This window comes from Siphateles boraxobius, unplaced genomic scaffold (genome assembly GCF_051911475.1).
Source record: "Siphateles boraxobius isolate OS27281-9 unplaced genomic scaffold, OSU_SipBor_1 12, whole genome shotgun sequence".
Classification (NCBI taxonomy): domain Eukaryota; kingdom Metazoa; phylum Chordata; class Actinopteri; order Cypriniformes; family Leuciscidae; genus Siphateles; species Siphateles boraxobius.
This window is the reverse complement of record NW_027508722.1, coordinates 18,550,805-18,614,279: the sequence shown is the minus strand read 5'-3', so window position 1 is coordinate 18,614,279 and position 63,475 is coordinate 18,550,805. Positions and strand designations below refer to the sequence as shown.

The 63,475-nt window shown below is 40.0% G+C and overlaps 3 protein-coding genes and 2 long non-coding RNA genes across 8 annotated transcripts; 3 read left to right on the top strand and 2 right to left on the bottom strand.

Moving 5' to 3' along the window:
• Positions 1-7,422: 7,422 nt before the first annotated feature.
• On the bottom strand, positions 7,423-9,918 carry LOC143713859 (uncharacterized). Of its 2 annotated transcripts, XR_013195321.1 has the most exons (4): positions 9,818-9,918; positions 8,991-9,112; positions 8,729-8,835; positions 7,423-7,756 (listed from the first exon to the last, which is right to left on the bottom strand). It is a non-coding gene; the product is annotated as an uncharacterized LOC143713859 (long non-coding RNA). The 2 variants fall into 2 exon arrangements; XR_013195320.1 differs by lacking the exon at positions 7,423-7,756 and having other exon boundaries at positions 8,523-8,835.
• Positions 9,919-30,293: 20,375 nt separating this feature from the next.
• cxcr3.3 (chemokine (C-X-C motif) receptor 3, tandem duplicate 3) lies at positions 30,294-34,602 on the top strand. 3 transcript variants are annotated; one of them, XM_077209833.1, is made up of 3 exons: positions 30,294-30,499; positions 31,196-31,552; positions 32,128-34,602. In XM_077209833.1, exons 2-3 carry the CDS (start codon positions 31,202-31,204, stop codon positions 32,869-32,871), a joined length of 1,095 nt encoding a protein of 364 aa, XP_077065948.1. In that variant the 5' UTR covers positions 30,294-30,499; positions 31,196-31,201; the 3' UTR covers positions 32,872-34,602. The 3 variants fall into 3 exon arrangements, with proteins under 3 accessions (XP_077065948.1, XP_077065946.1, XP_077065947.1); XM_077209831.1 differs by having other exon boundaries at positions 30,294-30,631; XM_077209832.1 differs by having other exon boundaries at positions 30,294-31,087.
• A 1,534-nt stretch (positions 34,603-36,136) lies between these two features.
• LOC143719965 (uncharacterized) lies at positions 36,137-40,509 on the top strand. Its single transcript, XM_077209830.1, has 3 exons — positions 36,137-36,247; positions 36,323-36,372; positions 36,479-40,509. The coding sequence occupies exons 1-3, from the start codon at positions 36,219-36,221 to the stop codon at positions 40,441-40,443; spliced, it is 4,044 nt and encodes a 1,347-aa protein (XP_077065945.1). The 5' UTR covers positions 36,137-36,218; the 3' UTR covers positions 40,444-40,509.
• Positions 40,510-48,610: 8,101 nt separating this feature from the next.
• cxcr3.1 (chemokine (C-X-C motif) receptor 3, tandem duplicate 1) lies at positions 48,611-56,133 on the bottom strand. Its single transcript, XM_077209828.1, has 3 exons — positions 56,095-56,133; positions 53,884-54,267; positions 48,611-50,640 (listed from the first exon to the last, which is right to left on the bottom strand). The coding sequence occupies exons 2-3, from the start codon at positions 54,262-54,264 to the stop codon at positions 49,921-49,923; spliced, it is 1,101 nt and encodes a 366-aa protein (XP_077065943.1). The 5' UTR covers positions 54,265-54,267; positions 56,095-56,133; the 3' UTR covers positions 48,611-49,920.
• LOC143719954 (uncharacterized) lies at positions 49,958-50,850 on the top strand. Its single transcript, XR_013196540.1, has 2 exons — positions 49,958-50,093; positions 50,192-50,850. It is a non-coding gene; the product is annotated as an uncharacterized LOC143719954 (long non-coding RNA).
• Positions 56,134-63,475: the final 7,342 nt, after the last annotated feature.

Sequence of the window (63,475 nt, the reverse complement as noted above, 5' to 3'; positions counted from 1 at the left end):
GTAGAATTTAATAGATTTCATTACGAAATTTTTGTCGAATCTTGATTTGTTCTTAAAATCGTTCGTATGCACACGAGACCCAATTTTCTTCTGCAAAATGCATGCAGTTTGGGTTTTTTTACACACTAGTGGGCAAAGATTACATAGCGTACCTTTAAAGAAAACTTCTGACTTGATTTCTGTTTTGATATTTGATATTCATTATTCTCACTTATTTTAATGACTTTGCTGATTCATCACTGACTTAAGATCCTAATACGTTGTAAGTAGCTTTCCTTGCGTGTTACTTTTTGTAGATACATTTCTGAATGGTTAAAGATAATCAAATACAAACCTAAACACTGAATAAAATATATTTAATAATATGTGAGTTTGCAGCTTTTATAACTGTTTGGTTTCAGGATGTGCCAGCATTTCTCTCCAAACCTCAGCAATAATTGTGTTTTATTGACTCTGGTGCCATCTAGTGGAGAAAAGCAAGAGTCACCCTGATTTATAGCGTATGTGGTAAAACTAATATATAATATAATTATATTATATTACATAATATAATAAACTATTATACAGGTCCTTCTCAAAAAAATAGCATATTGTGATAAAGTTCATTATTTTCCATAATGTAATGATAAAAATTAAACTTTCATATATTTTAGTTCCATTGCACACCAACTGAAATATTTCAGTTCTTTTATGGTTTTAATATTGATGATTTTGGCATACAGCTCATGAAAACCCAAAATTCCTATCTCAAAAAATTTGCATATTTCATCCGACCAATAAAGGAAGTGTTTTTAATACAAAAAAGTCAACCTTCAAATAATTGTGTTCAGTTATGCACTCAATACTTGGTCGGGAATCCTTTTGCAGAAATGACTGCTTCAATGCGGCGTGGCATGGAGGCAATCAGCCTGTGGCACTGCTGAGGTGTTATGGAGGCCCAGGATGCTTCGATAGCGGCCTTAAGCTCATCCAGACTGTTGGGTCTTGCGTCTCTCAACTTTCTCTTCACAATATCCCACAGATTCTGGATTTCTGGGTTCAGATCAGGAGAGTTGGCAGGCCAATTGAGCACAGTAATACCATGGTCAGTAAACCATTTACCAGTGGTTTTGGCACTGTGAGCAGGTGCCAGGTCGTGCTGAAAAATGAAATCTTCATCTCCATAAAGCTTTTCAGCAGATGGAAGCATGAAGTGCTCCAAAATCTCCTGATAGCTAGCTGCATTGGCCCTGCCCTTGATAAAACACAGTGGACCAACACCAGCAGCTGACATGGCACCCCAGACCATCACTGACTGTGGGTACTTGACACAGGACTTCAGGCATTTTGGCATTTCCTTCTCCCCAGTCTTCCTCCAGACTCTGGCACCTTGATTTCCGAATGACATGCAAATTTGCTTTCATCCGAAAAAAGTACTTTGGACCACTGAGAAACAGTCCACATGCTTGGGAACAGCCTATTTGTTCAGAAATTTCTTTCTGTGTCTTACCCTCTTAATGAAACAGGCTGGGAGTTTTTAAAAGCCTCTGGAATCTTTTGCAGGTGTTTAGAGTTAATTAAGTAATCAAGTAAAGGAACACATTACAAATAAATCCAAAACAAAAAGTATTACCTCGGGAGGAGGGCCCAATTCAAAAGAAAACAAAATAACCTCTACCTAAAAGGGGAATAACATTAACTTACCTATACAAAACAGAAAACAAAACAACAGATAACTTCCCTCACTCCCTAACTAACCATTAAACAGGAGAAAAGTTCGGGTATCCTCAGGGGCGTCATGCAAGCCAAAATTCTGGGGGGGCACAATCTGAGGTAATTGTTTTCTGAAGGTTAGACTAGGCTAGCTATCGATAACGTTACACTGACACAACTTAAGTTAATGCTCTGAATTCGCAGCTAATATCCAATCCATAACTTTTTGATCAAGTTCAAATTTCCAGGTCAACCACAAATAATCCCACTACCTTTTAATATCATCCGATAACTAATTCAATGCCGATTTGTTGCTTTGCCCACTTACCACTTCAAGACCATCTGTAAAACATTGCCAGCTCAACGTGCAAGACGAGTGAGTTGTTTGAACATACACAGCAAAGATTCTAGAGCGCTGATTTGATGTACACAGACACCATATTAGGAAAAAGGGGCGGGCTGATGCTGACCGATTTATTACACATCCAGAAGAATCAAGCATGTGATTGGCTAAGGACAAAAAAGCAGGAAAATATACCGATTTTGTTGTTTTATTAACATTAAATAGATCTCCCAAAAATTTTAATTGTCATCATTTACTCTCTCAAGTTGTTTTAAACCTGAATAAGTTTCTTTCTTCTGTTGAAGTTATTTGGAAGAATGTGGGTAACCAAACAGTTGATGTACCCCAGTGATTTCCATAGTATATTTTTCGCTATGGAAGTCAATGGGGACCAGCAACTGTCTGATTACTCACGTTCTTCAAAATATCTTCTTTTGTGTTCAGCACAAGAAATAAATTAATATAGGTTTGGAACAACATTACAGTGAATAAATAATGACAGAATTTTTATTTTTGGAATTTAATTTTTATTACTATCCCTTTAAGGAAAAGCGGCTGCATGTTTATTATTAGGGCTACTGTCTCTTTAAGACCTGTACGCGACGCGTCTAATATACACGCATTTGACAAGCAGATTTCTCTCAATTTTCTCGGTTTGCTTTCAGTTTAGACATAACCAATTTATGTATTTTAATCCAATTAATCCGGAAAAATCACATCCCTGAGAATACATTTGAGTCTTTATAGGCTCTGGTAATTATGGAGCATAATAGGAATAAAGTTGTGACAAAAAAAATTATCAGGGAGGAAAAATCTGAGGGGGCACGTGCCCCCTCACTTTGAATGGGCATGACGCCACTGGGTATCCTCCACCCTACATTACCCACAAACTCTTAACTAATCATAAATGAAAAGAAAAATAATTTCAAGAGTCACGTTAGGACACACATTGTGACCCCACACACCAAAGAGCGCGACCAGCGCTCACTTGTCTGGGCTTGGTGAGCGGAACAACCCCAAACGCGACGATATCTCTCTCTTTCCTCAGCGCTTTCTCTGCTGCTTTATTGCAACTCATTCTCACTCCCAAGGCGTCAACAACTGAAGCATGGTCAAGCGCCCGAGGCGTCACATAGCAGACGCCGAAGGCGCCCCATGGCGTCACTCTGTGGCGCATTAGGAACTCCATTGTTTTCAATGCGAAGCCTGTGGCGGCAATAACAGAGGCGAATTGTATCAGTAGGAAATAGCGTTGAAGAAGTCTCATTCCGAACACATCGGGATGTTTGGCATCAGGTCACGTGTGCCAGATGTTGGTAAGTAGTCTAAATACGCTGTCCAAATAATGTTTGCTATAATGTCTTTTCTGTTAACCAGATTAGCTCTCTCATGTTCAGTCACTGCATTATATCTGTCATCTCCACGGAGGCTTTGCGTTTCATTGGTTTCGGATTCGAAACACATTGCTAAACTAACGTGATTAAACACTGTCTGTCACGTGACGTGCTATAACTTTGGCCTAGACCTTCAATCAGTTAATCATATATGAAATATATATTCATATCAGGTTCAAATAAGTCATTAGTTCCAAAGTGGTATTTGTAGTAGAAGCGCAGAAAGAACAACACTTACCATGCTTTTACAACAGTATTTGCAGTTTTAAGACGAAATGCTAAAAAGGCAAATATTCACAATGGTATGTATTTGTTGGTTTTAACCTGTAGTCAAACATTTTATCAATCATTTGTTGTTTCTTAAACCTTTTCTTATAAAACCCATAGCCCAATCAGTACAAACATGGTCTCTAAGTCTTAATAATTCACAAGATTTAACAAGTTCTCAAATTCATACGATGCTCATACATATTTGGATACTCGTACATAATCCTGCAGCTTTTACTCCTAGGGCTGTCATTGGCTACTGCCTCCATTCCTCTACATATTTATCGCGATATTTGCAAATCAGTTACGGATGCCCCACACACTGTCAGAAAGTTTATATTAATTTCATTGTATTATTTAAAATTATTACAAATTGGACCCTGTCTGTTCATGTTCCAATGATACATGATGTCTCTCCACACCTCATGACCTTCCTCTGTCTGTTTGCAAGAGTGGAAAAGCTAATCTGACTTGTCACACGACATCAGATACTCGATTATTTTGTCATGATCAGATCAGTTACACTGCTGATAACTGTCCCATTTGCATGTAAATCGTGTTATTTTTGCTTGCTATTAATGACATACTTTTAATCATGCCCACATATCAGTAAACTTATTACATAAATGCATTTAACATTTAATTATCCAACCTCTTTACAGAAAAAATATCCCACAGTTATGGATAAACTCACAACATCATCATCAAGTCCTGTGCTGGGCACATTGGGAAACAAGTGTCCTCCAACGTATTCAATCCGTGGACCAGTTCTCCACATCTTCCCATGGGACACTGACATTCTTCAGGTGTTCGTGAAACATCTGTCTCCGTGTCTTCCTTGGTCTTCCCTGTCTCCTGCCTCCTCCTGGTGGTGTCCACTTCATCACTGTCTTTGTGCGGTGTTGTTTGGGCATGCGTAGGATGTGTACTTGATGTCTGCCTGATGCCTTTACCAAATAAGCGTCAGTGCTCATCAAGAGTTTTGGTAAAGGACATATTAATTGACATCCATTAGATCTAGTCATGCAGTCTGCAGACTTCATGGTGCAATAGGCAAATGTATATTTCTGCAAGTGTATATAGCAGGTGTTTGTCCGAACAATTGAAGATAGTGAGAGTGTTCAGGAAAACCTTTTGAAAATAATAAATATTTATGGAATTCTGTTTGGTGCTGAAAGAGTATTACAGAAATGAGACACTTGACAACTGGACATTATTCTGTGAGTTTGTTACCTTTACATTTAGATGGACTTAATGTCTTGCATTTAGCTTCATTAAACCTTTTATTACAGTGGTTACTATAGTAAATATCCACCATAATTGCATCTATGGTATCATTATATCACTGCCTGGTTAATGTAAATGTAATATACCCGTGAATGTATTTTATAGAAACATTTTCTTGCTGACATTTATAATCATTAACTATTTTAAGTTTCCTTACATTTAGTTTCATTTAATAAAAGTGAACAATAATCACAAGGATATAAAACTAAAGTTGAGAATGTAAAATGTTGTGCTTAAGTTTCTGCCTATTTGTTCTTTAAAGGGAGGAAGAAACAAATATATTTTCACATAACAAAGTTGAATCTCATTTCTTGGTTTGTAAAAAATATTACTTCATCATAGTGATTTTTTTAATGTTAATGTATGTGTAACTGTAATAGATTGCCTCTGTATCTGGCTATTTTTTGTATATAATTAACTGATATTTATACAGTTGTGCAGTAGTTTTGGCACTTGTCGTTAAACAGTTTGACATTAAATATTGGAATTCAGTATTTACAATCTAAATTGTGTGCATTCATTATGCTTTTGTTACATTTATTTGAATTCCAAGAGTTTAGATGGTGGAGAATGACATAAAGAAGTGATTAAGTTTATACCTTTGATATATATACACTGTAAACGTTAGAAACACTTTAGTACATGTAATTATCATTAATTAAAATACTGCAAAACTACTCCTGCTGTAGGCCATTGCTTTGAAAAAAAAAGTTTCCCTTTCAAATGTATTTATGCATGAGTCAAATAATCCAAAAAACTAATTTTGTTTCATTTATCGTGTGAACTCGTTTTTGGATGGTAAGCACACACGGGAGTCTTTTGTTTTTAAATGTGAGTTTTATTATTTAATTAGAAGGAATACATATTTAACAGGCCAAATATTAAATCTAACCGTGCAGCCGGAATCAGAAGATATCTGTCATCATTTACCATAAATGGGCAAGTAAGTGTGACGCATCTGTTCAGCTGGGTTGTCATTGGCTGTGACTTTATCGCAGAACTTGGTGTGATTGGACTATCTTTTAACCCATATAAAACGGCGCTTCATGTTACAAAGTATGTTTTGGTGTTATTATCACGTTAGTTATAAGTTAACTATAAAACGCCTCTATGTTGTGAGAAATTACTCCTTTATCGAGATTCCAACCCTAACCCTTAGCATTTCTGCACATCTCAATGAACTACAGCACCACGGTTCCTGTTCCATTGATAGAATGACAGAGATATGTGGGTAATGTAGTTTAAAACGTTTAGCAATGAAACAATACATTTTAAATAAATAATATATTTAATGGACAACTGGATATCTAAATGTTCATTGTGCAAACTTTTATGACATAAACTGCCTTTATGACAGACTGAAATGTGATATTTTACCGTGAGCACTTTTAAAAAAACCTTCATGCCAGCTTTCCATATATTTCTGAAAACTGTGCCCAACATTATTTAGTAAACATAGCATGAGCATTTGTCCTACCGATTTTCTCTTTGATACACTAACCAGACTTTAAGTTACACCCATTTGAAATGTGTATTTGTTTAGTCCTCCGGGGGCCATTGCTGGGTCGTTGCTGGGCCCCTGAGGGTCGAAGGGCAGTGCAATCTACACACATCTATTCTCCTCATCATGGACAACAAACTTTGTTTAGTCACATTTAAATACCAGACTATTTTATCTTTTCCCCCCTTTTCTATTCTAACATCATGCCTGTATTAGGTTTTGATGGGTTTTGTGAGACCATCTGATATGGAAATATTTCAAAGAAATGCTGTAATATATAACAATAATAATAATTAATATGTATTTACTTTTTTTGTATGAACACCAACAAAAATAATGGATGAACCTGCAACAACTTGTCATTATCCAATTTCCAGTGTTGGCAGTAAACAAAAATCAATTTATGTATTAACACTTTACTATTACACAAGGATAATGCACTATTTTGTAAAACAACAAAGAAACAGTGCCAACATTTCTATTTCACCCCCTCTGATTGCTTCTTATATGCCTGACATCAGTAATATCTATGCTTTCATACTAAATGCAGTAGATGTACTAGAATGATAAATATGGATCATCTTCAATTATGATTGAAGTGTTGGTAGTAATATAACCCACTGCAGCCTCTTGGTATTCGCATACCTTCCCTTTATTTCACTGAAAACTGGCATACTTCTCACAACATGCAAGTATGTGCAACTTTTACTGCATTGTTGTCCCAAATATCCTTAACTAGATCAAAAATGTTTATGTCCTGTTTATTTTTAAATTATGAACTAAACTCATAAGAAATTAAAAATTCTCAAATAAAATATTACATTTACTGTACCAAACACCACTTTCAATACCCAATATTCACCATATTTTATTACACAATACTTTATTGGAGGACACAGCATAAAGTTGATAAACTAGCAAAAGAAAAATGTGTCTTCAAAAATACATTAACATCACATTAATCCGTTCACAGCTGCTGAAGCCACACAAATGAGTGCCAGAGAATCATATTCAGTCACCTATGATACAGAAAACAGATTTGATATTGTGTTGGAAAATAATGATTCATTATCACAGCTAAACTGGTTTCTTGCTCTTCCCTGTACTTCTCTATCATGTTAATGTTCTTCTTCCTCATCTAAACAGTTTGTTCAGTTGTACCCTACAGTACAAATGATGAACAGAGGATGTGATCACTGATGTGGTGTAGCTTTTTCTCAACCAGAGGAAGAAGTCTCAACATCCCATCGTCAGATGTTCTCCAGTCCTGGTCTGAAAGTAAAACAAACAATTCAAATTAAGTTGTTTAATGGACAGTCAGGTCAGCTTCTTTTGTGTGTTATTTAAAGCAGTGATGGGCTACTCTGGCCCTCAGTGTCCACTGTCCTGTAGATTTAGCTCCAACCTCAAACCCTCCTGCCTATTGTCTACAAGTAAACCTGAAGACTTTGGTGAAAATGTTCAGATGTGCTCAAATAGGGTTGGAGGTAAACTCTCCACCTCAAAAAGGAGAACCTAAACGGCTTGAGTTGCCTGTTCCTTATTTAAATGTACAACGCAGCAGTCAGTACATTATATTATACACATTGAAGTATTATATACATAAAATTGCAGCACATACAGGTGAAAATCGAAAAAAAAAAATATCGTGCAAACGTTTTTTTTTAGCAAAACATTTTTTTTATTGTGCAAAAATTTATTTCAGTAATTCAACTTAAAAGGTGAAAATAATAAATTATACAGACTACTTACATGTAAAGTGAGATATTTCAAGCCTTTGTTTGTTACAATTTGGATGATTTTTGCTTACAGCTATGAAAACCCCCAAATTAGAATATTGTGAAAAGGTTTTCATAGCTGTAAGCCATAATCATCAAAATCATTTTAAATATAAATTATATTAGTTTCACCTTTTAAGTTGAATTTTCTGTAATAAATGAACTTTGGCCCGATATTCTAATTTTTCGAGTTTCACCTGTAATATAAGTTAAGTACTGAAAAAAAACAACTGTTTTACCCATAGCAACAGCAACCTGTTTTAAAAGATATTTTAGAAAGGCATGGTCTCTTTTGAGCCTTTGCCAGTGATGCTTGATTTCTTTCAAGACAACGTACTCTTCAGTCACTTGTTTCAAGAGCTTTACTTGGTCAATAACCAAGTGATAACCTGTACAACGTAAAATTGTCAACATCAAATGATGTACTAGTCTACATATTACAGCATTGTTTCAATACAAGACATACCAATGGCCACGCGCACCTTTCTGTCTTTGGGCACCGGATGTTCCTTCCTCACCGAAACAAAGGATTCATTCGATTAGCTAGCGTTGAGGACTGGTCTTCCTTCTCTGCTGTAAAACAAAAAAAGTCAACTTACTCTATGTGCAATTACTATTGTTCTTAAAACATAGAAATGAAGACAGTTATAAATAAGTTATTTTACCATTTGATTCAGGAGAGAGTATTTGATGAGTAAATACGGATTGAAATTTTGTAGGATCTTTACCTGGGAAGGGCTGATCACGGCAAGATTCACTGAGACTCACTAGTAGCTCTTGTGAGGGTCGGCTCTTAAAAGAGCTGTTGAGTTTGATGTTGTAGAGATCTTAAAAAAAGGACTAAGTAATTCTGTAAGACAGAAAGGAAGGTAATTTTATTACATTACAAGCAAGTAGAAAGTTTATAAATAACAGTAGGATTTATTTCTGTATAGAGTGTTGCATAATTAAATGTTAAATGCATTAATGTAATAAGTTTACTGATATGTGGGCATGATTAAAAGTATGTCATTAATAGCAAGCAAAAATAACACGATTTACATGCAAATGGGACAGGTATCAGCAGTGTAACTGATCTGATCATTACAAAATAATCGAGTATCTGATGTCGTGTGACAAGTCAGATTAGCTTTTCCACTCTTGCAAACAGACAGAGGAAGGTCATGAGGTGTGGAGAGACATCATGTATCATTGGAACATGAACAGACAGGGTCCAATTTGTAATAATTTTAAATAATACAATCCAATTAATATAAACTTTCTGACAGTGTGTGGGGCATTCGGAACTGATTTGCAAATATCGCGATAAATATGTAGAGGAATGGAGGCAGTAGCCAATGACAGCCCTAGGAGTAAAAGCTGCAGGATTATGTACGAGTCTACAAATATGTATGAGCATCGTATGAATTGGAGAACTTGTTAAATCTTGTGAATTATTAAGGCTTAGAGACTATGTTTGTACTGATTGGGCTATGGGTTTTGTAAGAAAAGGTTTAAGAAACAACAAATGATTGATAAAATGTTTGATTACAGGTTAAAACCAACACATACATACCATTGTGAATATTTGCCTTTTTAGCTTTTCGTCTCCCGTTTACTTCTCCTCAAACAATAATGCACTGACTGAGTCCGAAAGGCCCTTTTGGTCTTTTCAGCTGAAAAAAGAGAAAATAAAATATCATGATGTATAATATATAGGATTATTTAAAGGAAAAATTACAGATTTACCTTACAATTTTTGGATTTTAAGTTATTAGGCATTAAAAGCATGGTAAGTGTTGTGGTTACTATACATTTACAACAAATATTACTATAAAACTACCAATACTGAGGTAAAAGCATGGTAAGTATACTGTGCATTTACAACAAATGACACATTAAAACTGCAAATACTGTGGTAAAAGCATGGTAAGTGTTGTGGTTACTATGCATTTACAACAAATATTACTTTAAAACTACCAATACTGAGGTAAAAGCATGGTAAGTGTTGTGCTTCTTGTGCATTTACAACAAATATTACTTTAAAACTACCAATACTGAGGTAAAAGCATGGCCTTCGAAGTCGCAGAGCTCATGTCAAAAGTTTGTCGGACTGGGGGTAAAACCAGTACTGATTACCAGGGCCCCAAGGGGAGAGAGGGCCCTTGAAAAGTCTGGAATATATTTTATTTGGAACATGGGGGCCCATCAGGACTGCCTATACATAGGGCCCGGGATCTTGTGCTACACCCCTTGTTCGGAATGAGACTTCTTCAACGCTATTTCCTACTGATACAATTCGCGTCTGTTTTTGCCGCCACAGGCTTCCCATTGAAAGCAATGGAGTTCCTAATGCGCCACAGAGTGACGCCAAGGGGCGCCTTCGGCGTCTGCCATGTGACGCCTCGGGCGCTTGACCATGCTTCAGTTGTTGACGCCTTGGGAGTGAGAATGGGTTGACATTTATTGCACAAGTATTTTGAGGTGTAGTGAACAACAAACAAAAAAGCATTCCATGACCCATGTTTGATTGCTGTTAAAAGAAATTTGACACTTTCTCCAAAGTGACATGGCCCAGCCTGACCAGTGGAAGACATTGCCACATGGACTGTTTATTTAGAATCAGAAAAAAATTATATATAATTAATATTGAAATAATAATAATTCATTAATATATTAATCAGAAATAAGGTTTTTGCCTTATACTGTAAGTAAACAGCTAACATTCTACCATCCTTCAAACAATTAGATTTATATTCTCTGCACTTTACTTTAAATCATACTGACCTTTAGCATTCTACTATCTTTTAATAGTGTTGTTAGTTTTCTTGTATATATATATTTTAAATAAATTATATTTTGTTACAACTGTGTCTTCTTGTGTTGACAATGCAGTAAGAGGCTCTACAAATTGGATCATTTATATTGTCAAGGTGACTCCATGACTGGTGCCCCAAGGTAAAAAGCAGGGAAATATTACTTGACACACACACACGAGATTACGTGGGACCAAAACTCACATTACCTCTATTGTCTGTTGCATGATATAATACACAACTGATGTCTGTGTGAAGATCACTACATAAGTTACATCTATGTTAATCACATTTATGTTGCAGTTTGCAAAAATTGTGTACTAACCTTGACCTTTGCTTTTTTATGTTTCCATATGTCGCTCATTTCATATGAATCAATGCACACCGCCTTTGTTGTCGAATCCTTGTTGTATTTTTGTACCAAAAGGTACATATAAGCATTCATGACCTGACAGGAATAAATGAAGACATTTTAGTTTCCCATAAGAAAAAAAAATTCACAGGGGTGATCTGTTTAATGATGTTTAATGTTTCCTTTAAATGGACACTTTCATTTTGAACTTGGGATAGTTTTTCTTTGGACATTATTAGTTTGTAAAACATTATTTTAGCAAATAAAATGAAATGTTGAAACGGTTTGATATGAAGTGGCTTCATTCACAAACTGTTGGATTTCATTAACACACTTATACTGTCATCATGAAATAATAGACGAGAAGCAAATGCAAGTAAACAGTAGATTTAATAAGGATGATGATGATGATGATGCAGTACAGGCAGATGTAGAACGGGTGACACAGGGACTTCGGTGGTCAGGATCCGGTGGTGAAGAGACGATGGTGCGGTGACGGTGAAACAGCAGACGAAATCCAAAGACGAAGACGGAGAACAGGAACTGGAACACAAGGCAGGAACTGGACACTGGAACACCAACACGAACGACATCAAACAACGATCTGACAAGGATGATAGAACAGCGGTAAGTATAAATAGAGTGGTGAGATTGACTGCAGCTGGTGAAGTGAATGAGGATCAGCTGAAGTGGATCAGGTGATGTCATACATTCACGCCCACTACCCACGTGCATTCAAACCACAACATAAACACGAGACGAGAAGGAACAGAGAATGTGTCTACCGTGACAGTACCCCTCCTCCTAAGAACGCCTCCTGGCGTTCCCAGACTCCTTACCCTGTCGATTGTAATCATCGATGAGGGAGTGATCCAGTATGTCTCTAGCAGGCACCCAACTTCTCTCCTCCGGACCGTAACCCTCCCAGTCCACCAAGTACTGGAATCCGCGTCCTCTCCGCCTGGAGTTCAGTATACGATTAACCGAATACGTGGTCTCCCCATCTACGAGTCGCGGTGGGGGAGGAACCGGGACAGGCGGATTAATATGAGAATGAAACACGGGTTTAATTTTAGATACATGGAAGGCGGGATGGATCCTCCTGTACGCGGGAGGCAATTTGAGGCGGACTGCCACCGGGCTAATGATCTTGGTGACAGCAAACGGGCCAATAAATTTGGGAGCAAGTTTGTTAGATACGGAGCGAAGAGGAATGTTCTTGGTTGAAAGCCACACCTTTTGACCAACGACGTATACGGGAGGCTTCGACCTGTGGCGATCGGCCTTAGCCTTAGTGCGCGCCCCCACCTGGAGTAGAGTCTCACGGGCTCTAGTCCAGGTACGGTGACACCTCTGAACAAAGGCGTGAGCGGAGGGGACCGCGACCTCGGATTCCAGACTGGGAAAAATTGGTGGCTGGTAACCTACACTACACTCAAACGGAGATAGGCCCGTAGCCGACACTGGCAACGTGTTGTGGGCGTACTCCACCATGGAGAGTTGTTGACTCCAAGAGGAAGGATTCTTGGAAACCAAACATCGCAACACTCTCTCCAAATCCTGGTTGGCTCTCTCGGTTTGACCATTGCTCTGGGGATGAAACCCTGAGGACAAACTAACCGTCGCCCCCAGTAATCTGCAAAACTCTCGCCAAAATTTGGACACGAACTGGGGTCCCCTGTCGGACACCACGTCAATCGGAAGGCCATGTAAACGAAAAACGTGATCTACGACTGTAACCGCTGTCTCCTTAGCTGAGGGTAATTTGGGTAAGGGGACAAAATGGGCTGCCTTCGAGAATCGGTCCACTACAGTCAAAACGACTGTGTTCCCCTGAGAGGGCGGGAGGGCGGTAATAAAATCTAGTGCGATGTGGGACCAGGGTCTCGAAGGAACCGACAGCGGTTGGAGTAACCCATCTGGAGGTCGATTGGAAGTCTTACCAGTGGCACAAACCGAGCAAGCCAAAACAAAATCGTGAATATCGCGAGCCATAAGTGGCCACCAGAACCGTTGCTTGACCAAAAAGCTAGTACGATTAACTCCTGGATGGCAAGCCACGTTGGAGTTATGACCCCACTGAATAACGTCGGACCGTAATCCCTCCGGCACAAACAATCGGTTCGGTGGGCAACCGGGCGGAGGCGTTACCCCTTCTAAGGCCTTCTTGACCTTCGATTCGACCTCCCATGTGAGTGTGGAAACGAATAGAGTTTCGGGCAAAATACACTCGGGAGTAGACGGGCGTTCGGAAAAATCAAATATACGGGATAGTGAATCGGGTTTGACGTTCTTGGAACCCGGGCGGTATGAAAGAGTAAAATCGAAGCGACCGAAAAATAATGCCCATCGAGCCTGCCTGGAGTTCAATCTTTTGGCGGTTCTGATGTACTCTAGGTTCTTGTGATCAGTCCAGACAATAAAAGGTACCCCCGACCCTTCTAACCAGTGGCGCCATTCCTCCAACGCTAACTTAACTGCCAACAACTCTCTGTTACCAATGTCGTAATTGCGTTCGGCTGGAGATAAACGATGAGACAAAAACGCGCAGGGATGCATCCTGTCGTCTGTGGAAGAGCGTTGGGACAACACTGCGCCTACTCCCACCTCTGATGCGTCGACCTCCACCACGAACTGACGTGAAGAATCAGGGGCGACAAGGATGGGGGCTGAAACAAAGCGGCCCTTTAGTTTGGAGAACACAGCTTCGGCTGTGTCTGACCACCTGAACGTAGTTCTGGGGGAGGTCAAGGCAGTCAGAGGTGCGACTAGTTGGCTAAAATTGCGAATAAAACGCCGGTAGAAATTGGCGAATCCCAGAAACCTCTGCAGGGCCTTGCGGGAATCTGGGCTTGGCCAATCTACCACAGCCTTGATCTTCTCAGGGTCCATCCGCACTCCCTCAGACGAGACGATGTACCCTAAAAACGGGACCGACTGTGCATGGAAATCGCATTTCTCCGCCTTGACAAAAAGCCCATTCTCTAGCAACCTCTGAAGCACTCGTCTGACGTGTTGCACGTGTTCCTGGAGAGAAGAAGAAAAAATCAATATGTCATCCAGGTAGACATATATGAACTGATCGATCATATCTCGCAACACGTCGTTGACCAGTGCCTGGAAAACTGCTGGGGAGTTGGACAGCCCGAAAGGCATGACCAAATATTCAAAGTGCCCCCTGGGGGTGTTAAACGCAGTTTTCCATTCATCCCCCTCCCTGATGCGAACCAAATGATAAGCGTTACGTAAATCCAGTTTTGTGAAGATGGACGCTCCCTGCAACCTCTCGAAGGCTGAAGACATCAACGGCAAAGGATAAGTATTCTTTACCGTGATGTTATTCAGCCCTCGGTAATCAATACAAGGTCGCAGAGAACCGTCCTTCTTCCCCACAAAAAAGAACCCCGCCCCCGCTGGAGAAGAGGAAGGGCGAATGAACTTGGTTGCTAGAGAATCAGAAATATATTTCTCCATAGCCTCCCTTTCTGGAATAGAAAGTGAATATAACTTGCCTTTAGGCGGAGACTTACCTGGCAGTAAATCTATAGCACAGTCATAGGGACGATGCGGAGGGAGAGAAGCAGCACGAGACTTACTGAACACCTCCTTCAGGTCCAGGTACTCCGCGGGCACGTTAGACAGATCCCCTGCTTCCTCCTGAAACACAGAAACAGGCACAGACGAACAGGCAGACACGAGACAAGACTTATGACATTCCTTGCTCCACTCCAGTACTGATCTATGGTGCCAGTCCACTCGGGGGTTGTGACGGATGAGCCAGGGGTGTCCGAGGACGACGGGTGCAAGGGGTGAGTCCATGATGAAGAATGAAATAGTCTCAGAATGGTTGCCGGAAGTGGTGAGGGTGATGTCTTCAGTGCAAAGGGAAATGGTGGGGAGTTCTTGTCCATTGAGTGCGTGAACGGCAATTCTGTGAGTGAGGGGTCTGAGGGGAATCTGAATCTTCTGTGCAAAAGTGTGGTCCATAAAATTACCTTCAGCCCCAGAGTCCAGAAGTGCATGGCAGTCGTGCTGTTGGACTGACCACCTTAGTCTTACCGGAAGGAGTGTGGAGGTAGATGTAATCGATGATGAGGTCTTCCTAGCGGAGATCCCACCCGATAGTAGCCTCAGTTTTACTATCGGGCTTGGCCTTTTACCGGACAGTTGTATGCGTAATGTCCCGCTCCTCCACAATACAGGCAAAGGCCCTGGGATCTCCGCCTCTCCCTCTCCTCCCGGGAAAGCCGAGCTCGACCCACCTGCATGGGCTCGGGATCGTAGACGGGGCTGACCACGTCCCTGCCGCTGGATCGTGGAGGGTCGGTCCCTGCGAAGGTACGGGTGGACGGGGCTCGGCGCTCGACCCTAGACAGCCGAGCGTCCACCCGCAGAGCCAAGTCGACCAACCCGTTGAGAGTGGTGGGTAGATCCAGGGCGTAGATCTCCCTCTGGACGTGGTCAGCCAACCCATGCAGGAACATATCCCACTGCGCCTCCTCGTTCCAGCCGCACTCCGCCGCCAGGGTCCGAAATTCAATAGAGTAGTCCGAAACCGACCTTTCTCCCTGCTGTAGTTCCGCCAGTCTTCGGGCTGCCTCTCTCCCAGAGACAGCCCTGTCGAAAACTTTCCTCATTTCGGCGGCGAGGGTCTGGAACGAGGCGCAGCATGGGTGTTGGTTCTCCCACACCGCCGTTCCCCAAAGCGCAGCCTTCCCCGTCAGCAGAGTGAGAACGAACGCCACCTTCGCTTGTTCCGTGTTGAACGTGCGGGGCTGTAAAGCGAAATGCATCGTACAGCGGGTCAAAAATGCTCTGCAAAAGGTAGTCTCACCGGCATAATGCTCTGGCACTGGAAGACGGGGCTCTGGCTGGGAGGGTCCTTCTGGTGGTATGGGAGGAACGGTCGGTGTGGGCGGCGCAGTGGGACCCTGTAGGCGTTGGATCTGCTGGGTGAGCTCGGACACCTGTGTCACCAAGGCCTGTACTGCGCGTCCCGTGTCGCCGATCTCTCGCTGCTGCGAATCCATCCTCCTGATGCTATGGTGAATGAATTCCTCCATCGATCTCTGTGATGCACTCGCTGCTTCTCTTTCCTGGTCAGATCGTTCTGTCATCATGAAATAATAGACGAGAAGCAAATGCAAGTAAACAGTAGATTTAATAAGGATGATGATGATGATGATGCAGTACAGGCAGATGTAGAACGGGTGACACAGGGACTTCGGTGGTCAGGATCCGGTGGTGAAGAGACGATGGTGCGGTGACGGTGAAACAGCAGACGAAATCCAAAGACGAAGACGGAGAACAGGAACTGGAACACAAGGCAGGAACTGGACACTGGAACACCAACACGAACGACATCAAACAACGATCTGACAAGGATGATAGAACAGCGGTAAGTATAAATAGAGTGGTGAGATTGACTGCAGCTGGTGAAGTGAATGAGGATCAGCTGAAGTGGATCAGGTGATGTCATACATTCACGCCCACTACCCACGTGCATTCAAACCACAACATAAACACGAGACGAGAAGGAACAGAGAATGTGTCTACCGTGACATATACAGTATATAAGATGTGTTCTTAAGGTATAAAAATCTGTACACTGTGGAAACCAATAAGAAAACCCAAACCATTTCAGAAAAAAACATATTTACTTATTTTGCCAATATAACACATTATATTTTGTACAAACACATTATTATAATGGCTAGATAAAAAAATAAAAACCTCAAGAGACAAGAGGCCAATTTAAAATAAATACTAAACAACATAATGGTGAATTCAATCTGAACTCAGATAAACAAAGCTAAACCACTGTTAATTCTCAATACTAACTTTTGCACATGTTTGAATTTATTTATTTTATTTTATTTTTAAGTTTGCTTTTAAATATTAATTGTGTATATTGTCACAACTATGTTCTGTCTAGTCAGCACCTGTTCTTGTTAGTCCCTATAATTAGTTTATCTTCCTCCACCTCAGTTTGGTCCCTTGTCGGTTAATGTAACCAGTGGGTTAACAGACTGTAACAGCATGTTCACAATGACATGCACACACGAACATTAAAACTTATCTCCTTTGGAAATATACCTTCATCTGTCTGTTTCATCTGCCAAGCTGTGACATATATATTACTTAAGTATTTAGTTATGAAAGATATAACTGGATAGGCATATAAATCACATAAAATTAGTTTCATGGAAAATATTTCAGAGAAATTCGAACTCAGCAAGATAACAATTTCCTAGTGAGTTGGTGCTTCTAAAAGGATCAACTCATCTCACTTTCAAAATATAGTACATTCAAGCTTTTTCCTTCCCAGGCTTCTTTGACACCTGTAAAATGTCAAAAACAAGCAAAACAATGCAAAGTCCTGGCAAGACAGAATATGAAACTATAATTTTTTTTTAAATCACAATTGAGGTTACATGTCTGTCTTAAATTATGCAATGGTGTTACTCACAACTGGTGAATCCATGTGTTACTACTGTAATATTTATTATTATTATTATAACTGTCTAAATTGTTGTTTAAGTACATACGTGATTCTATATCTGAAGAGCTGGACCCTGATAAAATCACAACTCCTGAGGATGCTGTGGCATGGACTGGTGGTGGAGATGCCGGTGAGGAGGGGCCTGACGAGGCCACATGGACTAGTGGTGGAGATTGTGGTGATGGCACTGGTGGTGGAGATTGTGGTGATGGCACTGGTGGTGGAGATTGTTGTGATGGCACTGGTGGTGGAGATTGTGGTGATGGCACTGGTGGTGGAGATGCCGGTAAGGAGGGGCCTGACGAGGCCACATGGACTAGTGGTGGAGATTGTGATGATGGCACTGGTGGTGGAGATGCTGGTGATGGCACTGGTGCTGGAGATTGTGGTGATGGCACTGGTGGCAGAGATTGTGGTGATGGCACTGGTGGTGGAGATGCCGGTGAGGAGGGGCCTGACGTGGCCACATGGACTAGTGGTGGAGATTGTGATGATGGCACTGGTGGTGGAGATGCTGGTGATGGCACTGGTGCTGGAGATTGTGGTGATGGCACTGGTGGCAGAGATTGTGGTGATGGCACTGGTGGTGGAGATTGTGGTGATGGCACTGGTGGTGGAGATTGTGGTGATGGCACTGGTGGTGGAGATGCCGGTGAGGAAGGGCCTGACGAGGCCACATGGACTAGTGGTGGAGATTGTGGTGATGGCACTGGTGGTGGAGATTGTGGTGATGGCACTGGTGGTGGAGATGCCGGTAAGGAGGGGCCTGACGAGGCCACATGGACTAGTGGTGGAGATTGTGATGATGGCACTGGTGGTGGAGATGCTGGTGATGGCACTGGTGCTGGAGATTGTGGTGATGGCACTGGTGGCAGAGATTGTGGTGATGGCACTGGTGGTGGAGATGCCGGTGAGGAGGGGCCTGACGTGGCCACTTGGACTAGTGGTGGAGATTGTGATGATGGCACTGGTGGTGGAGATGCCGGTAAGGAGGGGCCTGACGAGGCCACATGGACTAGTGGTGGAGATTGTGATGATGGCACTGGTGGTGGAGATTGTGGTGATGGCACTGGTGGTGGAGATGCCGGTGAGGAGGGGCCTGACGAGGCCACATGGACTAGAGGTGGAGATTGTGGTGATGGCACTGGTGGCAGAGATTGTGGTGATGGCACTGGTGGTGGAGATGCCGGTAAGGAGGGGCCTGACGAGGCCACATGGACTAGTGGTGGAGATTGCTATGATGGCACTGGTGATGGAGATGCTGGTGATGGCACTGGTGGTGGAGATTGTGGTGATGGCACTGGTGGCAGAGATTGTGGTGATGGCACTGGTGGTGGAGATGCCGGTGAGGAGGAGCCTGACGAGGCCACATGGACTAGTGGTGGAGATTGTGGTGATGGCACTGGTGATGGAGATTGTAGTGATGGCACTGGTGGTGGAGATTGTGGTGATGGCACTGGTGGTGGAGATGCATATTTTTTTGATTACTATTGGCAAAAACACGGTTTTACTACAATAACCATAGTTTTAATATAATAACTATGTATTTTTGTATTTTTTTGTGTTTTTAAACTAGTAAAACCATGGTTATTTTTGTGATTACGAATGTGTGTCAGCTTTAAAATGCATTCAGTAGCCTACAGTATAGTGACACCTGTGACATAAAGTTATGCATCTAAAAACTTGACTAATTTATACTGCTAGCGAATATAAATGTCTTAAATGGTAAATTACAAAGGAGTGGGTGATTACCTCAAAATGTCTAGCCATATTTTACTATTTATGCTAATTATATATATATATATTTTTAGATACAACGTATCAGCGAATTTTTATTGATGGCGATTCAACTTTGCAACATTCATAATTTTCTAAAGTGTGCATTGTTTAATCATGCATTTCCTCACGTTGAATAACTGTGACGATGTTCGGCTGGATTGCCCTCGAGTGTCACTAGAGGGTGCTCCACCCCTGCACTGCCTTCCCTGGGACTGATCATGCACACACCCTGAACTGATTTCACACACTGCGCCTATGCCTCCCAGTCAGCCAATGCGGATCTGATCGCTGTACACCGGGATCAGCTGGATCAACTCACCTCGTCATTGGCAGACTGATCTCATGAAATGGCGTATGTATGACACGCCAATTCGTATTTCCATTTTTGGCGTGCTATCAACACGCATAAGCACTTTTCAGCGTGTTTATCAACGCCGTTGACTTAATGTTACATCACTGTATATATAAATATATGACCTACCCCAACCCCGTCCCTAAACCTACCCGTCACTGGGGTTAATACAATTTATGAGTCTTCCCCTACCATCATAGGAAAAAAAATATCGCTCCCCAGATGTAGATATACATTTTGCTTCGTTTCGCTCTGACATTTAACGGCGTACACATACACGTGGAATCACTCGGACATTTAATGGCGTAGACATACACGCGGAAGATGACGGTTCGTTTCAACGTGGACATACACGCGGATAGCTAAAAATGCGTATAGATAACACGCCACTTGACTTGAAAGTGGCGTGTATGTTTACGCAAAGTCATGATGTCATGTTGTCATTGGAGAGGTTGGCCAAAATGGTTTGCGGTCTTCAGGTTTCCACACCGGGACCATCGCAGACTCAACCTGTCTCCACAGTTGTCAGCCCTGAGCCAATCCCAGTTCCACGCCAAGCTCTCCCGGTAAAATTCGACAGCAAGGTTCTACGTCGAGCTTTCGCAGCAATACCGAACACGGATACGGGAGCTGAGATTATGCGACTTCGTCAAGAGGATCGATCGATTGAGTGGTATGTCAAAGAGTTTGTTGAACTGGCACGTTTCACGATAATGAGTACCGAATGTTTAATGGTCTTTTTCCGCGGAGGGTTATCTGATCCGCTCCGGTCACTGATGCCCATTAATGATCCCCACGGTACTTTAATGCAGTATATTGACATGGCCCTTCTACTGAGTGGTTCTGCTCTCGCTGTGAGTAAGATGGAGAAGGAGCTCCACGACGCCGCGGCATTCACTGAACCAGGGTATAGTCATGTCACGCTTGACGAGCTGGAGAATCCTCACGTCACACCTACCATCAAAGCTGCCATCGGATCGGTCTATTGCTACCCAGGACTGGTTTCCAGCATGGCTGATCCTCCACTGATCTCAACGCGGAAGTCCATAAGGGTCGCCGTTCCAGGGTTCCTTTCTGCCGAGCCAGAGCTCCACGTCAGCCTCGACGAACCTGAGCTTCGCGTCAGCCTCGACGAACCTGAGTTTAACGTCTGCCTTGACGAACCTGCCCTTCACGTTAAGCCTAGACGAACCAGAGCTTCACGTCAGCCTCGATGACACAGAGCTTCACGTCAGCCTCGATGACACAGAGCTTCACGTCAGCCATGACAAGCTTGAGTTTCACGCCTGCCTAGCTGAACCAGAGCCTGCTACCGAACTGCCAGAGCCGCCTGCAGCCGAACCTCCGAAACCTTTAGTGAAGCCGGCAGCCGAACCCCCGAAGCCTCCAGTTCCAGTCTATGTCCCCGTAGGTTCCCCCAAGTATTTTTTGGAGGGGGGCAGTAGAGGCAACGAAGGGACAATGAGGGGCGTGCCACCGTGGTCTCCTGAGGGGTCGTCTCTGCCGTGGCTGCCCGTGAGGTCTTCACACCCAGGGAGGCCTGAGGGGGCCCCACCCTGGCCATTGGTCCATCCTGTTCCACCCTGGCCTTTGGCTCATCCTGCTCCGCCCTGGCCGCCATCACGTCCTGCTCCGCCCTGGCCGCCATCACGTCCTGCTCCGCCCTGGCCGCCATCACATCCTGCTCCTCCCTGGCCGCCATCACGTCCTGCTCCGCCCTGGCCGCCATCACGTCCTGCTCCGCCCTGGCCGCCATCACGTCCTGCTCCTCCCTGGCCGCCATCACGTCCTGCTCCGCCCTGGTCGCCCACGCTCTGCGGCCCAGGCCCGCCTTGGCTACCTCCTTGTCCCGTTCCCCTGCACGGGCCTGGCCCTCCGTCCCTCCCCCAGGATCGTGTTCACTCTGCCCCCCACCTGGATATTCTTTGGAGCGTCTGGAAGCCGCTCCTTAAAGGGGGGGTTATGTGACGATGTTCGGCTGGATTGCCCTCGAGTGTCACTAGAGGTTGCTCCACCCCTGCCCTGCCTTCCCTAGGACTGATCATGCACACACCCTGAACTGATTTCACACACTCCTGTTCCCATTGATCACTCTCACACCTGCATCGAGTTCCTCACGCAGCTCCACACTCATTTATACTCCACTCTAACTATCACTCATTGCTAAGTCTTGTTTTACTGTTGTGGACATCACCAAGCTTTTCCTAGTCTAGTCCTGTCTGTGTATCTGACCCATCGCCTGTTTCCTGGATTCCGTCTTGTCTGCCGCCTGCCTCTGTCTTCCCGCCTGGTTATCGGACTCTTAGTATTGCCTTGTCTCCTATGCTGTGTTTGCTGTCTGTGACCCTTGCCTGTCTGACTACCCTCTAATAAACTCATGCTGCGTTTGGATCTACCTGTGTCTGGTTGTATCATGACAATAACATTGCAGTCAACTATAAAGTAGTATATTCTGTACTTTTTTAACTTAAAAGTACGAACGCAAAAAGCAGGGCTAGATGTTGCACGTGCACCTGGCGGCCTCACCTTTAGCATATGAGATACAAATTTTAAGATCAAACTTTAGACCATTTTTACAAAGAGAACTGATAAAATAATCTTAAATTGTAAATGTGATTTTTTTTATGGCTCTTACCTTGGAGGTCAAAAGTGTTGGCCCTTTTTTTAAATTTGATTTCTCCGTTTTGGAATACCAATCAGGGTATGAACCATTTGTTTTATAATTCAATATTTTTTGTATATGTCAGGATCCATGTTAGTCCCCAAAAAAATTCAACAAAATAACCCAGTCAAGAAACGTCTGCAAGCTGGTGGGGTGAGTGGGTGAGTCAGTGGGTGAGTGAGTGGGTGGGTTTACATCCATACACCAGGAAAGAACTTTAACAAAAAAGTTTCATTTCATTTCAATTAGTGGTAGGAAATCCCTTGGTTCTGGGTAACTTTATGTACAGTATAACATGTATAACCACAAAAGACAGTTGTAAAAAAATAAGAAGATTTTATTAACAAAAGATACTACAATACTACAAATACAATACAATTAAACTGCTAAGAGAGCTTCAATGCACAAGTATGGTAAATATGGAGTATTGAAAGTACTGAAAATACAAGTGAACTATGTATGGTAGAATGTTATCTGTTATGTAATAGGGTGTAAAATATCTGATGTCTAATTTAAACAACAACTAAATAACAATTTGTAAAAAGAAATCTGAAAAACTGATATGTTAAACCATAGGCAGTTAACATGAACATACACAATATACAATAAAAAGAGGTTTGGTAAGTCAATAGTCAAGTTTCATGCAGTCGCATGAGTAGTCTGGTGATGGCAATATCATCGACTGGTAAGGTGTGCTGCAATGGAGAAGGAGTCAGAAGTGTCAATGATCATGCATGACCAGTCAATCACATGCCACAACTGTACTTGTGAGTTTTATAGTTGCTCTGGCCTGAACCTCAGAATGAGAGTAGATTGGGTTTGCTGCCTGGTACCCAGTCTGATACCGAGGTCTCCTCTCTCCTGACCTGGAAAATCTACTTTACACTGATCCAACAAATTGAGTTTTTTTGGAGTTAGTTGGAGTGTGATAAGTGTGATAAGTGTAATGGGGGTTATTAACAGTTGTCTGGCATTTTTCCTAGTATTTATTTATTTTAGGTTAGCAAAAAGAAAAAGAAAAGAAAAATTGTATGATTTTGGCAGCACTACAATGTGATATAAAGCACAAGTGTTCAGATTCATTCATAAGTATTTTACTTAAGGGAGTATGATTTTGGCAACACAGCTGAAATCACACCCCCCACACTGATATCCCTTTAGCTGGGTCAGAGACCCAAAAAACTTATTCTGGAGACACATCTCATCCTAAAGACTACCTGCAAAAAAGCACAAGTGTTTATTCATTCATAAGTATTTTACATAAGGGAGTATGATTTTGGCAGCACTGTTGTTATAAAGAAAATGTGCAGGCAGTAAAGTCAAATGACAAATTTGTCAACATCCCTTTAGTAATGATGTTCATGTTTAGGTGTAGGCTACCCTTACGAAACTAAACCATTGTTTTACTACAAAAAACACTGTAGATTTTCAAAAACACTGTTTTATAATACTGTAGTAAAAACACAATACAAGCGAAAAATCACAGCTAGACAGTCCAAGTTATAAATCATACGAGTTTGGTCAAATACATGATCAAAGACAAATAACTAATAAATACATGATCAAAGATCAACACACAAATATTGCTATCATGTAAAATCTCTTACGTTGTCTGATGCCTGTCTGTTTCGAATTGACGTCATGCGCGTGCTCGCGAGGGCAGTCAGATTCTGGCAGGGAGTCGGAACTCGTCCCAACACATGTGCTTTGTGGCCAGCTTTATGCTTTAGCTAACTAATCGAATATCGTGACTCATCCCTATTTTGTACCAGGCCATTTATGGTTTTTCATATTGTTCAATAAAGTTCTTGGTAAAAAAGAAAAGAAGCTACTGTGCCTATATTACATACTGTATGTTATTTTTCCATACTGGAATGTCCAGCGCGAAAGGTTTATGCGCAAGTCTTCTTCTCGGTTTTTAGTGTATCTGTGTCAGAAATACAGCGCCTCATACTGGTCTGGCATGTAAACTACATCGGTTTGAGTCGGTTTCAGTGGTTTCGTGTACGCAGATATTTCTTGAGACGGCGCCGTGTTTACGGAATTTTTTTTTAGAACGAGGGGGAAAAAGATCGGATAGGGACAGCTCTGGCTTTATGTGGACGTGGCCTTACTTTTCAAAATTAGTACTAAAACAATCGCTCTTCTCAACAGGGAAAGCTAGTATGTTTGCTTAGCATAACGTTACCGTCAAACACTACAATTTATGAGTTTAGTATCATACGTTGCTCCAAAATTACAATGTCAGTCATGTTTGAAATTATTTCTGTGGTTTCATGTTGCAATTATGTTTGTCAGTCAGCAAAAGTAAAATCACACACTGCTCAATTGAATATGAAGGCAAATGGTTTGCATTAATTCAACCACATTTATCAATTCAATATTAAGCCCAAAATAGTTTTTGACTCACCAATCGGTAGATTAAATCCATCCGCCGCTCTTTCCTCGTGAAGAAGTCGATCACATATTTTCTTTCATACCAGACTGCAGAGTTGCCAACTCTCACGCATCTGGCGTGACACTCACGCATTCAGCCTCAATCTCACGGTCTCACGCTCAACAAAGAAATCTCACGCTAAATTAGACATTCTTCGGTGCAGTATTTTGTTTTTACTCATGTGCACTAATTTCCGATTTACTATAAGCAAGTTCAGGCTCTTAACTACTGATTGGACCACTGCATTTTCTCACGCAGAGAAAAATCGAGGACAAAGAGGACACTGACACCGACAGGGGTCTCCAACACGACGCTCGCGAGCTACCAGCTCGTGGCCTGATTGGAGGTAGCTCGCTAAGGGGCCGTTCACATATCGCGTCTTTTGCGCGCTCAAGTTCTTTATTTCATACTGTCTATGGTTATTTCAAACGTAGGAAGCTCGTAATTGAAGCGACGCGCTCATTTTTTCCAGGCGCAGTGAGATGAAAAAATGCATTATCTACTAAAACTTCTTTGTCATTGTGGAGAGCGCAGTGCATGGTTGCATAGCAACGACAGACGCCACGGGAAAATCGGACCGAATTTTACTATTAATAATAAAATATAAGCTAATGTGCATTTTAAACGTCAGTAATTTATCTTTTTTGACTCATTCTTTTTATAAAAATGATTAAAAGGCTGAAATATGCAAGGTTCCTTTTTATAAATCTTTTTGTCAAAACTTTATTTGAACTTGTAGGCTACATATACTAGTAGATTACATGTCCAGTACTCCTTTAAAATCGGGCCATCATTTTTAATGTTGTTATTTGAATGTTTAAGTAAACAAAAAGTGCATATTAATGCTAGTTATATTTGTTATTTGCTGGTTTTCGACATAAAACTTGGTGAATTGATTTTATTGTGTAGTATTAGTACTTTTTGAACAGGATTCTGTGATAACCGTGATCATTTTGGTCACTATAATCATGAAATGAAATTTCCATGCCATTTCATCTCTAGTTAAGATGCACTATAAAATCAACTATAATTATGTTTTGTTTTTACAGTATAATATGCAAAGTACAATTTTCTTTTAAAAAATGTATCTCTGATTCTGTTCTTTTCTCTGACATTTAAGGGTGACATATATGGGCCTACAAAAACTCTTTTAGGTCTAAAACCTAAAAGATAGTTGTTCATATGAGAGTTATGAGACATTAAGAGATTAAAGTATTGTATTACATGAGTAGCTCTCGGCCACTATCTTTTTTTAAAAGTAGCTCTCAAATGAAAAAAGGCCGGAGACACCTGGACTAGACAGAGAAGGTTACTTTTGATATGGAACAAATTCTCAGCTGTCAGATGTGCGGTTTGGCGCTCTTAAATGTGACAGCTCGCTATAGCGCGTGAGTTCAAACCAAAATCAAACTATTTTGGGCTTAATATTGAATTGATAAATGTGGTTGAATTAATGCAATTAATGCATTTGCCTTCATATTCAATTGAGCAGTGTGTGATTTTACTTTTGCTGACTGACAAACATAATTGCAACATGAAACCACAGAAATAATTTCAAACATGACTGACATTGTAATTTTGGAGCAAAGCATGATACTAAACTCATAAAGCACTGCTTATTCTACCATTTGATTTTTATTTGATTATGCGTACTGCCACATTTGTAATCATAACGTCTAAACAATTGGAATAACACACATAATGCATATATAAAAAACAAGAATAAACAGTAAAAAACAATTTTGGCAGGGTAGTGCCTTTTGCCTGAAACTTGTCAAACTGTGCAGCCTCTCTCTGCTCAACCCGTAAATAAATCCATCGATCTTTTGCCAAGCGTGTCAGAGGTTGCGGGTTCTAATCCGCACTCGTATCGTTTTTTTTCCTCTCATCAAAACTGAATATGTTCATCAGTGGTTACAGTCTATATCAAGCAGGGACAAGTTTGTGTGCATTTTATTTTGATATTTCACCGGAATGAATAAAGAGTCTCCGCAACAGCGATAGATTGAAGAGCGCATCCGAGTGAAGACTGCGCGATCCTGTATCCATGACACTGATTGCCACGGCAACGAGCGCTCAGCTTGAGTTAAAAAACAACACATTTAGCACTAGATCTCTTATTTAATAGCGAATTAAATGAATGCACTGCTAGTTAACTTGATATGTTTTATTTATTTATATTAGGTACATCCGTGGCGCCTCAATGTTTCAAAAAGTGGTGGGTACAAAATGACTCATGACGAAATATTGTGGGGACGCGTAGGCTACCCACCGTCCCCACCGAAATCAACGCCTATGTATTTGATAGAAATCCTCCGACATTTGTCTTCAAAATTGCTAATTCGCAACCAGTGTTTTGTTTAGCTCTTTCCTCTGAGCTTCCACGTTCGTCATTAAGCTGTGCATCGGGTCAGTGCGTCGGGTCAGGTTAGTCTTCCACCGTAAATCGATGCGTACGGCCATCTGGTGGAAGCTAGTGATTATAGTTTCTAAAGTTTTAAATATGGGTATTTTCCTTACACAAACACATGGCTTCACCTCAGAAGGCCTTTATTTACCCCCTGCAAAAGTGGAGCACTTTTATCGTGGATGGATGCACTTTTTTGGGCTTCAAATTTTCTCCAGCCATTCACAATTATAAAGCTTGGAAGAGCCAGGACATTTTTTAATTTAACTCTGATTGTATTCGTCTGAAAGAAAAATGTCATACACCTAGGCTCGAGGGCGAGTAAATCATTGGCTAATTTTCCTTTTTGGGTGAACTATCCCTTTAAAGACATAAATCGGTTTTATGAAAATACTTGAGATGGCTAGATATATTATCGCTATAATCTGTTTGTCTTCATGTTTCATCAATCAAAACATCTCTATTTGCATGTTATTGTACCCATATTTCCTGAAATGTCATAAGTTTAATACTTCTATGAATCTCACTTGTGGACTTTCTGCACGTGGGATGAATCAGTAGGCTATGTACTGGGGTTTCAGTATGAACGAAACAGATGAGGTGAGGGTTTAGCGCTCCATATCGCTATCATCTCCCCATTTTGGGTAAAAATAGAAAAATAATACTAAAGTACTTTGTAACATATTTACTTGAGTAGTTTCTAAGCAAACTACTTATTTACTCTTCATATTATTTTTCAGTTCTTCTACTTGTACTCAAGTAAATTATTACTTAAGTAGCAATACTTTTACTTAATACAATTTGTTAGTAGGATAGACAGTACAGTTGAGACACTTTTTGCGTATTGATTTTTCACACAAAAATAGATAATGAAACGAAGTGAATTTCTACATGACATGCCACATGACATTTCATTTGCTTGTAGACTAGATATTATCAATCAATAATATCCATAAGTAGTTTATATTTTCCACAATTAGCTCATAAAAATAAGGTGCTTTTTGTCTCAACTTTGTCTCAACTGTACCCATGTGTGGTACAGTTGAGACAGTACCATGGTACAGTTGAGACACCCATTTTTAATGATGAGGTAACTAAATGTTCATTGCAAATATAATACATAAAGACAAATAAAGAAAAAAAACAATTGGGCAACATGTTTATTTATTCATCCATTTAAATTAATTAATTTTATTTAAATTAGCACTGGTTAAAAATATATAAAACAGGAACAATATATTTAATATATTTATTAATAATACACAGTTTAAATATCACAAATATCAAATTTTATTTTCATTTGCGTCCTATGCTGGCTAATTACGACGTTAAACCTGTTATCATAACACTGAAAAACTAAACAGTGTGTTTCCTAATAGAAATCTATCGGGGGTACAATTGAGACACGTGTGTCTCAAACATACTTTGCTGGCCACCTTGCACATTTCTTTAGATTTTGCAATGATCTTGCATGACACAATACCATGAAATATGCCAGTTTTTAGGGCACAGAACGTTTATAATGACACCAGTTACGTTTAACAGTCACATAAGGATAATAAGCTATTCATAGTGTGCATGGTGAAGTGAAAGTCTTATTCTTAGAAAAAAACCTTTTGCTGATATCTTCGGATCGGATATGTTTACGTTGTTAAAATTTCCCATGATCAAAGAGGACACTAATACACATGTGCACAGCAAAAATCACAACTTGTGTATGCTGCACACGCAAGTTATTTAAGGTGTCTCAACTGTACTCATGTCTCAACTGTACACAGCTGAACACTGGCTGTGTCTGAAACTGCCCCCTGTAGCCTACCCATAGGGCAGTAAATGAGGGAACAGCCATTTCTGGTGTTAGAAACCATACTTGACGTTTAATGCACTCGTTCGATCCCATAATGCACTGCAATAACGAGTGTACTGATATACACTTAACGGGAGAATAAAAAGAGAATAAAAGAATAAAAGAGAATAAAAATAATGCACTGTAAGGGTCATGCCGAATAGATTCCCGCGTCTTCGCAGCTGAATCATCTATCCATCCATTTACAACCTGCAAAATTACAACCGGGTCCAAAATGTGGTTACCCTACAGCGTAGAGGTGTAAATTGATTTATAATCCATTATTCAATTGTTTAATTAAGGTTTATACATTTTAGTTTCCATGACAGATTTCAAGATAAATATTTTAATTAGCCTTCCATTGGAGCAGCCAGTTTGCTAAGTTTCAAATAAACAGCAAGAATAAACTTGCAAGCCTTCCTGTGCACTCGTGTCCGAATTTACTCACTCGTTTTTATTCACTCCTTCAAGTGGGTTATTTGTAGAGTAATGTAGGGAATGGTGAATTTTGAAGTGTAGCCTACTTCTGTCACTTTTTAAGTATTTTGAATAGTGACTTTCTAAGGCTGAAGATCTTGATTAGCTTGATCAGGTGTGTTGGGTTATGTCTAGAGTGAAAATCTGCCAGAAAGTGGACCTTAAGGCCTGTGTTATTAGAAATCTGAAAACATTTTGTGTTAGGCTACTGTATGCAAAAATCAAATCTCTTTTGTTGTGTTAATGGACGGAATAATATTGTTAAGAACTATTGAATAAAAACTTGAGGAGGAAAAAAGGGATCCTATATCAAATCCCTGTGGGCGTAGCCAGTTTACTTCAAATTGAATATGATTGATCCTGTTCATTAGTCCACATACAGTAGAGTCTGCAAATGTCGTACGGTTAGCTGCCGCATGGTGGCGAAAGAAGATTTTGGGTGGCAAGCCAAACGCTAACGAGTCTATTACAAAGTGTGTTCTGTGAGAGATATCTTTAACCAGTTGGGGCAGCAGGTAGGAGGGAACTAGATAGGTCCGGATGAAGTGACACAGTCTATGGTTGAAAAACAACAAGAGCAGGATCATCTTGACCTATTCCTCCTCCTCTTTCACAATGAGCGTGCACGGTAACTAACCATGTATTTGCAATAAGCAAACATACGATTCACAGCAGATGGATTACTTAAAACTAAAGAAAATGCGTACTGCATAGAAAGGAAGAGAAGGAGACAAAGATAATCATGAACATGGCAACACCTGTAAGTTGATCTCAGCCCTTGTAAACAGTTTTTTGATTCGGTGTCCTTCGGTTCAAACATGCTTAGCATGTTTGAACCGAAGGAGACAGAAAACAGTAGAGTCTACTGTATTGTGTTTAACCTTATGTTGTAGCCTACATAGCTATAATTGGATCGCTGACAACAGAACCGCATTTAAAAAACTAAAAAACAAGAGTAGTTCTCGACTGAACTTAACAGATTGAGAGCAGCTAAAAGGTTTTGCCAACTTTAAAACCCCCAGCATATCTGAATGCATTAGCAAACTCAGATGATCAGCAGCTCAATGTCAAAGCAGGAGGTTTCGGTTTATTTTTTTTATCTGCGCGCGCGCGCGCCTATTCATCTCATCTGTTTTCTCTACAGCTGTCAGATGTCCCACCCACTCTTTTACTTTCCATTTCGCTATTGTTGCAACATCATGTGAAAACCCAGCATGTGACTGCACATTTAACACACCACTCTTTACAAGTCCACTCATAAGTAGCTGTATTTAGACATTCTACAGTTTGTCATTGAATCTTGCTAAGTTTGTTTTTATTTTAGACAAACATGGTGGAGCCAGACCTGCACGGACTGTTTGAGGATAACAAAACCTTCGACTATTACGATTATGAATACAAGGAGGTGGTCTGCCCGTCCAGCACAGTGTCTGGTGCCTTGGCGGTTTTCATTCCCCTGCTTTACTCTGTGGGGCTCTTATGGGGGCTGCTGGGAAACGGACTGGTGCTGGTAATACTGTGGCGTAAGAGGCTGAACCTGAGTGTGATGGACATCTTTATCTTTCATCTGAGTGTATCAGACACACTGCTGCTGCTTACACTGCCTCTCTGGGCTGTAGATGCGGTTAAGGGATGGAACATGGGCAAAGGGCTCTGCAAACTGGCTGGAGCTCTGTTCAAGGTGAGTTACTGTATAGGCTTCTGGATCGCTCTGATAAGTCTGTAGACTTCACTGCGTTGAATGCGGATATAATAAGCATGTTTTTATCCATTTTTATATTTTTGGGGGGGATAAAGTCATAAATGGCATGGTAATACAGCAATCCTGATATCAGTGAAGAAAAAAATCTTTAATATTTCATATCATTCTTTTTAAATTGTCTGCTGAATCTAAGTTGTTTGGTGTGACCAACATGAAGAATAAAAACATAAAACAAGATAATTTGACCTTTTTATGACAAGGCAAAGTTAGTTCAGGTTGTAAAATGTCATGTGGTGTGACTCCCCAAAAACTTGATATATTAATGATACTTATGAAATAAATAAGGTAAAAATACCTTTTACCTTTACAGACATAATTTTTGGTCAGGCTGTCATACGAAGAAAACATGTTGAAACGTTTTTGAAAACCATATGAGACCAACATACTATGTTTTTAAATTGTATTTCCTTTTTTGTATTGTGGACATTCTAATGTGTCAATGACTTGGGTACTATAGTATTGTAATAACTATTCTCTTTCAAAAATCTCTTGAGATCAATTTCTACTGTGGTATCGTCACGTTGGCCGGCATCAGTGTTGACTGCTACCTGTCCGTCATCCATGGAGTACAGATGTTTTCCTGTAAAAAACCTATAATGGTTTACTGTTCCTGCCTGCTTATCTGGATCTTTTGCCTGATCCTTTCCATCCCTGATTGGATCTTTCTGAGGCCCTTAAAGGGTGAATGTATTCACTTTTATACACCTGATTCCTGGCGTCTTGCCTCTCGTTTTCCACATCTTGTGAGCTTTGTTGTACTTGTGCTGCTGTTCTGTTGTTTCTTCGTCCTGCTGAAGCTATGGCACGACTCCAAATGCCAGAAGAAGAAGGGCCGAAGTACAGCTGTCATTGCAGCCCTTGTGCTTGCTTTCTTTGTTTGCTGGACACCCTACAACATTACCTTCATTGTTAACACGGCTCAGCCAATGGAGAGCGTCTCCTCAGCAGGGGCAGATGAGTGTAAAGGGAGGCAGTGGACAGCTAGCAAAATAACGGCCATTTTTGGGCTTCTCCATTGCATTGTCAATCCTGTTATTTACCTTTGTCTCTCTAAAGAGTTCCGGCGACGCGCATTGACTATAATAAAGTTCAGTGCTTGTAAAACAGACAGTAATGAGGTTTCGCTTTGGGACTCTAGTGGAGTAAACAGTAATGCTTCTGTCCAAGAGGAGCAAGGTTCACTTCAACCTATGAATGACATTAAACCATCAATAAAAACACAGGATTATGATACATGAATCATGAATACAATTCATGACTGCTGGATGCTCTGAATCTCATAATTCCTGAAATGTATTTTATGAATACGTTATTTAACATAGCACATAAGCATTAGATAATTGACATTACTATGCAATAATAATGGTGGACGACAAAGAGACTTCCAGAGGGTTTTGTTAATGCATTCTGGTAAATTCTAGCCTGGTTAAAACCAGACCCTTCTCAGTCGTAACTGAGTTAGAGTCTGGGGAAGGTTCATTCACAGCTCATTTCCCAAGGGGCGTCACCAACGGACGTTGCTCAAATGCCTCTGTAAGCATAGACCTTAAAACAAATCAGATCGATCGCCATCTTGTAAAGCCCGCCTCAACGTTTGTGATTGGTGCCTCGATTTGGAAAGATTGGAAATGAGCTTGAATGGGCTCTTCGCCAGACTAACTTGCAGAGCAAATCTAAATTTGCCGGAAGTTCATCTGGGTTTTCTAAGTAAATTTTCCATTGTACTAGATAATTAAGTAAAACATTATGCTCTTATTAAGAAATGCTAGCCAACTCATTTGCACTTCTAATGTAAAATGATTATACTGGTGATTATTGCTCTGTCCAATGTGATATTTATTCATTTTTTCACTGTACTGTAAGTGTTTTGGAATAATATTCCGAAACAATATTTGGCATTTTGGCCGATACTGTGCCTACTTGCCTGATAATAGAACTGTTCATTTCCACTTGTCAATTTCAAAATCAAAATCAAAAATGAATAATACATATTGTAACTATGTAAATGTCAACTATGTTGCATGCATTCATGTATGAACCATACATTACTGCTAGTTGGGAGAAATAGTTTTGAAATGTGTCAGAAGTTCATCACCACCATCAGTGGGTCTGCAGATGAACAATATATCATTTCTGCTCTCATGATAGGAAGTCATGTCAGTTTCTTAACACATCTTTTTTTTAAATGTCGTTAGATCAGTGGTCTCTAGAAGGCTGGGTCCTGTCGCTTACATAAGTGTTAAGGAAGTATATGAATGAACACAGTGCTATTTTAATGTCCCATCTTCACTTTGAAGTGAAAGCTTATTATGTTCGTCTACTTCTGTTTTACTGAAAATATTAAGTAAATGTTTCTGAAAGAAAAAATATTAGAAATAAATTTATGTTTATTAATTGCTCGACAAATGAGGAATAATGATTTGACGTTTTAGTAGTTTCCTGTGAGATGGGGTCATGAAAGATTCTTTTTCCATGTAACAAAAGAAAGTTTTCTTCTAAAATCTTTTGGGGGAAGTACCTTCTTCCTTACATAGCACTTACAGGGTGGATTAGTAATTGGGAAAGACCGTTGTTGGGATTTTTAGGCATAAATCATTTTCCCTTCTCATGAGTGGAATATCCCCAAGGACAGAAACCATGACAGAGAGAAGAAAAAGAGGGGATTTGTATGTGCTCTAGTCGTTGTAATGTACTGCAGTGTAGTGTTCTTCTAAATACTTTAAGGATGTCGTCATCTTTGTTGATGTGTAGTTACGATTTTTTTTAACTTATCTATCTTATATATATTATATCTATTATATAAACTGCCAAAGCACATTTTAATACATGTGATCCACCCCAATGACTTTGTCAACATTGTGAACTTTCAATAGACAGTTTTCTTAGAAGGTGTGTGAAATTTGACCGTGCTATGAAACAGTAAGACTTTCTGGTATACACACAAAAATAAACACATGCGTCTCACCCTCCTCAGTTCCTTTTTCTGAAACAGAACATGTGACGAGCATTACTGTGTAGAAAGACAGTATGATTACATTGTCATACGATCTGATATCATAAGTATTCATCAGATATTTCCCATGAGTCATCATTACATTAAGAAAACTGAACAAACTGAAATAAGATATTGGTGAATTTTGAGAATCTCAGCTATAAACATTACAAACATACACTTTCGGCTTTCTGTGTTAATGTCCTGTCCTGTTGTGTTTGTGTGACTGTGGATGACAGTTTTTACTGACATTTGTGAAGTACAGTATCGCTAAGAGTCATGTAGATCATTTTCTATTCATCTCCTTTTCTAGTGTGACCTGATTTCCAGTTTTTGCATCCAGTGTTTTGAAATTGATTTTATTGTTTGTTTGTTTGTTTGTTTTAGCCAGACCATGGCAAAAAAAGTAGTGTGTGTACTGTCATAACCCTGGTAGATGATGGTTAGAGTGATTGAATAGAATGAAAATCACTAGTTTCATTAGGCCTACAGTAATTGTCTACACAGACTTGTTTTGACATGCCTTGGTATAACTGGTCTGTCAACTTTTGAGAACTGGGTCATGTGTGTAACCTTACCACACTGGTATTATATAAGCAGAGGTAAACAGTTATAGCCTTAGCAAATTAACAAATATAAATCTAAAGGTTATTATGAGACCAATAATGTTATGGCAGTGTGTTTATATTAATTTGCACTCCTCAGCTGCCCCCTAGAGGCTTCAATGAAAAGGAAAACATATTCTGAAGACCAAATGGCCACTGCAGGTAGCTCCTTGGACCTCATCATGGCTTATTTGTCTATATTTTCAGTTTTTAGTCCGTTTGTAGACAGGTGTGTTTCTTTTCAAAATTATGTCCAATCAATTGAATTTGCCACATGTGGACTCAAGTTAAAGTGTAGAAACATTTCAAAGCTGATCAAGAGAAATGGGATGAGCTTAATTTTAAGTGTCATATCAACAAAGATATTTTTTTCTCTTTTTAAAAATGTACATTTTCAAAGTTATCACAGATCTGCCTTTTTTAGATTGTTTTTTAAAAATTATTTAAAATTTTTAAGCATTTTAGCATAAGGCTGCCTGTAAGGTAATGTAAAGAAAATGGACTTTTTTATATTTTTTGAATGCACTGTAAAATGGGTGCCTTAATAATGACATCGTGTGGTTATTTTGGGTACAGCAGTTTATTTCCCTTCACATGTAGTAGACTAGAGACAAAGACATTTGATCAGTGAGCATACTACTGCTTCCTTAAATGCTAAATTTATTCTCACTGAATAAAAAATAAAGTATTTTAATTAATTCCAAAAAAGTATTTTGTGTTGTCTTTTTGTCCAGTAATCATAGTATAAAAAAGCAAATATATTGAATGCAATGGCAGCTGTCAAGAGTTTGAAACACCTGAACCTAATAATTGAGTATTACATGTCCCCATGACAACTGATTGTCAGTAAACAATTGGTAAATGGCAGTTGCCGGCACTATAAAAAGTCCTGTTAGGCAACACTAATACATGTTGGAGGCCAAGTATGTTTTGTATGATTTTTTAGTGGTGTTGTTGAGGTGGTTAGTTGTTGTGTTTTTGTTTGGCCATGGAGGGTACAACTAGCCGACTCTTAAGGTATGGTGATAAATAGTAGTATTTGTTAACAAGTGGCATTCATCTAACAAGTGGTGTTTTTTTTCATATCTACAGTGTTTCTTTAGCACTTCTCAGTCTTTGTGTCTGTGACCATATTGGAAGTGGTAAGGTTGATCACAAAAATTCTATAAATCATTTTTGTTAGCATATCTGTTTGATTCTTTCTCTCACCCCCCCCCCCCCCCCCCCTTTTTTTTTATTTTCTTCTAGTTGGGGGCTTTGTCAGGAGTGGTTATCCTGTATATAAGGCTGGTTTCCCCATGCAGGATGTGAAGCCACGTAGTTCCTACAGCTGGTATGGTTCTGATGTATCAAATCCCGTCAGTCCTCAAAGATCCACGAGTAACACTTACAATGCTGCACAAGTTAAGGGTGTGTATAGCAGTGTAAGCTATAGTCCTCAAAATGGCTCTTCTGGTTTTGGACCAGTGACTAATGTATATAAGCCTGGTTCTGACTCTCATACTAGTCAACTTCAAGGATCTCTGATATCTTCAGCTGGTAGTGGCAGTCTTGTTTCTGTGACCACTGCAATGGGTACAAGTATGCACATTGAGTCTCTACCCGAGCCAACACCGCTCCACTATCAAACTGTAGTACAGTCTAGTAATGAGTCTGTAGCATATAGTAGCCAGCAAATCGTGCAAAACAGCTCCCAGTCCAGTGGCAAATTAGAAGTCAGCAACCAATCTGCAGTGCAGCCCATTGTCAAGCCTCAGAGAAGTGGACTTCAATTTGTTTCCAAGTTATTTTCCAGTACCAGGCCAGTCCAGATGTCAAGTTCTACCTTTTTTGTCAAGCCTTTGCAGCAAATAAATGAGTCCTCACAACCCAGCTATCAGTTGGGGCAAGCCAGCTTTGGATATGGAATTGTGCCATTGCTGAGTGGCAAGCAACTAGTGCCGTCAAGCTATGGTTCCACAGTTCACTCTACTGGTGGGCAACTAGCACAGGCAAGATACCAACTTGTGGCCCAGCCCAGCCTCCAACAATCGTCTCAAGCCAGCAGCCAAAACTCTGAACAAGCTGTCTCGCAATCTGTGGACCAGTCCAGTGGCCTGCAATCAGCCCGAGCCAGCTCACAATCTGTGGAACCGTCAGGTAGTCTGCTGTCAGCCCAAGCCAGCTCACAGTCTGTGGACCAGACTGGCATCCAACAACCAGCCCAAGCCAGCTCACAGTCTGTGGACCAGACTGGCATCCAACAACCAGCCGAAGCCAGCTCACAGTCTGTGGACCAGACTGGCATCCAACAACCAGCCCAAGCCAGCTCACAGTCTGTGGACCAGACTGGCATCCAACAACCAGCCCAAGCCAGCTCACAGTCTGTGGACCAGACTGGCATCCAACAACCAGCCCAAGCCAGCTCACAGTCTGTGGACCAGACTGGCATCCAACAACCAGCCCAAGCCAGCTCTCAGTCTGTGGACCAGACTGGCATCCAACAACCAGCCCAAGCCGGCTCTCAGTCTGTGGACCAGACTGGCATCCAACAACCAGCCCAAGCCAGCTCCCAGTCTGTGGACCAGACTGGCATCCAACAACCAGCCCAAGCCAGCTACCAGTCTGTGTCCCAGCCCAGTGGCCTGCAGTCAGCACAAGCCCGTTACCAGTCTGTGTCCCAGCCCAGTGGCCTGCAGTCAGCACAAGCCCGTTACCAGTCTGTGTCCACGCCCAGTGGTCTGCAGTCAGCACAAGCCCGTTACCAGTCTGTGTCCCAGCCCAGTAACCTGCAGTCAGGACAAGCCCGTTACCAGTCTGTGTCCCAGCCCAGTGGCCTGCAGCCAGCACAAGCCCATTTCCAGTCTGCGTTCCAGCCCAGTGGCCTGCAGTCAGCTCAATCCCGTTACCATTCTGTGTCCCAGCCCAGTGGCCTGCAGTCAGGACAAGCCCGTTACCAGTCTGTGTCCCAGACTGGCATCCAAAAACCAGCCCAAGCCAGCTCACTGTCTGTGGACCAGACTGGCATCCAACAACCAGCCCAAGCCAGCTACCAGTCTGTGTCCCAGCCCAGTGGCCTGCAGTCAGCACAAGCCCGTTACCAGTCTGTGTCCCAGCCCAGTGGCCTGCAGTCAGCACAAGCCCGTTACCAGTCTGTGTCCACGCCCAGTGGTCTGCAGTCAGCACAAGCCCGTTACCAGTCTGTGTCCCAGCCCAGTAACCTGCAGTCAGGACAAGCCCGTTACCAGTCTGTGTCCCAGCCCAGTGGCCTGCAGCCAGCACAAGCCCATTTCCAGTCTGCGTTCCAGCCCAGTGGCCTGCAGTCAGCTCAATCCCGTTACCATTCTGTGTCCCAGCCCAGTGGCCTGCAGTCAGGACAAGCCCGTTACCAGTCTGTGGACCAGACTGGCATGCAACAACTAGCCCAAGCCAGCTCTCAGTCTGGCCTGCTGTCATCACAAGCCAACTACCAGTTTGTGCCCCAGCTTGGTTTCCTAAAACCTATGCAAACTGGCTCTCAATCAGTGGACTGGCCCAGTGCTCTGCAGTTAGCTCAAGCCAGATACCAGTCTGTGGACCAGCCTAGTGGCCAGCTGTCAGCACAATCCCATTACCAGTCTATGTTCAAGCCCAGTGGCCTGCAATCAGCACAAACCCATTACCAGTCTATGTTCAAGCCCAGTGGCCTGCAGTCAGCACAAGCCCGTTACCATTCTGTGTCCCAGCCCAGTGGCCTGCAGTCAGGACAAGCCCGTTACCAGTCTGTGGACCAGACTGGCATCCAACAACCAGCCCAAGCCAGCTACCAGTCTGTGTCCCAGCCCAGTGGCCTGCAGTCAGCACAAGCCCGTTACCAGTCTGTGTCCCAGCCCAGTGGCCTGCAGTCAGCACAAGCCCGTTACCAGTCTGTGTCCACGCCCAGTGGTCTGCAGTCAGCACAAGCCCGTTACCAGTCTGTGTCCCAGCCCAGTGGCCTGCAGTCAGCACAAGCCCGTTACCAGTCTGTGTCCCAGCCCAGTGGCCTGCAGTCAGCACAAGCCCGTTACCAGTCTGTGTCCCAGCCCAGTGGCCTCCAGTCAGCACAAGCCCGTTACCAGTCTGTGTCCCAGCCCAGTGGCCTGCAGTCAGCACAAGCCCGTTACCAGTCTGTGTCCACGCCCACTGGTCTGCTGTCAGCACAAGCCCGTTACCAGTCTGTGTCCCAGCCCAGTGGCCTGCAGTCAGCACAAGCCCGTTACCAGTCTGTGTCCACGCCCAGTGGTCTGCAGTCAGCACAAGCCCGTTACCAGTCTGTGTCCCAGCCCAGTGGCCTGCAGTCAGCACAAGCCCGTTACCAGTCTGTGTCCCAGCCCAGTGGCCTCCAGTCAGCACAAGCCCGTTACCAGTCTGTGTCCCAGCCCAGTGGCCTGCAGTCAGCACAAGCCCGTTACCAGTCTGTGTCCCAGACTGGCATCCAAAAACCAGCCCAAGCCAGCTCACTGTCTGTGGACCAGACTGGCATCCAACAACCAGCCCAAGCCAGCTACCAGTCTGTGTCCCAGCCCAGTGGCCTGCAGTCAGCACAAGCCCGTTACCAGTCTGTGTCCCAGCCCAGTGGCCTGCAGTCAGCACAAGCCCGTTACCAGTCTGTGTCCACGCCCAGTGGTCTGCAGTCAGCACAAGCCCGTTACCAGTCTGTGTCCACGCCCACTGGTCTGCTGTCAGCACAAGCCAGCTCACAGTCTGTGGACCAGACTGGCATGCAACAACTAGCCCAAGCCAGCTCTCAGTCTGGCCTGCTGTCATCACAAGCCAACTACCAGTTTGTGCCCCAGCTTGGTTTCCTAAAACCTACGCAAACTGGCTCTCAATCAGTGGACTGGCCCAGTGCTCTGCAGTTAGCTCAAGCCAGATACCAGTCTGTGGACCAGCCTAGTGGCCAGCTGTCAGCACAAGCCCGTTACCAGTCTGCGGCCCAGCCCAGTAGCCTGCAGTCAGCCCAAACCAGTTACCAATCTGTTTCCCGGCAGTCTAGATTCCAGGTCTTTCCTAAGAAAGAGCAGTCAAGTTACATGTCTCTTTCCAGTCTTGGTACCAAACCTTTGGAGAAACCCAGTAAAATATCACTTCAAGCTATGAGTCTGATGCAGTCAGTCCAGCCTGGCTTTCAAGATCCAGCACCCCTGCGTTTTCAGACTACTCAAAATAAACATTTATCTCCAGGCATATTGAGGTTGCATCAAGTGAAGTCATAGATGTTTACTTTGCCTTTTCTTCACTTACTGTTTGCTTTATGAAAAATAAACTTGTAATCAAGTGTCTACTGGGAGTCTTAGTATTTGTTGCATTAGCATGACCTCATCTTTGTTTGACATAATCTACTTTGTTCTCTCTTATGCCCTGTTTAACCCTGGACATGAGTTTTGGTTGATCAGATCAAAGTAGATGCTAAAAACGGGTGTACCCTTTGAGAATTTGTGGAACCCTACGCTGTTGTCACAATACTGCTTTGATACAATGTTGAAATGTATTGATTTTCCATACCACAGGGAAGAACTGCCTATACTTTCATACAGCCTATTATCTTTTTTTTTGGTCCATTGAAAGTCTAGGAATTAGTCATTTCTTCTGAATTGATCACTAAATTATATTTAAGATTTTTCATTTATTTACATTGCTCAATTACCATTGCAAATCTTACCTAAATGTTTGCTCACTCAGTGTTTATATTAGGATAATTTTGTTGTAATTGAACAAAGCTTGAAATTTATTTTATAATGTAATAAGTTCAGTTAATCTCTAAATTCATGTAGAAACTACATTAAGACAGTATATTTTAAATACTTGTTTAATGGTATCATTTTATGAATGAAGGCCAGTACCAATGATGCCAAAACTGCTACTGATGTCTTCAGTGAATTTTCTTTCTCAATTTTAAACATTTATCAACATTAAAGTGTATTGAAAGCTATCAATTTTAACATTTATAGGCTCAAAAAAATATATAACTTTTAATGTAGCCTAAGTGAACTTAAAACAATCTTCACATAAGCCCATAATAAATGTCATGTTTACCTGTGCCCTCGTATAACAGGTAGGAATTACACAGAAATTGAATAAGTTATCAAACACTTTACAGTCTTTACTGCATAAATTATAAATTAAATATAGATGAATCCTTATTAAAGCAAAAAGTGTTCTTTAGTCAAGAGCAGTGAGTAATTTTCTGTTGCCTGCAGTGTTCTTTGATTCTGCTGTCACTGCTGCACATGTGGAGCACACGTCCCATTTTCTCACAACTCTTTACGCTCATTTAAGACTTCTTTTAATAGGATACAAATCGGACATTTTGACATAATTGTCTGTTATTATTCGTTCAAGTGCGAAGGAGTCAATTCTGACGCGCGTCTTTCTGTATGTCAACTGGACATTCATAGAAAGCGCGTTCTCTTTTGTCTTGTCGCGCTTGGAAGGTTTAAAAGCATTTGTATGAAGAAGAATGTGATCATATAATGTAAGGCTAGCCAAAGGATCACAGAAAAAAACGGATGCTGCGTTAATGTGTTAAATATTTTCAACGAGCTAAACTGAAAAATATAAATCGCATAAGTTACAGTTGACAGCACGGACATAACCGATGTGTTTATGTGATTATGCGTCAAGACGGACATTGTGACAAACTTTTCGTGTGATTTGACCTTAAAGGGACATTGTGTAGGAATTTCTCCGATCTAGCAGTGAAATTGTATTTTGCATTCAAACGAATTGTGCTCTCCAGCGCCTCGCTTTTTCAAATGCGTGTTGCATCTACGGTAGCTGTTATGTACCAAAAAGCTATGACAGGATGTCTTCTAATAGCACTTCGTCGAGTTTTCCTTCGGGTGAACAGGTTTTTATTTCAAACAAACTGCAACTTGACACAACGAACAAAGGAATGTTACAGTATGAATAATAACAGTGCAATGCAGCCTTTTAAACTTTCCGGGGCAGTGACAAGCGCCTCTCACTGCTCTGCTCCGTTTCTGCTGCTTTCAGGCACGTGACGCTGGCTCTGAACGAAAACGCGTTGTGGAGAAGCGTTGGCCTAGCACTTTTTGACCGTCTCTGCTATTATAGTTTTTCAAGATGGCGGAACGATATGGAAGCCTCCGTGGACCTACCCGTCACATGTATAAAGATAATAAATTCTTCGTTTAAGAGGATAAGTCAGATAATTGGCATAGGTATTTGTAGACCATTGAGGACATATTTATGAATAAAAATATTGATTTTAGATAATAAAATACCGAAAAAAAGACACATTGTCCCTTTAAGCGCAACAAGCGATGAAAAAGAGGCAGCTTCGTGAGTAGGCTACTCTGGGAATTAATCACAGGAATGAAATCATGCAGCCAACCCCACAATTCCTATGGAGGCAGATTAGTCTCAATTATAATTCAGCAAAAAACATGATTCACACGTAGACAATTTCACATGCATGAACCTTATTCACATACACACACAAAAAATCATGAGCGTGAAAAAAAAAATATATTCACAAAAAGCAATTCAGCCTACGAGTTTATCCTTTATTGTGAATGTGCAAATCGTCATTCATGTGCGAATCGCCTTGGGTGTGTGTGTGTGTGTGTGTGTGTGTGTGTGTGTGTGTGTGTGTGTGTGTGTGTGTGTGTGTGTGTGTGTGTGTGTGTGTGTGTGTGTGTGTGTGTGTGTGTGTGTGTGTGTGTGTGTGTGTGTGTGTGACAAATTAATTAATTCTGAACCAATGACCTGAGCAGACTTCTGATGTCCGTGTACCCACCCCCTTCTGTCATTTATTTATTCATTTATTTATTTATTTTCTTCTCACTGTTAATGTCTGTAACCTTTCATTTGCAATAAAAAAAGACTTGAGCAGAAATTTGTCCATTGTCTGGGTATAAAATAAAATATGTAGCCTATCTTTCTCTGTCTGAATTTACTTGTACAGAGACAACTGTCACACACACAGTTAATTAATTATTCATAAATTGTTTGGATAGTGACAGTATGAACAACAAAAGTGACACTGTGTTGAGTGCAGTACTTAAGTGGAGGGAGTGTAATAAAGTAAACTGCAACAGAATAGTCTGGGGTGGAAAAAAGTTAAGAATTGTTTTTGGGGGGTTTTGTGCAGTGAACTGTTACTAGTTTTAGTGCAGTGTTGTGCTTACGGGACTGATATAGAGGAGCAAACTGCAGTTTGGGGTGGGTGAAGGAAGGATTACAATAGATTTTTATTGAGAAACTGAATTGTTTCAAGTGTGTTGGGGTTTAGACGATTCCTTTTCCTGGACAAAACCTCTCCAGCCTTGGAAAAAGTCCTTTCACAAGGAACAGAGGATGCAGGGGAACATAAAAATGCCAGTGCCAGCTGGTATAAATGAGGATACTGATGCTTCTGTTGAGGCCAGACAGGGGAGGATCTCCTCTTTCTTGCCGGCTCCATTACCAGGAAAAAGGAAGAGTCACAAAAAGCAAACAAATCCAAGAGTGCAATAATTAAGATTGTCTGTTCATGATCTTCATATGTAACAGAAACATTAATCATGATCAAGTCATTTTATATATTTTATTCCCAAAGGATTCTGAAACTTTCAAATTAATAAAACGTGTACATCAAATGTAACTATGTCTTTGAATCTTTTAATTCAGACAAGAACATTTATGCATGCATAGCAGGGCTTTATTCCTAGAGCGTGTACATACAGTCCGCAGGAGACTAATGAATACAGTAGCAATGCATCACTTTCAATCTCTTGTTGAAACAACTGGATGTTTCTTGGATGTTTCTTGTTGAGACAAAATGGATGGCTTGCAAAATGAAAGAATATGTTCTGAAAGAATTACAGTAGGAATGGTAAGATCACAATACTGGTTGTCTGCAACTTCATACATCATCTGTCTCGGAAATCTGAAACAATAAAACTACATAATATATGCAGCTTATTAAAAAACAGATATCTCCTATATAAGCACATCATTACATACATTATCATCAGTTGAATGTGTGATGGACAGGACATGAAAATCCATCAATGCTAAAAATAAATGTTTATGTTCACATGTGGACTAAACAGCAGTTAAACTATTGCTTCAACTGATCTCGAACTTCGTTAACTTCAGTAAACACAGAAATGAACCGAATAAACTGCACATACCTCTGCTCAGCCATGAACTGTAGTCGAAAGCTGATGACGTAACATGCAGGTAGGCCCGCCCTTACGTAATATTGATTGGTCGATTGATAAGCTTAAATCTGATTGGCTAAAGAGTATAACTGATCCGTGTAGGAGGAGAGTGCTGCCAGGAAAGTCTCAAACACACACACACACATGTGTGAAACATGTTTTTTGCATGAATTACAATTGAGACTAATCTGCCTCCATACAATTTGGGCCGAAAACTTACGATTTGCATTTTTATTATACATTAGTGCGCGTTAGTTATAACCGTGGAACCCCGGTTGGGAAACCCTGCTTTAAGGACCTGAGTAACTTTTTTTTAAATTAGCTACTTTTACATGGACACCTTTTGATGCTCAAGAGGTTACACCCTGGCCTCACAGCAAATAATGACAGATTGCCAAACTTGTGCATTTTATTCAACATTTTGAGGGAGTTTTCAGCCACTTGGTTTTGAAAATTCAGTTTGTTATTTAGACACTAGAAAGCAGTATTAGAACATGACTACGGTCTTCATAAACATTCAAAGGATTTTAAACCGTTCACCTGCAAGAAGACGTGAAAGAAGGCAGCTCAATTTTGTACACGTGCTGTTTTCTGTGCATCAGTGCACCATTCCTGAACTGAGCTTTTGTGTTGTCACGCTTAAACGTATGAATGCACTCAAAATTACTCGAAATTGCCATTTTGGCGATTCGTGCATTTGGTCTTAAAGTGAAAGTAGCCTAAAACTCTGCTCAAATCTGCTCATGACTGAATAACTTCTTTAGCTTTAGTAAAGATTAATATATATTTCATTTATACATTAGTACATTCTGTTGGACTTTCCTGAAATCTGTTTATTTGTATATTTGTTTTAATATATTTATTTGTGCTAATGCTGTAAATTGTTCAGTGTCTTTATTTGACATTATTTTTTTAAATATCATTTATGTATAAACTCCTTAGCATTGAGGTCTGTGTGTTTATATATAGAGTCCATTTTAAGACCTGGTCTTTTTGTTATAAAATAAAGTTATGTCCATTCAGCAGAATTTTTTTTTTTAAATACCTGAGGTCTCATCTGAACACAGCTGTCACCACATGAAAGCTCACAGGAATAGTCCTATAACATTGATATAAGAGTTTAAGCGGGCTCCACATTTCTTTTAAGAGTTGGTGCTTGGTTGTAAGCTGTTTTATATGAAGCCCCGCACATGATATGTGGAAAAAACATATCGTGGCCACGTAGGAACTTATTCTTAATTCGCGGCCACAATGTCTCGTTTTTTTCTCACATGGTAGGAGTGAAGCCTATAGGGTGAATTCAGACAAAGAGTAGGCTACCTTTAAAGCTTCATTGCGCTGTGGTCACATGGTTTACACTTTCAGAGCATATGGTCTTTAATTAAAGGGACACTATTTCTGTAAATATTTTTCTTGTAAGGTTTTTAAATATTGATGGCCCACTTTGGCTGAATGTGTTAGATAAAGTTTGTCAGCCAGTGGATTCAGGTAAAGTAGCCCTTCTTTAACTTCTGTAATAAATTATAGCCTAGTTATATTCATTAAATAAATTGACATTCACTGTTTATTTTATAGTTGACATGCATGTATAATTTACTTTTCTTTTCTTTTTGAAAACATTCAAGTCAGATGGATGAGAGAGCAGGCGTGAAGTGTGAAGAGAAGATAAGAGAAGCAAAATTTAGATGATGGATGAGAGAGCAGGCATGAAGTGTGAAGAGAAGATAAGAGAAGCAAAATTTAGATGCAGAGTATAAAGCTGTCAAATATGGACACCATTAAAGTGTTTAGAAAAAACAGACAGAAAACCTTTTACAGTATGTTACATTTTAAATGTTCCTCTCAGGGGTGTTTCCCCCGATGAGGCAAGGGAGGCAGTGTCTCCTCAAAAAAACCTGGCGGTGAAGAACCGTAGATATTACAAAAATAAACCAATGCAAATATTATAAAAATGTGACAATAAAAGGTGTAAAACAATCGTTTTTCTAAAGTAACACTGCCTCCTCGACCCTCATCTGTGCCTATTGACTAGTTTTGCAGATCCGTGTGAACGAACGCGGATCATTTTGACGTCTGTAAGGGAAAACATACCATTGTCAGTTAAATGTTGGCTAAAACCCTTAGAAAGTGATCTTTAATTGACCAAATTGAAACTGGTGTAATCTCTCTTCAAAATGTGTGAATTGTATGAATCAAGTATGCTTGAGAAAATGCAAAACAGAACCTTAAAGTTGGTGCCACATGACATGTGTAAAGAGAAATAGAATGTCAAAGAGTCTATATTAATTATTATTATGCAGTCTGCATTCTCAGCATAGTCATGACTCATTAGATTAAAGACATGTTCAAGAATATATTCATGTTTATTATACAGTTTGCATGTTTATCAGCGCAGCCACAAAACTAAAGCACCAAGAACGATAACAATATAGGTTACTGTTGTAACCCCGGTTCTCTGAAACATAGAGTGGAGAGATCCAGCTTTGGGAAGGGCATCCGTACCTGACCTCTGAAGAAGCATCCAATTGCACCAAGTCTGGCTAGACAGACAGAAGCGCGCAGCCAATGCTCGGTAAGGCCCCACCCCCTTATATGAGGGTATATAACGGCTGCATGCGCTGCTGTTCTCCAGACCAGTAAGTATATTCGTTTCTCGTGCGGCAAGTGGGGCAAAGCTGGTGGATCTCTCCACTCGATGTTTCAGAGAACCGGGATTACGACAGTATCCTATGTTCTCTTTCGTCATCTCGTGTTTGTGTAACGACAGCAAAACTCGCCTGCTCCACACCAAAAGCTTGAGAGCTAGCCCTCCTGATGATTGATGTATGCTATTGCCGTGGTATTGTCGCAGCATGCGAACTCATGATGTCCCTGCAGACGAGGCAGAAAATATTTCAGACCTTTCCAGTCAGCAGAGCTCCCATGCAAAGCCCATTTCATGAACGCTCTAATTCTCAGGAGTCCTATGGGCAAAACCTGGATATATGAAGCCATAAGTCATGTGTGATTCTACACTTTTGCCCACTCTCTGAACTCATTAGAGAGAGAACTTACTCTTAAGAGAGACATGCTTGCATGGAGACTGAGTTTGCATGAGACTGAGAAAATCACACTCTGACTTGGTGTAAGGTTGCTTTTGTTCACATTCACCCTGAACCCGAGAGATGTGATGTGTGTGAGCACACGGCAGGTGTCCTGCAACACTTTCTCCTTCGATTTGGCTATGATAAGCCAGTCGTCTGTGTGTCAAAATCTGCAGACCTGAGATTCTCAGGGGAGCTAAGCTAGCCTCCGCACACAGACAGAAAGTCCGAGGGCTGAGTGCGAGCCCAAAGGGGATTGTGAATTTGTAACATGTGCCTTGATAGGCGAAACAAAGAAACTTCCGGTGCGGCAGATAAATGCTTATGTGGAAAAAAGCATCTTTCAGATCGACCGATTTTCATCCGTCGTTCCATTTTATGGTGCGGGCGATCGAGCCATGAGTCAACATTCTGAAATTATATATTTTTTTATCTTCCGGCAGACGGCCGTAAGCATCAATTTACAACGAAAGAGTAACTTTTGACCTTGTGTGTGTGTGACGAAATGACGAACGCGGAAGTGCAGAGGATAGAGCAAAACAAAACCCCAGTCACGAATTAGAAGTCTAAAACGACAATTTTTAAAGAGAAATGTCGGAGGAGCTTGAGTTCGTTGCCCAGCCCTGTTTGTTTGAACCGCGAGAGGCGTCAAAGCTTACGCTACTTCTTCTACATCCTACGTCACACATCGTCAAGCGTTACTCTTTCGGCGTCAGTCGTAGTCTATAGTCATTCCGATAAAGTTTTAAGTATGGATATCTTTTCTTGCACGACCGCATCGCTTAGCTTCAGAAGGCCTTTATTAACCCCACAGAGCCGTGTGAAGCAGTTTTATCATGGATGGATGCACTTTTATAGACTTCAAAAAATATACGGCCATTCACTGCCAATATAAAGCTTGGAAGAGCCAGGAGATTTTTTAATATTACTCAGATTGTATTCGTCTGAAAGAAGAATGTCATATACACCAGGATGACTTGAGGGTGAGTAAATCATGGGCTAATTTTCATTTTTGGGTGAACTATCCCAAACTACCCCGATGGTTCGAAGTAATTTCAACCTAGGGTCCTTTGCATCATGACCTCGAGCCAAACACCCCCCAGAAGCTTTAAAAAAGTTAACTACAGAAGTTCTACAGAAGTTAACCTTTATTATTAAAAGTATAAGAAGACAGTACACAAAAAATACACATTTGCAGTTCTGCTTCATATGACAAATAGGCCTTCAAGGTGTTTTAAATATTTACAGCAAATTGATATATTTAAAAACATCATAAAAAATAAAACATAAGTAAATTGGAACAATTGTAAACACTGTACAATAACTCCCGAATTTCAAAATGTATAACAGTAAAATTCAGCTGTTCACACTTTTTCAAAAGTCTGATCCATTGGACAAATCTGCCAAGTATTAAGAGAGTGATCCATTTTGACATAATTGAGACTTGTTTTATCTCTCTCCAAAATGTGCGAGTACGCTTGAGAAAAGCAAAACATAACCTAAAGTAGCTGCCACATGTGATTGCCACATATGAGAAGAGAAATAAAGATTTCTCTATATTCATGCAAGCTAATCATCACAGTCATGAGACTAAAGACCCATTCACACCAAGAACGATAACTAACGTATAAAGACAAGTTTAAAGATAAATAGTAGTGTCCACACCAATGAATGATAACATTCTGTATAGTTTTGTCATCTCTTGCTTTAAAGGTGAAGTGTCGTTATTGTGACACTAGTGGCACCAAGCAGAATTACAAAAAATATATTTTAACGAGTTGCGCTTGCCCCAACTCAAACATCACTGCTCTGACGGATGCTTGTGAAAGCATGTCTCAACGAGTAAACGTATGCTACTTTCAATAAAACATAGTAAAAAATTATTTTACAGCCTGTGTTGCTATGTGTCATGAGGAAGCAAATGAGGACGTTAACATTCTGTCTGCAAACCCAAGCACCTTGCTTGTAATAAACCCATCCAACGTATCTCAAAAGATTTTAGATATACGGACCACTCTCAATGTTTTAATGGTGCCTGTGAGGCTCAATGCTTACCCTTTTAGGGGAGATAACCCCATGAATGGCATAACAATAGTAGTCAACGAACAATAAACTGGGTTAAGAGAATGTATCTTACATACTTAATGTTTAAATTTGGGTGGATTCTGATTGTCTGTTAATGGTTTTTCATTCATCAGCTGGGAAAGTCGGAAAATAAGTGATTCCAATGCTATAGTTCCTCTGTGTCTTTATCGTTATCGTTATGGTGTGGACTTCACCATTCTCAGAATTAGAACGATTCATAGTTACCCTTCTTGGTGTGAACAGAAACACTTCTGTACTTAAAGCCAAACTCTTCCGACATAATACTGATACAGATGTTAAAGGTTGCAGAAAAAGAGCAGATGGTTACTGACTGTACATATATGGGTTTGATCTTTCAGAAAGCAGACGTGTGTGATGTGTCCACTGACTCTGACCATGCAGAGCTCTTCCGCGACACCAGGCCGGCTGGGCCCTTCAGCCTGAAGCCCAGCGGTCTCAGTATGACCAGCAAGTGCTGGCGAAATTTCACCCCCACAAAAGCATAAAGCACTGGGTTGACACAGCAGTGTAAGTAGCCCAATGTGGAAGTTGCTGTAATAGCTACATCCAATGCTGTGGTGCTGTCACAGGATGTTTGGTAACTGTAGGTCTGGTTGTTTTTTAAGGTGTCAATGATGAGGGTGATGTTGTAGGGTGTCCAGTTAATGAAGAAGGCCAGTACGAGGGCTATGATGACACGGATGGCCCTCTTCTTCTGCATGCCCTGAGAGCCACGTCGCAGCCGCATTAGGATGCAAGAGTAACAGAACAACATCATTATTGCTGGAAAAGCAAAACCCAACATATGGTAGAGCAGACGAGAGTACAGACGCCAATTATCAGAGGGGTAAAATGGAACACATTCTATTTTATCCTGACGTCTGCTGTCCTTTAAGTCCACAAGGAATTTCCAGTCAGGAATGGAGAGAAGAATGCAGAAGAGCCAGACCATCAGGCAGCAACAGTGAGTCACCATAGGCTTTTTACGAGAATACATCTGCACTGCATAGACGATGGACAGGAAGCGGTCAAGACTGATGCAGGAAAGCATGAAAATCCCACAGTAGAAATTGATCTGATGGAGAAACGTGACAATGAGAGACTGCAAACCTGAAGTTGATTCTTAAAGTAATATTCCTGGTTCTGTACAAGTTAGGCTCAATCATAAGCCCGGCTCGATCGGCCCAATGGAGGTCTTACGATCAGCGGGTGAAGGTCTTCACGTGTTAGCCTACTGTCTTTCCTTTTCCGCAACACTCAAGATTAAATGGAATACATTTTCTCATATGTATCAACTCGTTATTTCATCTGACTCCATAAATGAAAAAGGTTTTACTGATATCTGGGCATCATTAAAAGTGAACGAATATTTGATTATTCTTTTTTTAACTCTTTAACCCCTTAGCTGTCACCCCCCCCTTTTGATAATTGACATGAAATGCACTATACAAACTTAAATGGTTGTAATTCAAGAATGCTTTGGAATACAGACCTAAGTTTGGTATTGTTTTAAAGAAAACAATCAGTAGATTATTACTGAAGTGAAAGCACTTCAATAAATTAAAGTATGAAAAAGTTATGGAAGTTATAATTTACAGTAAATCAAATATACTTTATTAATATATTTTTTTTAATATAAAATTAATATTTCACAAAAATTTTACTATAAAATTACTATAAAATGAAAGCTATATATCTAACCAAGTTGTGTTCCAAATTTCAAATTGATATCACAAAAATTGAAGTTCCCATGAGATTTTGTTTAGGCGTAGTACCAAAAATAGCAACCGGTGCCATTGCATTCCATTGAATTTAATTGTAAGCAATCTGCTGTAACAAATTCATAAATTTCTATCCATATATCACTTCTGTCACTAAATATGGAACCTTGAGACTCAGACATTTCTGACAATATGAGTTTTGTCAATATTAGAAAAGGTTTTGATAATAAATTATGAAAGATGATGCCCAAAAGGGGAGGAGCCTAATAAAAAAATACAGTTTCTATGGTAACGCAACATCCAATTTCAAAACGGTTTTCACAGGATGAATTCTGAGTTCTTAAGCTTTCAAATGATACCTAATTTATGATAACTACTAAAATATGTGATATAATAATAATAAAAAAATTATTTATATATATAATATATATCATACTTTTTAGAGGACTTCTTACTTTACTTTTTAAAATATAATTTTATCTTTTTTATTGACAAATACTAATACAAATACAAATATGTTTTATTATGAACTTTTAGCATTAAAAACCAAAGTTTCAATTATTAGAAGTGTGTGCGTCGACTTTTTGTGACAAAGGTCTGAAAATCCTGTAATGACGTCGATTTTTTGAGGCACACTCTTGTCATAAATTCATATATTACTGTTCAAACATAATTTGTAAGAAAAAAACAGCGCTAAAATATCTATTTAGGAGTCTTAGACCTTTCCAACGATATATAGTTTGTCATAATTAGATTAGGATTTAATAGTAATATAGCGAAGTAAAGTTAGATATCCCGTATACGGGATCGTGACAGTTAACCCGCTGAGATTAGAAAGCTATGCCGCTTAGAGCTCATCGCGTCTTCCGCGGGTCTCACGCTTGCAATTGAGGCTAATATCTTAGACGGTCGAATTCACCATGCCACAATCAAAGGTAGCCTACTTTTATATAGCCCCCTTGAATTTGCATACACTTGAATCTAAAGTAACGTTTACTTCAGGCAGAGTTATGACGACTACCATATATAAGTTAACCAACTTTACTTATCTTTTAATAGCTTTGGATTGGCCATGGTTTCCCACATACACTTATCTAAAGTAACATTAAATTAAAACAGAAGTAAAACAGATGCACCCAGATTTAGGTTGGTCAAGCAGCGCGTTTGCTGCCCTAGACGGAAATAACTCGTCTCTGCAAAACAAGTACACTTGAATTAGTGCCGAATATCGTCACTAATCTGACGCAAACTTGCGGGAACATACGAATCCAGTTAATCTACTTGGGAGAACAATTTTAGAGTCAGTCAGAATAAACTCAAATGTTTACAATTTATTGACCAGGTAATAGAACAATAATTCAAAATCCAATTCATCAATCCAATATAATAACAATTGGGAAATCGAGGAATTCAAGAAATGTTTACAACGAAAAACTACACACAGCGATTGTGTGAGAAATCTAGTTACAGACCCCCGAAACTTTTTGCCCATTTTCCTTATAAACCCAGATAATTCAATTTTATTACCAAATGGTGGTGTCTGTCATTATAATTAGATTTTGGTCTCCTAGTGAGGGGTTCACAACTGTGAGATCAGAATGGAGGATCTGGGGGAGGGAACACCTTTAAGGGACACATCACTTTTATAACTTCTTTTAGCTTTTCATTATGGTTGGGAGAATGAGACCATTTTACCAGGCGCACTGAGACACTTTTAATGATACCAAACATGTATAGTTACTTTTTTGCACACACCTAACATGTCATGGGTTTTCAGTGAGTTTCAGGTGAGGAGGAGAAGGGGGGAGAAGGGGGAGATTGTCAAAGTGAGGAGTGAGGTGTGAGTTGCACTGTGTGTTGCGTCTCGGATGTTGCTGTTACACAATTATGCAAGGGAGGGTTCAGATTCTCAGGAGAGCCTTTTGCTTTCTCGAGGGGTAGTCCTCCAGACTTGCTTAATTGCTTGCTTAAAATACCACTTAATTTTTAAAATAAAAATTATTTTCTTTAAAAAAACAAAAAATCTGGGTTACATTGAGGAACAATGGAAGTGAATGGGGCCGATCCGTAAAATTTTTCAATAGTATAGGCAGAGGATGTAAACAATGTTAACATGATTTTAATGTGAAAATATCCCTTATTAACCGTCTCTGTGTAAAGTTATATACAATTTTACAACTGATACCATGAAAATGCAGCTCAAAAAAAGTTCTATAAATAAATAATAAAATCAAATGCACAAAAGGTAAATGCAAGAATGTATCTCTAACTTTACTGCCAAAAGTAAGCTGCAATTGTTACATTAAATGTTTTTTACTTGTTTAAACCCATAAAAGTTGATTTTATTAGTATAAATAAATGCATCTATGTTGATTCAGCAATATGAAATGATATTTTTGACTTGATAAAAAAAGGAGTTAATTTAGATTTTATTATTTTTCAGTTAGCAGTGTGAATGTCTATTATAGAATGTATTGTCATTCATACAGTTCCATCACATAATGTATGCATAAAACAATAAAATGGAGAAGCAGTGTACCAAATCATTTAATAAAATAAACATTTAAAACAACATAAACAACAAAAATGTTGCCCACCTTGAACAGAGCTCCGTTCAGTTTGCAGAGCGCTGTGCCGAAGACCCAGCCCTTCACTGCCTGTACAGCCCAGAAGGGCAGCGTCATCAGCAGCAGAGTGTCTGCTAAACTCAGGTGAAGGATGAAGATGTCTGTAACATTCAAGCTCTGCCTTTTCTTCCACAGTACCACCAGAACCAGTCCGTTTCCCAGCAGCCCCACTACCAGCACCAGAGAGTAAAGGACCGGGATAAAAATGGAATCAAAGTGCATGCTAGAGTCCTGATCACACACAAGTCCTCCACAGCAGTTATCGTCATACGTGTAGTTGTAATCAGAAGAGTAATTAGCAGAGAAATCAAGGTCTTCTATACTTAAGGTGGTCGGTTTGTCCAAATCCATCTTCTGCAAAGAAACATACATCAGGATTAGTATCTTTTTCTATCTTTTATTTTCAATACAGTATTTATTATTTTATTTATTTAGATATAGCCTACAATAAAAGAGTTTTTCAAGTGTGCAACGTTAAAAACTAGTGATTGTGCTATTTTGTGTGTTTGCCAGCATTTAAAGTCTGAGGGTAAAATTTCAATTTTGCCTTAAATTTATTCCAGGTTATAGCCTAGTTTACGTTTGAAGAAGTAACTTTTTCTGAAGTAACGTACTTTGGCCAGAAGGGGGCAATGATGAGACAGGATGGCAGGCATAAAGCCTTCACGCTCAATTAAAGGAATCCTTCGCCCAAAATAATAATTGTGTCATCGTTTACTCACCCTCAAGTCGCTCCAAACCTTTATGAATTTTTTGCTTCTTTGGACACAAAAGAAGATATTCTGTTTGATAAATGATTTTTGGACCCCATTGACATTTATTGTATGGACAAAACAATTTAAACATTCATAAAAATATCTTCTTCAGTAATCCTCTGAAGGATTTTTTTCTACAGGTTTGAAATAAGATGTAACCGAATGTTGTAAATTGATGCATAGGATTTATTCATAGCCTTTTCATATAACCTATTAATTTCTATTCCCGCACTGCCAAATCCAGGATTTTCTAAGTGAATTTACAGCGGCTTTGCTACACGCTGTTGTTTTCAATTCAGGTGTTTTCATATTCTGTGAATCACTCGATTGAACAGATAAGAGAAAATGAAAAACCACACTGTGGCCACAAAGCACATTCATCACTGATGTCTATCAGTCATAATGCAATTCAGATTCTCGTCACTGATGAGGCTAAGTTGAATCAACTATGAACTTCAGGTGTGTTGCTGACGAACCATTCTAACACCTCCCTGAGTGGGCATTCCTGGTAAAACACCATTTCTTTGAAAATGAGACTGTGGGTCGTTTGATTATACACTCTTAAAAATAAAGGTTCTTTATCCACCTTTAAAGTCCAAAAATACAAAACTGGTGTGCACATCCCAAACACCCAGAATGGGCTCAGGTGCAGGACAACTAAGTGATATAAAGAAATAAAGAAGTGTGAAAATTACTGCTCCAAAATTTATTAAAAGGCAACGTTTTGACCCTCAGGTCTTCATCAGGAATGATAAGGGTCGAAACGTTGCCTTTTAATAAATTCTTTTGGAGCAGTAATTTAGTGTGCGGACTTCACACTTCTTTATTTCTTTATCCACCTTTAACATCCATGGAACCTTAGCCTTCCCCAAAAAGTTCTTAGTGGAAAAGGTTTCTTAAGATTATTAAAATAATCTTCACACTAAGAAAAAAGGCTCTTAAGAAATACTCAATGAATGGTTTTTGTGGACCCCAAAATTTTAATAGTGTACCTAGTCTTCTGATCTCACATGCGAAAACATGTTATTTACAATTATTTTCTGAATGTCTGTAATTGAAACCTGAAATCTCTGGAGGTGATATTTGTCACCCCCTGGTATTTCCCCTTATTTATCATCCTGCAGTTGCAATAATGTCAGTCTGTTTGTGCTGGAAATATACCATTAACTTTTAAAAATCGAAGCCTTAAAATCATTCATCGTAATTGGAAGTGAAGCTCCTTGAAACTCTTTCGTATTGCATATCAACACAAGGGAAGCAAAATGCACTAAATATTATGGCAAGAAATAAATCCAATAATAATGAAATAAAATGAGTTGATCGCTGAGAATCTTCAAATGTAAGATTAATACAACAATTGAACATTAATTTCAGCAACAATGTGAGCATTATCGATCTATGGTTATTTGGAAGGAAGAAAACGTACCTGTGTAAGTGAAGGACCTAACAGTAGTTTGAGAGGCGCTGAAATGATTGACACATTGAGAGTTACTCATTAATAGACCTAAAGGTCACGGCTTGCAGATGCACAGAAGAGAGAGAGAGAGAGAGAGAGGAGGAGGAGACAGTGGCAGGGAACACCAGGGTTTAAAAGAGGAAATATGATAACGATCAATTGCCACTCATTCACAATTCTATTTCAAATGTTCATTTTGTCTTCTCAATGAAATGTTTTGCTCTGGGAAATGCAGAAATAGGATGCATGTTACAAGTTGGCAAACATTGATTGTTCATTAGTTGGTGTTCATCATTCTTAAAGATGATCTTGTCTAGCAAAACTTGACGACTATAGAGAAATTGTTATTGTTGTTCTGAATGCTAATTGAGAATATTTGAGTCTTGTGTATTTGCAAATTATAAGCTTTTTCAACTTTTCAGTCAGAAACAATAAGATCAAGCCAACTTTGTTATTTTATCATCAGCTATCTGTTTTTATATTACAGATATTTTATCATGTGTTTGTTTTCCATCAGTATGAAGCTGATTTTGTTAAGTAATTGTTGCAAAGCAAACTTGTTGAAAGTAGATGTTCCATCTACTTGTTTCATCCTAATGTCACAGATGCACTAGCAACGGGATGTTTTTTTCACACCTTTACACCACGTCCTGTTCTTCATTTCTTGTCATTCTCACTTGCACACATCGCTGCTCACGTATATTAATTTGTACTTTTGTTGTCTGGTTTTGGTTTTCTACCTTATGTGCAGAGATTTTTTTTTTATTGTGTCAGGTTGTACTTGTCACTATTAAAGGCCAAGTGAAAGCTACAGATGAAAATGTTTGAAGGAGAATAGAGAAGAGAAATCTGGCATAGTTCTTTCAAGCAGAAGAAAAGGGAACCGGGAGACGATGAGCATAGCTTTAGAGAGTGGTGATATCTAAAGATAAAGACTGGTAATTATGGACAAAATATTCAATTCTTAAACAGACAATAGACCTATATGTCAAATACTGTTGAAGTTGCACATTGGGTTATGAGGAACCACCTGTCAATTTTTGTTATCCTTGCTTACCATATAAACAGCCTCAGACCTTAAAATACCAACCCACACCAACCAAAAGCGTCACTCACTCTTATATGGAAATGTCACTTTTGAAACCAATTTTAAACCTTACTCTATAGTCATATTGTTTCATAGGACTTCCATCACTTTTAAATTGTTTAAATAGAAATTCTGTCGTCCATAAAAAAGGTTCAAATTGAGGTCTTTGATTATGATTGGCTGAGCTGCATTCAAAGCCGTTTTAAAATACTCTTTAAACATACACCGTGTCTCCTATGCAATTCTAGGGTGTTGGCGATGTCATTCACACATAAATTCAGCAACAACAAAAAATGTTCTTTCACTTTCAACTGATATATATATATATATATATATATTATAAATATTAATATATTATAATATTATTCAACAACTGAGACATAAACTGAACAAATTTCACAAACAGAAATAAAATAATGAGTCCCAGAACAAAGGTGTCAATATCAAAAGTAGCAGTCATCATAATGGTGTGTCACCATCAGTTTTAAGTGTTACATCTCATCTTCATGGACAGCGGTTAGCATGTTCTTGCTGTGAGATGTTACTCCACTCTTTCACCATGGCTCAAATATGGTTACACGTGGTTTATAATTGCAAGGAAGATCAGCTGTCCTTCCTGTCTCCCTCTAGCGCACTTACATTACGAACATTGCAGTTTATTGTTCTGTTCACCTCTGCACTCCTCATGCCTTCCTTCAGCAGGACTGTGGCAGGTGATCAGGGACTCTGGACATCTTTCTTCTAGTGTTTTTCAGAGTCGGTAGAAAGGTCTCTTTAATGTCCTGTTAGTTGTTGGGACGGTAACCTTAATTGTCTATCGCCTGTAAACTGTTAGTGTCTTGAGGACTGTTCCACAGGTGCATGTGCAATAACTGTTTATGGTTCATTGAACCATCACAAAAAGACATTTTTAAACCCTTTGCAATAAATATCTCTGAAACTTTTTTGGACTTAACAACATTATCTTTAAAGTCTGTATCTGAAATAGGGCTGGTCTCTTTGTGTCCTCTTCTGTGAGAGCTGTGTGTAGAGGAAGGGAGGGGTTTTGTGTTCAGCTATGTGTTATTCTGAACATCTGAATTTGTTTCTTCACCTATTTACCCACATTGTTTTTTTGTTTTGTTTTTATTGCCCCCATTAAAAAAATGCCAATATTTTATTATAGAAAATGTTTATAATTGTATTTCATTGACAAAATATTTTAGTTTATCTTGTATTTTTTTATTAAATCATACAGTCGGGTGGTCTGGGAACGCCCCTGGCAACGCCCCGTCACGTGATGTGAATTTAGCCCGTGGGGGAAACATTGCCTTTGCGCTCATTGAAATACACGCGACAAACATGCCGAAGAGGTGCTGTGTAGTTTTCTGTACCGCCAATAAACAAACAAATAATGAATTGAAGTTCTACATCCATCCTAATAAACACACATAACCGGAAAGGAGGACAAAATGCCTACAAGCAATAAATAGTAGCAGGGCTCTCAAGTCTCACGCATTGGGCGTGCGTGAGACACACGCATTTCAACCCGTTCACACGCTCACACGCCACACCTTGTATTTCTCACGCTGGGAAATTGTCCCGCTATACAATTAATGGACGAGGCGCAGGCAAACGGAGGGAAGTTAAATGCTAGCTACCAGCCAATCAGAAATTAGAATTAGTTGTTTCCGGGTAAATTATGTGTCCCCGCTGCATCGTTCGTTACTAGACAACACGCGCACACACGGAGTGGAAGTTGAAAGAGCACGATCTGATGAATGCGGTTTGCGGACATCTTCATTTTTTTTTTTTTTTTGCATTTTGATTTTACGATTCCTGGACGAAATCTCTTGCCTGTGATCAAAGACAGTGAGAGCTGATGTTGAGGAGTATAAACAAATTCGTGCTAAATTATTTTTGATGCATTCAAAAACTCTCCAACAGCTTTTAAAGGGGTCATCGGATGCAAAATACACTTTTATATGGTATTTGCAAATAAATGTGTCTTTGCAGTGTGTGGACACAATCACCATGCAATGAAAAAAATCCATTCACTTTTTTTTAATCCTCAAAGCCAAAAAGTTGTTGCTCATTATCATTTAAAGGGACATGCACCGAAACGGGTCACTGTGAACAGAGCTGTTTTTGAAGAGGTAAAAAGGGTGTTGTTTTACACAACCATTGAGAAATATTAACCAAAGTATGTTACAAACTTTACATGAAGACCCAAAAGAATCATACCAACTTGTGGAAAATGGGCATCCGATGACCCCTGTAAAGGTGACCGGTTTGGGTCTTGACATACATGCTCAGGGCAAGTTGTTATGACACAATGTTATGTACATTGAGCACTGATGTTCAATTGGCTTGTTTGGGGTCACATTTATTTTTATTTTTCAATAAATTTGTATTTTTTAAATATAACTATTTATTTTAGTTGGATGAATTTGTCTTTTTATCAGATTTAACAATTGTTATAATTTCCATTTGTGCTGGTCAATTATGAACAATAGGCAAAATTGAACTGCTAGCAAAAATTGAAGCGAATTTGGTTGGGTCGAGGGACCGCTGCTGCAAATATTTGGGTGGCTCCTCCCCTAAATCTCACTCTAAACTTTTGATAAAACTTGAGAGCCCTGTAGTAGCCTGTAATACCTCTATAGTACTTCTATAGTATGTCCCAAAATACTATAGTATTCCTATAGGATTACTATAATATTTTGTCCTAAAATACTACAAGATTCTTATAGTTGTTGTTTCATAAGGGATGTCTCATTCACATTAGCGTTACAGCTGAAGGCTCACTTGATAGGCCAATCGCTACGGTCTACACTCAATACAGACTGCAGTCTGTGAGTTAGATAACTGTCAGCACAGTCCCTCGGCAACCTCGTACAACTGATCACCGTTTTACAAAAGGATTAATAGTTTGGAGTGAAGCATATATTCAATTGGAAAGTGACAAGGTTTTATGGAGTTATAACATATGATTGAGTTATAGGCTAATGTTACCGGTAGCTACCGCGATGTCTCTTACCTGGAGATTCAACCAGATAGCAAAATATGTCTAAAAAACAACATCTCCGGCCATTTGGTCGGGTCATTGACCCAGTATTTAATTAAATATGCAATCGTACCCTATTGCAGTTAAATTAGCAATATATTGTTGCCGGTCGGCAGGCGTCAATGCTTCGCAATAAGACATTTTGTCATTCAAATACACGATGTTCGCGGTGTTTTCCCCCACGCCAACCACGCCCCCCAACTATGACGCGTTGCCGAATGTATGTATATAACATTTTAAGCTGTATGGTTATGTTACAACATGCCTCACACATTTTACAACGTGTGTGACATATATATATATATATATATATATATATATATATATATATATATATATATAGGCTATATATATATAATCCAATGTAATTTCATTTTGCAGTTACGCTTACTGTTGACATCTTTCACAGGTTAAAAAAATAAACAATACTTATTTTTACAAAACCAAGTGTATTTTTAGTGCCTTTTAAGCATTCTATAAGAATGTGACATTAAATATTTGATGTATATTTTATCTGTGAACTGATGTTCAGATGTTCTTTTTAATAGTCAGGATCGAAAATTGATCCTGTGTCATGATGGTCTCAGACATGTAGAGTTTTACCAGGCCGATTGCTCACTAAAAAAATGTGTTAGTAATTTCAAGTGATTTTGACTTGACATCAAGTAAAAATATTCAAGTGGGTGAGCTGTTTAAATACTTTTAAAAAATTCTTCACCATTAATTGTTCATTCAGACTGATTTGCAGACGTGGAACCTGCACACAGAAACCAGAGGTGGGATTTAATGCGTGAGTAGCCAACCATAGCGTGACTTTTGCCCATAACCCCCCCTCCAAATCAGTGGGATGCTTTAAACAGTGGACAGTGTCACTTTTGAAAAATTGAGAAAATAGAAAAATGTGTGAGTTATACACTTTTTATTACCACATTTTGAAATTATGCTATTTATGTTGTTTTATTTTTGTACTGTGGATTATTTTCTCATCCCATTTTTTGGGGAGGCACTGCCTCCCTTGCCTCCTCTGCAAACTGCGTGGGACAAAAAAAATCACTAAAACATCTCAAAATATCTTATTTTAGTTTCACAGAAAAAAAAAGTTATACAGGGTTGGACCGACAAGTAAATGATGACATAATTACAACTTTTGCGTGAACTTTCCCTTTAGAAAGAGGGTCAGATGAGACATGATTTAGGCCTACGTACACAAGCATCAACATTTAGCCTTTTTAGCAACATTCTCATGGGATTGGCCATCTGTCAAATAACTGGGGATTGAAACTGTTTCCCATCAACGAGGAATTCCCAGTAAGCACGGGTCATAAGCTCACGTTGATTAAGTCCCTGCCCTTTGTACGCACCGCCCGTCGCTACTACCGATTGGGTGGTTTAGTGAGGTCCTTGCCGGATCGGCCCCGCCGGAGCTCCTCGCTGGGTTCTGGCAGAGCGTCGAGAAGACGATCAAACTTGACCATCTAGAGATAGTAAAAGTCGTAACAAGCCAGTGTACCCATTTTTCTGGCAGACGGCCAGAACATATTACAGCTTTCTGGCCATCTGCATTATCAAGCCATTAAGTGGCGACCAAGCATACATGACGACACAGCAGAACAGGATTCACATGGTGTTTGCAACCACTAATAACCTTTAACAGTAGCAACATCTGAGTAATTAAACCTGCAGTCAGAGGAAGTCTGACCTAATTCTGTAGCTGAAACTTCGCAGCAACAAATTATGAATATCAAATGTACCCCTATAAAATGTTTGTTTCTGTGTTAAAACACTAAGTTTAAATGTGGTATATTGCCTATACATAAAATAAATAATAATAAAAAACATTAATAGAATTTCAAATAAGGGTAACTTGCAAACATAATATGTAAACTGAATGCTATACTGATGACATCTATTTCTGGATTGTGACACTGGTGAGTAGGTACTTTGCATGTGTGTCAGTCACTGAAAAGTAAATCTCTCTGGGGGTTGTTAGATTGAGAACAGAAACTAAAACTAGAAAATAACTTATCTTGTTTGCGTATCTCAGGCTCAATTTAGCTCTTTTTTATTTTAAATCTCATTCACAAACTTGACTTTGATCACTTTTTTATATCTTTTTGGACTGTTTGACAGCAAATAAAAAAAATAAAAAAATGAATAGGAAATGAGTAATTATATATATATATATATATATATGTGTGTGTGCAGCAGGTGTTGATGCCATGGTCTTGTTTCATTTAAGGAACTGAGAATACTAAGATGATAAGTTGCCCAACTTTGATGACACTGCATTACTTTTATAACAAGACTCTCATGTAATTGTTACTCATGCGTAACAATATTGTCAAGGTAATATCCATGCAGAAACAACACTGTTTTTTTTGCTGCTCAAAGAAAATGTTTGTTTGCTTTTAGTAGTTAGGCACATGACAAAAGGTTTAAGAGGTTGCGTGCAACCGCAAGACCCCTGACAAATCATGAAGGCTGGCTTTTAAAAAAAATAGAGAAGTGGAAAGAGAGGGAATTGCTGAGGCTGAGGGAAAACTGTTGTTTATATTTATAGGAAATGGGTTTGGTTATTGCACATTTATGATTCTTTTTTTTTAATGACAGCTGAATGTTTTTGTAGGGAAATGCAGTTTCAGAAAAACTTAAAATACAGTCATAGAAACAAACAAGTACATTAACACATTGATAATTCAAAAAACCTCACTTCCTCGATATACATGATGAGAAGAATATGCCCACCACCACATTACCACGTTCTCACCCATTTTGAAAGGTGGGATGGAGGAACTGTGGCAGTGTATGACCGCACGACAAACTTTTTCTCCACATTCTGACCTGTGTTTTAAACCTCTGTCAAGTGATGCGTATATTTTGCTCTGTAAGGCTCTAAAAATGACTGTTACTGTGACAAAATTGACAACTGTAAAAAAAAAAAAAAAATTTTTAAAAAAGACGTTTAAATGTCTCCATACCCTCTACACCTTCGTGGTTTCCTGTGCTGTGCTTGAAAAAAACCCCAGCAGACAGGAAATATAACTTTTCTTCTTAAGCCTCTGGCCCCTTTTTCAGAGCATACGGTAAATGTGTGTTAACTCTTGAACTTCCTACAAATACTTTGCATAATGAACTATGACTTTCTTTAGTTCCATAGTTCCCACTTAAGTCAACCGCATCCAAAAAATGATAAATAGAACTATTCAGCAGGGTAGATC

Coding starts and splice junctions, on each gene's coding strand:
- cxcr3.3 (XM_077209831.1), top strand. Junction 31,553..32,127: donor TGGCTGGAGCTCTGTTCAAG/GTGAGTTACTGT, acceptor AAATCTCTTGAG/ATCAATTTCTACTGTGGTAT.
- LOC143719965 (XM_077209830.1), top strand. CDS start 36,219: ATGGAGGGTACAACTAGCCGACTCTTAAG. Junction 36,248..36,322: donor ACAACTAGCCGACTCTTAAG/GTATGGTGATAA, acceptor TCATATCTACAG/TGTTTCTTTAGCACTTCTCA. Junction 36,373..36,478: donor CTGTGACCATATTGGAAGTG/GTAAGGTTGATC, acceptor ATTTTCTTCTAG/TTGGGGGCTTTGTCAGGAGT.
- cxcr3.1 (XM_077209828.1), bottom strand. CDS start 54,264: ATGGATTTGGACAAACCGACCACCTTAAGTATAGAAGACCTTGATTTC. Junction 50,641..53,883: donor TGAACGGAGCTCTGTTCAAG/GTGGGCAACATT, acceptor TTTCTCCATCAG/ATCAATTTCTACTGTGGGAT.